The following is a 72,089-nucleotide window of genomic DNA, read 5'->3' as shown; positions in this document are numbered from 1 at the left end:
GCACAAAAATCCCTTAAAGAATTGCAGGAAAACACAACCAAACAGGTGATGGAACTGAATAAAACCATCCAAGACCTAAAAAGGGAAGTAGACACAATAAAGATAACCCAAAGTGAGGCAACACTGGAGATAGAAAACCTAGGAAAGAAATCTGGAACCATAGATGTGAGCATCAGCAACAGAATACAAGAGCTGGAAGAGAGAATCTCAGGTGTAGAAGATTCCATAGAGAACATCTGCACAACAATCAAAGAAAATGGAAAATGCAAAAAGATCCTAACTCAAAACATCCAGGAAATCCAGGACACAATGAGAAGACTAAACCTATGGATAATAGGAGTTGATGAGAATGAAGATTTTCAATTCAAAGGGCCAGCAAATATCTTCAACAAAATTATAGAAGAAAACTTCCCAAATCTAAAGAAAGAGATGCCTATGAACATACAAGAAGCCTACAGAACTACAAATAGACTGGGCCAGAAAAGAAATTCCTCCTGACACATAATAATCAGAACAGCAAATGCACTAAGTAAATATAGAGTATTAAAAGCAGTAAGGGAAAAGGGTCAAGTAACATATAAAGTCAGGCCTATCAGAATTACACCAGACTTTTCATCTGAGACCATGAAAGCCCGAAGATCCTGGACAGATATTATACAGACACTAAGAGAACACAAATGCCAGCCCAGGCTACTATACCCAGCCAAACTTTTAATTACCATAGATGGAGAAACCAAAGTGTTCCACGACAAAACCAAATCCACATGTTATCTTTCCACGAATCCAGCCCTTCAAAGGATAATAACAGAAAAGAAAAAAAAAACAAAAAACAACAACAACAAAAACAAAAAAAAACAAAAACAAAACAAAAAAAAAACAATACAAGGACGGAAACCATGCCCTAAAAAGCAAGAAAGTAATCCTTCAACAAACCTAAAAGAAGACAACCACAAGATCAGAATGCCAACTCTAACAACAAAAATAATAGGAAGCAACAATTACTTTTCCTTAATATCTCTTAATATCAATGGACTCCACTCCCCAATAAAAAAAAAAGACATAGACTAATAGACTGGCTCCACAAAGAGGACCCAACATTTTTCTGCTTACAGGAAACTCATCTCAGGGAAAAAGACAGACACTATCTCAGAATAAAAGGCTGGAAAACAATTTTACAAGCAAATGGTCTGAAGAAACAAGCTGGAGTAGCCATTCTAATATCGAATAAAATCAACTTCCAACCCAAAGTCATCAAAAAAGACAGGGAGGGACACTTCATACTCATCAAAGGTAAAATCCTCCAAGAGGAACTCTCAATTCTGAATATCTATGCTCCAAATGCAAGGACAGCCACATTCATTAAAGAAACTTTAGTAAAGCTCAAAGCACACATTACAACTCACACAATAATAGTGGGAGACTTCAACACACCACTTTCATCAATGGACAGATCGTGGAAACCGAAACTAAACTGGGATACAGTGAAACTAACAAAAATTATGAAACAAAAGGATTTAACAGATATCTACAGAACATTTTATCCTAAAACAAAAGGATATACCTTCTTCTCAGCACCTCATGGTACCTTCTCCAAAACTGACCACATAATTGGTTACAAAACAAGCCTCAAAATATACAAAAAATATTGAAATTGTCCATGTATCCTATCAGATCACCATGGACTAAGGCTGATCTTCAATAACAAAATAAATAATAAAAAACAAACATTCACATGGAAACCGAACAACACACTTCTCAATGGATACATTGGTCAAGGAAGGAATAAAGAAAGAAATTAAGGACTTTTTGGAGTTTAATGAAAATGAAGCCACAACATACCCAAACTTATGGGACACAATGAAAGCATTTCTAAGAGGAAAACTCATAGCTCTGAGTGCCACCAAAAGGAAACTAGAGAGAGCACACATTAGCAGCTTGAAAACACACCTAAAAGCTCTAGAAAAAAGGAAGCAAATTCACCCAAATTCACTACACCTGCCAAGTAGACGGCAGGAAATAATCAAACTCAGGGGTGAAATCCACCAAGTGGAAACAAGAAGAACTATTCAAAGAATCAACCTAGAGAGGAGCCCGTTCTTTGAGAAAGTCAACAAGGTAGATAAACCCTTAGCCAGACTCATTAGAGGGCACAGGGACAGAATCCTGATTAACAAAATCAGAAATGAAAAGGGAGACATAACAACAGATCCTGAAGAAATCCAAAACACCATCAGATCCTTCTACAAAAGGCTATACTCAACAAAACTGGAAAACCTGGATGAAATGAACACATTTCTAGACAGTTACCAGGTACCAAAGTTAAATCAGAATCAAGTTAACAATCTAAACAGTCCCATATCTCCTAAAGAAATAGAATTCAGTCATTTATAGTCTCCCAGCCAAAAAGAGCCCAGGACCAGATGGGTTTAGTGCAGAGTTCTATCAGACCTTGAAAGAAGATCTAACCCCAGTTCTTTACAAACTATTCCACAAAATAGAAACAGAAGGTACTCTACCCAACTCATTCCATGAAGCCACAATTACTCTGATACCTAAATCACAACAAGACCCAACAAAGATAGAGAATTTCAGACCAATTTCCCTTATGAATATCGATGCAAAAATACTCAATAAAGTTCTCAATAACCAAATCCAAGAACACATGAAAACAATCATCCATCCTCACCAAGTAGGTTTCATCCCAGGGATGCAGGGATGGTTCAGTATATGGAAATCCATCAATGTAATCCAGTATATAAACAAACTCAAAGACAAAAACCACATGATCATCTCGTTAGATGCAGAGAAAGCATTTAATAATTTCCAACACCCATTCTTGATAAAAGTCTTGGAAAGATCAGGAATTCAAGGCCCATACATAAACATGATAAAAGCAATCTACAGCAAACCAGTAGCCAACATCAAAGTAAATGGTGAAAAGCTGGAAGCAATTCCACTAAAATCAGGGACTAGAAAAGGCTGTCCACTTTCTCCCTACCTATTCAACATTGATCTTGAAGTCCTAGCCATAGCAATTCAACAACAAAAGGAGATCAGGGGTATACAAATTGGAAAGGAAGAAGTCAAAAATATCACTTTTGCAGATGATATGATAGTATATATAAGTGACCCTAAAAATTCTTCCAGAGAACTCCTAAGCCTGATAAACAGCTTCAATGAAGTAGCTGGATATAAAATTAACTCAAACAAGTCAATGGCCTTTTTATACACAAAGGATAAACAGGCTGAGAAAGAAATTAGGGAAACAACACCCTTCTCAATAGCCACAAATTATTTAAAATACCTTGGTGTGACTCTAACTAAGGAAGTAAAAGATCTGTATGATAAGGACTTCAAGTCTCTGAAGAAAGAAACCAAAGAAGATCTCAGAAGATGGAAAGATCTCCCATGCTCATGGATTGGCAGGATCAACATTGTAAAAATGGCTATCTTGTAAAAAGCAATCTACAGAATCAATGCAATCCCCATCAAAATTTCAACTAAATTCTTCAATGAATTAGAAAGGGTAATCTGCAAATTCATCTGGAATTACAAAAAAAAAAAAAAAAAAAAAAAAAAAAAAAAAAAAAAAAAAAAAAACCTAGGATAGAAAAACTCTTCTCAAGGATAAAAGAACCTCTGGAGGAATCACCATGCCTGACCTAAAACTGTACTACAGAGCAATTGTAATAAACACTGCATGGTACTGTTATAGCAACAGACAAGTAGACCAATGGAATAGAATTGAAGACCTAGAAATGAACCCACACACCTATGGTCACTTGATCTTTGACGAGGGAGCTAAAACCATCCAGTGGATAAAAGACAGCATTTCAACAAATGGTGCTGGCTCCACTGGTGGTTATCATGTAGAAGAATGTGAATTGATCCATTCCTATCTACTTGTACAAAGGTCAATTCTAAGTGGATTAAGGAACTCCACATAAAACCAGGGACATTGAAACTTTTAGAGGAGAAAGTAGGGAAAACCCTCAACCCCTCGAAGATATGCGTACAGGGAAAAAAATTCCTGTATAGAACAGCAATGGCTTGTGCTGTAAGATAGAGAATCAATAAATGGGACCTCATAAAATTGCAAAGCTTCTGCAAAGCAAAAAATAACGTCAATAAGACAAAAAGGCCACCAAAAGATTGGGAAAGGATCTTTATCTATCCTAAATCAGATAGGGGACTAATATCCAATATATATAAAGAACTCAAGAAGGTAGACTCCAGAAAATCAAATAACCCCATTAAAAATGGGGTGCAGAGCTAAACAAAGAATTCTCACCTGAGGAATACCGAATGGCTAAGAAGCACCTGAAAAAATGTTCAGCATCCTCAATCATCAGGGAAATGCAAATCAAAACAACCCTGAGATTCCACCTCATACCAGTCAGAATGGCTAAGATCAAAAATTCAGGTGATAGCAGATGCTTGCGAGGATGTGGAGAAAGAGGAACACTCCTCCATTGTTGGTGGGATTGCAAGCTTGTACAACCACTCTGGAAATTAGTCTGGCGTTTCCTCAGAAAATTACACATAGTACTACCGGAGGATCCTGCAATACCTCTCCTGGGCATATATCCAGAAGATGTTCCAACCGGTAAGAAGGACACATGCTTCACTATGTTCTTAGCAGCCTTATTTATAATAGCCAGAGTTGGAAAGAACCCAGATGCCCCTCAACAGAGGAATGGATACAGAAAATATGGTACATTTACACAATGGAGTACTACTCAGCTATTAAAAAGAATGAATTTATGAAATTCCTAAGCAAATGGATGGACCTGGAGGGCATTATCCTGAGTGAGGTAACCCAATCACAAAAGAACTCACACAATATGTACTCACTGATAAGTGGATATTAGCCCAGAAACTTAGAATACCCAAGATATAAGATATTTTGCTAAACGCATGAAATTCAAGAAGAATGAAGACCAAAGTGTGGACACTTTGCCCCTTCTTAGAATTGGGAACAAAACACCCATGGAAGGAGTTACAGAGACAAAGTTTGGAGTTGCGACGAAAGGATGGACCATCTAGAGACTTCCATATCCAGAGATCCACCCCATAATCAGCTTCCAAACGCTGACACCATTGCATACACTAGCAAGATTTTGCTGAAAGGACCCAGATATGACTGTCTCTTGTGAGACTATGCTGGGGCCTGGCAAACACAGAAGTGGATGCTCACAGTCAGCTTTTGGATGGATCACAGGGCCCCCAATGGAGGAGCTAGAGAAATTACCCAAGGAGCTAAAGGGATCTGCAATCCTAAAGGTGGAACAACAATATAAACTAACCAATACCCACCCCCCCCCCCCGAGCTGGTGTCTCTAGCTGCATATGAATCAGAAGATGGATTTTCGGCCATCAGTAGAAAGAGAGGCCCATTGGTTGTGCAAACTTTACATGCCTCAGTACAGGGGAATGCCAGGGCCAAGAATTGGGAGTTGGTGGGTAGCAGAATGGGTGGGGGAGCATGTGGGGAACTTTTGGGATAGGATTGGAAATGTAAATAAAATAAATACCCAAATTAATAAAAAAGTGCTTTCCCTGGGTTCTCTTATTAAGGTTTTGTAGTAAATTAGAAAATTAGGGATTTTTTGTTTTTGTTTTGTGTGTGTGTATTTGTACGGTGTGATGTGTGTATGGGGGTTGGTGGGTGATATTTGTGTGGTGTGTGTGTGTGTGTGTGTGTGTGTGTGTGTGTGGTGTGTGGTGTAGTGTATGTTTATTTGAGTTATATGTGTGGGTTTGCAGGGGAATGGGAGTAGAGTGTGATGTATATATGTGTATGTCTGATGGGGGGTGATGGTGAAGTGTGTGTGTGTATGTGTGGGCGTGGTGGTGGTTTTGTGTAGTGTGTATGTATCTATGTTTTGGGAGGTATATGGAGAGGATGATGTTGGTGTGAGTATGTGGTGTGTGAATATGTATATGTGTGATGGTGTGTGTGTGTGTGCGCGCGCGCGCGTGTGTGTATATATATATATATATATATATATATATATATATATATATATTGAATGGTGATGGTGGTGGTGGTATGTGTGTGATTGTGTGTGAGAACTTTAAGTCTCCAAAAATTACTTCACAAAAAATTTCAACATTCCTCCATCTACTCAAGCCAACATGTCTATTTCTTGAGTGAAAAAAAAAAAGAAATATGAAGGAATGGGGGGCAATATTGGATATTTTGAAAGCTATCTAATCACATTAAAGAAACAATATTAATACAGTTGGGTGCCCCCAAGGAACCATCATCTGCCCTGATGAACCATCTAGGCGACATTACTGCACTTTGTGAAGAGACTCCCTTATTTAAGGACCATCTAGCAAGTAATATTCACAAGGAAATCTAATTGTTTTTACACATTCTAAAATTTTTTTCTAAATGGATCTAACTTAGAGAAATTGGAAAGAATGGCAAGCTCCTGGTGTACAATACTACAGATATGTATGTCTCCCTAGCAGAATCGGTTAACACATCAGCTGAATTCCACAGTATTAGTGAGATGCTAAAGATGAAAATGAATACTATCTTCCATTGGTCAGCTTCCAAAATTCTCTCCTCCCTTTCCTTTTCACCAAGTATAGAGGAAAGAAGATGGAATAACAAGGGAGTAGGATGAATGGAAAATAGGAAAAGAAAGTATGAATGGAGCAGAGACACAGGGAAAAGAAACTCCAACTATGATTAAAAATCTATTATTTTATGGTAGATATTTAAACACTCATCTACGAAGCAGTTAACTGGTACCTCGGGAAATGAGACTAAAGACTTGTGAAAAGGGTTTTCATTAGTATGAATGATCCTGATATTTATTAACATTTCCTCACATTGTCTCATTTAAATCAAATTATAGATAACAGTTTTGTTTATTATTTCAACCTCAAAGATGAAGACGTTGAAGTGAGGGAAGTTAGGACCCACATTCAATTACTGACTAGCTGAGACTGCACTGCACCTCCGGTGATAGATTCTGCAAGCAACTTTCCTAATCACGCATCTGTTGCGGTGGTGGCTCTCCATAAGTCTGTTAAGGAATCAATGTCCACATAGCACAGGAACAATGTAAGCTCAGCTGAGCAGAGCAGGGAAGCAGCACACTGTGGAATTACAAGTCAACATTGTAAGTGACAGAAAGATTCTGTAAACCATGTGCTCGCTCATATACTTTTAGAGCAGCTCACAATTTATCTTACAAAGAAAAAAATGGCTACAGTTTTAGAGACAGCATAAAAACTAACATGTAGGATTGCTATGCATCTAGCTAAGTAGCCCACTGCATCTGGAATGAGCCTTCAGTTAGCTGTAAATGGAAAACTTATGGTATCTGCACATAAGCAGAAACTTCTCTGTATGCAAATTATGTTTTAAGTTAAAAAAAACTTGTATTTAAAGAAAATGTTTATTCACTTCTTTACTTAGATGAATTTTTTTTCATGGTTCCTATAAAGACTAAATTGTGAAGGATTTCCCTAGCCTGTTCAATTGTTGGAGAGTGAAGGCTTAAAAAACCTTTCAAAGGGATCTTGGAATTGTTTTCATTCACAATTAACATTTGTTTCTATTTGTGGGATTAGTGTTAGAGAAAATGAAAAATTCTGTTATATAAGACATTAATTCAAATTGCCATTTGGTTATGTGAGTGAGTTGCATTTGGACCACTGTTGGGATTAGATGGTGATTCTCTTTGACCTATAAATTCAGTGCAGGGTCTCAAAACGAACAGGAAATTCAGACAAGCAAAGCATTAGAGTCATTTTCTGCTTTTCCACAGGCTGTAGAACATAGGCAAATTACTGAATATCGTAAAGCCTCTCTTTCACTTCCTACAGAATACAAAGAACCAGTGTAATCCTTCAACCTCAAGATAACTATTTTCTTTTGACTGCTAGATGAATGGTACCTTCCAGCCTACTACTGTTTCCATCTTTAATATTCCCACATTTCTTATTTCAAAGTCTATGGTGCCACACTATTTTTAGACAGACAGAGACATACACATGGACACAAACACAGACAGACAGACAGACACACTGACAGACACACTGACCATAGAGATAATATAATAGAATAAGATAGAATGAGGTATTTCTTTTTAATTTTCCAAAGAAATCTTATTAAATTGATGATATTGTTTTCTTTCAAAGAATGAGATCACAGGGTTGAGAAAACATCACCGGGGCTTAAAAAGTGGGATTCCTTGCTTGGAGTGGAAATTGCCAACTCAACACCTCTGGTCCCTCAGTTATATCTTAAGGAAAAGGTCTATTTTCCAGTTCCTGTAACTGGGACACAATTTTGAGCGCACAACCATATATTTCCCATCTGCAATTTCACATTTTCTGTAAGCTGTAACACTGTGTTAGTTGGTTTTCTTATTACTGTGATAAAATACCTGATAACATCAACTTGGGGAAGGGATTATTTTGACTTACAGCACATCATGGCATGAACAAAAGTCATGCCAACCAAGGGTGTAACTCCATTGTTCTGGGGGGGACCCATGGCTAAAAGGCAGGGATAATGATTGCTTGTGTCCTTATCCTATGACACGGTAACCCCACATTAAGGGCTCTCAGCCAAACATCTATGGAAATAGCATCAGACTTTTTCTAAATGTTTGCCTCCTTGGCAATTCAAAAATCAAGTCACTTTGACCATAAGGATTAACCACTGTGAACTGTGACTGGCAAACCATTTTCATATTAAGAATGTTCCTCTCTTTAATTTTAGCCAAAGGATGTATAAGTATGTTTTTATATTTTTATATATCTAATATATTTTGTCTTTTATGCTATATTATGCTGAATATTTGACCCATCCCCAAACTTAATGGACAGGAATTCCAATGACAGAAAGACAGATATCAAAGTTGCTACTTTGAGTGTAACAGTTTATTAACTAAGAACTTCATGGGGAGTGTCAACTTACAGCCCTGAAGACAGCATTTTGCTATCAAGAATATTTTGATTATCCTTCATAGTACAGCCACTTAATTTACCAAGGAGTGCCTGGAGTATATAGCCAACATTGGTTCCTGTAGTTAGTCTGACCAGCTGACATAATGAGTTTGAAAAGTAAATGGACAACTATTAATTCTTTACTTCCATTGCATCTCATTTCCTTTCCATTCCATTGTTCTTGCTTCTCATCTGTGGGTAAGAAATTGGAAGACTGAGGACACACTGAGAAAGCTTTAGAAGTAATTTGAGTTATCAATGCAATAAGCCAAAGATTCACAAGCAACGCAAAGATAAGACAGGCAAAATAATTGGACATTCCCCAAGCCAAATCCACAGAATTCATTAACAGAATGGAGGCTTGCTTTAAGAGAATAAGGTCAAACCTGCAAAGTTCAATAAAGTAAAAGGTAAATTAGAGAGAGGAAATATGCTGTGTTTATATAGACGTGTATATTAATTATATTCTCTGCCATAGTCAATACTCTATTGCCGTGAAGGTACCATGACTATGCCAACTCTTATAAAGGAGAGGACTTAGAGTTTTAGAGGTTTAGTCCACTATCTCGATAGAGGGGAGCATGAAAGCATGAAGGTGCTGGAGAAGTTGTGAGTTCTACATCTGGATCTACAGGCAACAGAAAGAGAAAGCCACTGGGCCTGGCTTAAGCCCCAGTGACAATCTCCCTGCCCCCCCCCCACACACACACACACAAAGCCTAATCTTAACCCTACCTTAATAAGGCCACACCTCCTAGTATCTCTCTAGTAAGCCCACTCTCTGATGACTAAGCATTCACTAAGGGTGACATTCTATTTAAATCTTCCTACTCTCCTTATTATACACGCATGCGCACTAAGGGTGACATTCTATTTAAATCTTCCTACTCTCCTTATTATACACGCATGCGCACATGCCCTATTCCATAAGACATATCTTGTCTACTGAAATTTGAGAAGATTTTGTATTGAAGACTATGAACACAAACTGTGGACAAACCGTATCCTATCTATCTGTATGTAGGGGCTTAGAGAAGATGTGTTGTTTCCCTGTAAAAATGTTTCTAAATTTTATTGCATCACAACACTAACCTGAAGATTTACTCAGTTTTGAGTCAAAGCCACCAGACTTCCCTAGCCAGTAGCCTTCAGATATCAAGAATTTGCATTTCTACTCAAGTGCCCTAAGGCTGTCAATGACTACAATGGGTTTGTCAGTTCTGCTGGGAGAAAACACTGCTCAGAAAGGCTTAGTTCTCCACTGAGGAGCCTCAATTTATAATCTAAATCCTTGACTACAGTACAGTAAAGAATTTCAGAACTAGCCTGGGCAAAGGAAATCAAGTGGGTTTTGAAGTAGAGATAATGAGTTGCAGATAATTCAGATTTTAAGTGTGTTTGGGGAGGGCACAGGGAGACAGTGAGTACCAAATTCAGGGGTGTTAGCTACACATGAAGGCAAGTCACGTAAGTATTTTAAGCTTGTCACGCATGCACATAGGCAAACACCACACACACACACACACACACACATTCATGCATGCTCGAATATAATTTTGTGGTTGTGATGTTACGTTGTTTAAATAACAATTTATAATTAGGTTTGAAGACTAAGCAAAGTTTGAAAATCAAGTAGGCTTACTTGTTATTTCCCTTATTTATCATTCCATTTTTCTTTAATTAAATTTACAAGTTGACTTAATAACGTGCATTGATGAGATCTAGGAGTGAGAGAAAAAATATAGATTAAGCTGAAGTAGTTCAAATATCTGACCTTAAGTAATCATAGTCCAGGTTTTTTTCATCAATGCTTAAGGTATTTTTTTTTGATAAGACAACAGTGTATGTGGAAAATCTGTCTACTCTCTGTTGTTTTAATATTTTTGACTTTTAGCAGAAACTATCCAATTTCCAGAGTGGTGACCTTCTCTGCTTTTACATGACGCCTTAATGTCCCTACTCCTTCTATCCTGCCTTGTCTGCAAACTAAAAACAAGTGTCCAATGAAATGCTAGACTAACTCTCAGGCTTCCAGCCACTTTGTACCATAAATATTTTTTATAAGTAACAGAGCAACAGATGCCAGAAGGAAGTGACATCAGATTTCCATGGGAAGTATCAGGCCAAGGGATGTTGGGAATGGAAATGAGGCCAGATGATGAGAGAAAGAACTTTTCAGCCGGGCGTGGCAGCACACGCCTTTAATCCCAGCAACGGGGAGGCAGAGGCAAGAGAATTTCTGAGTTCCAGGTCAGCCTGATCTACAGAATGAGTTCCAGGACAGCCAGGGCTTCACAGAGAAACCCTGTCTCGAAAAAAACAAAACAAAACAAAAACAAAAAACAAAAAACAAGAACTTTTCATCAAAGGATTAAAGGCTTTTTGTTATTGATGTTGTTGTTTGGGGTTTTTTGTTTGTTTGTTTCTTAGATTTTTGTTGTTGTTGTTGTTTACCCCAGATGTGTCTTGACCAAATAAGGTTAATGACATCATACCCCTGCCATGAGAAATTAAATACTGTGGACATGCCCATAGCCAAAAATAGTCTCAGTGACTGGGCATAGGTTTGACTACCACATAGTCCTAGAGTAACTAATGTTGTCTTTAAAAAAAATTGAACAGAAAACTAAAACTCTACAAAAATAAGGTACAAAAAAAATCTTTACATTTGAGAGAAGTGCCGTGACAAATAAGTGTAATCTCTCAACCCTGGTGAGAAATAAAGGAAGGCAAAAATACAACATGATGCTCAAACAAAAATATTGATTAGTGTCTGCAGAGGTTTGTAAGAAGCACAATATCTGTTTGATAATAAGAGGAGGTTACAGGAAAAGAGAACCTTTAAAACAGGAAAGACTTTTTGGCTTCTTAACAACCATGCCGACTGTGTAATCTTTTACCATCAGTTTTGGTTCTGCACTTCTGGAAATACTAAGAGCAAAGCTTTTCTGTTCCTTCTTCCAAAGAAAACGGAGACTAGAAGAAAAATGTGAAAAACAGAAACCCTTTATGTCTCAAAGAAGTTAAAAGTTGACTGATAACAGGTTAAAGAGAAGGGTCAGGGTTTAAGACCATTTCCTCTTCTTGCAGTATAGCCAGCTTTGCTCTCCAATATCCACCAGCTCCGTAGGTGTGAGGAGCACAGACATATGCAGGCAAATCACCCATACACATTACATGAAATAAGTTAAAAATTATTATGCTATTTCTCTTTTACTTCTTTCTTTTATGTTTTGTGTTATAATTATAAAATTGCCCCTTCTCTTTCCTTCATCCAAACCCTCTAATAAAACCCCCTTGTTTTCTGTGGAATTCTCATCTCTTATTTATTTGTTTTTATTACATACTCATCAATACATAAAACAACCTGCCCAGTCTGTATGTTGTCATTGTTGTTCTTGTTTTTTGGAAAGGTGGTTGATAAGCAGCAAGGACTCATTTGAATAAGAAAGGGAATATGGGTGGAGCCCAGCACACATTCCCTGTCCACTGCCCAGTTAGTTACTCCTGTAGCTGACTCACAAAGTATTTTGTGTGGAGCTGCAGACTTGAGGATGATGAATGAAGCTCAACAGTGGGGCTTCTATACAGCCTCACTCAGACTACATGAAAAAGCATACCCAAAGGCTACCCTGCTTTCATACTAGAATGAGAGCATCAGTCTGTAGACATTAATTTAGGGATGAAATCCTTATCTGTTCCTGTTCTAGATCACAAAAAATTGATACAAAGACCTACTAAGTTTATTAACAAATAGAGCTTACATTTCAAATGTTATCCCCTTTACCAGTTTCCCCCTCTGCAAACCACCTATTCCATTCCCCCTTACCCTGCTTCTATGAGGGTGCTCCCTCCAGCCCCCAGCCAACTCCTGCCTCACTGCCCTAGCATTCCTCTACAGTGGGACATCAAGCCTTCACAGGACCAAGCGTCCCCTCCCATTGATGCCAGATAAAGCCCCCTTAGCTCCTTCAGTCCTTCCCCTAACCCCTCTATTAGGGTCCCTGTGCTCATTCCAATGATCTGCATTTGTATTGGTCAAGATCTGATAGGGCCTCTCAGGAGACAGCTGCCTCAGGCTCCTGTCATCAAGCACTTCTTGGCATCCACAATAGTGGCTGGGTTTGGTATCTGCATGTGGGATGGATTTCCCAGGTGGGCAGTCTCTGGATGGCCTTTCCTTCAGTCTCTGCTCCATTCTTTGTCTCTGTATTTCCTTTAAACAGGAGCAATTCTGGGTTAAAATTTGGTGATGGGTGGGTGGCTCCATCCCTCAACCGGGGTGGGGTGGGGGTGGGGGGGCATACCTAACCTCTTGATATGGTCTCTACAGGTTCTCCCTTCCGTTTTTTTTAGGGTATGTCAGCTAATGTCATCCCTATGGAGTACTGGGAGACTCTTGCTTTCCTGGCATCTGGGACTTTCTGGTTGTTACCCCCAGTTCCCCATCCCCCATTGCTACATACTTCTGTTCAACTTCCTGATTCTCTCTGTATATCTCCTCCATCTCCTCCCTTACCTGAAAAAAAAAAAAGGAGTGGAAATGTTTGATCACTCCCGGCAGGCCAGAGGCCCCCTGTACCCCTCCACCCCTCACCACAGATCTCCACAGATAGTGTCTGGTATACAGACCTGCATACAAGGCCAACTCCTATCATCAATCTGATCCATTAAAATATTAAGAGTATTGAAAACAGGCTTAAATGAATCAATGAAAACTGAGAAACACACTTGATAAACCCAAACAATGGGCGGCAGATCACACACACTGGTGTTTATATTTGCATAATATAATTTCCATGGATAAAGAGCATTAAAATAACAAAAATAATTAATAATAATACTAATGAGAACACATACATGAAAAGCAAGTACTATAACTGAGATTTGGAAGGAAACTCCATTATAGTTGCCAGGTATTGATTGGAATATTAAAATATGTGTTGTAGCTAGATGGTGGTAGTGTATTCCTTTAATCTCAGTACTCAAGAATCAGAGATAGGCAGATCTCTGTGGTTTCAAGGCCAGCCTGGTCTACAAAGTGAGTTCCAGGACAGCATGAGATACACAAAAAACCCTGTCTCAAAGAAAAATAAAATAAACAAAAATAAATAAATAAATAAATCCCAAAACCAACAACAACAACAACAAAAATGTGTTGTGACACAATGATTGCTGCAAATCAAAATGAGACAAAGCTAAATATATCAACAGAGGACAGGATACTCTAGAGACATGTAACATGTACAATAGTTAAAATACAATAGAAGGGATTACAAAACAAAATTTAATAGAAAATTATAAGATAGTAGGCAGATCAATGTGTCTACCCCTCTCAACACCCCACAGTCTTCAGGTCTCTCCGATCTGCTGCAGCCAGGGCAGCAGGTAAGACAGATGCCCAATCATCACAGATGGAGAAAGCAAACTTTCCATGACAAAACCAAATTTAAACAATATACATACTAATGGAGCCCTACAGAGGATAACTCCAACATAGGGAGGAAATCTACACCAAAGAAATAAACAAGAAATTAATCATCTCATGACAAACCAAAAAGGAGAGAATCACACAAACATGATATCACCTCCAGAAACAAATATAAAAGGAACTAAAAATCATCTGTTTTTAATATCTCTCAACATTAAAGGACTTAATCCCCAACCACTCTCCACCCTGCCCCCCCCAAAGAAAAAGAAAAAAGAAAAAAAAAGACATAAGGGAAAGAACACCCTTCACAAGAGTCAAAAATAATATAAAATACCTTGGTGTGATTCTAACCAAGCAAATGAAAATTTGTATGTCAAGAACTTGAAGTCTCTCAAGAAAGAAATTAAAAAAGACCTTGGAAAATGAAGAGATCTCCCATGCTCATAGATTGGTAGAATTGACAGTAATAATGACCATCCTACCAAAAGCAATCTACAAATTCAATGCAATTCCCATCAAATTTCAACACATTTCTTCCCAGACATGGAAAGAGTGTTTGTCAATTTCATATGGAAAAACAAAAAACCCAGGAGAGTGAAAACAATTCTCAACAATAAAAGAACTTCTGGGGATCCTTGACCTCAAGCTGTACTACAGAGCAATAGTGATAAAAATCATATGGCATTGCTACAAAGACAAACAGTTCAATCAGTGGAATAAAATTGAAGATCTAGAAATAAACCCACACACTTGTGGACACTTGATCTTTGACAAAAATACCAAACGTATATGATGGAAAAAAAAAGCATCTTCAATAATAATTGGTGCTAGTCTAACTTGCAGTCTGTATGTAGAAAAATGAAAATAGACTCGTATTTATCACAAGTTCAAGTGGGTCAAGGACCTCAGTATAAAACCAGATACACTGAACAGAATAGAAGAAAAAGCAGGAAAGAGCCTTGAACTCATTGGCACAGGCAGACATTTCCTAAACACAACTTCAATGGCTCAGGCTCTAAGATCAACAAAAGATAAATGGAATCTCATGAAATTGAAAAGCTTCTGTAAAGCAAAGACACAATCACTAGGACAAATCAGCAACTTACAGACTGGGAAAAAGTTTTACTAGCCCCACATCCAATACAGGGCTAATACCTAAAATAATACAGATCTCAAGAAGATAACCTCCAAAAATCAAATAACCCAATTTAAAAAAGGGGTACAGAGCTAAACAGGGAACTCACAACAGAAGAATCTTGAATGGATGAGAAGCACATAAGCAAATGCTCAAAGTCCTATCCATCAGGGAAATTCAAATCAAAGAAACACTGAGATTCCACCTTACACCAATCAGAACGGCTAGGATTAAAAACTCAGGAGACAGCACATGCTGGCGAGGATGTGGAGAAAGAGGAACACTCCTCCATTACTGGTGAGATTGCAAACTGGTACAACCACTGTGAAAATCAATCTGAAGGTTCCTCAGAAATTTGAAAATAGATGTATCCGAAAACCCAGCTATCCTATTCTTGGGCATATACCCAGAAGATGTCTCATCATACTACAGGGACACATGCTCCTCTATATTCATAGTGGAGTTTTTTGTAATAGCCAGAAACTGGAAACAACCCAGAGGTCCCTCAAATGAAGAACTGATACACAAAATGTGGTTCATTTAAACAATGGAATACTATACAGCTGTTAAGAATGAGAACATCATCAAAAGATGGCCTAGTCGGCCATCACTGGAAAGAGAGGCCCATTGGACACGCAAACTTTATATGCCCCAGTACAGGGGAACGCCAGGGCCAAAAAGGGGGAGTGGGTGGGTAGGGGAGTGGGGGTGTGTGGGTATGGGGGACTTTTGGTATAGCACTGAAACTTATTTACATTTCCCATTTCACAATTTTTCATGACTTAATTAATTAATTTGCACCTGATTGCTGATTCCCTCTATCCTATTTTCCCAATCCTACTCTGTCCCTGCCCCTCTCCACTCCCCATGTCTCTATCCTTTTTCCCTCAGAGAAGGTGAGATCATAGTATATTTTTATATTTATGGGAAAATATCCTCCTCATTGTAGTTATGTGGGCTAGATAATAGATAATTAATAATATATAAAAATAATTGAATTATATATGTGTATATATATCCATAATATTATTTTTTTAAGATGTATTTATTTCCAAACTTCGTCTCTGATGAAAGGATGGACCATCCAGAGACTGCCCCACCCAGGGGTCCATCCCATAATCAGCCACCAAATGCAGACTTTATTGCATATGCCAACAAGATTTTGCTGAAAGGACCCTGATATAGCTGTATCCTATGAGGCTTTGCCAGTGCCTGGCAAATACAGAAGTGATGCTCACAGTCATCTATAGGATGGAACACAGGGCCCCCAATGGAGGAGCTAGAGAAAGTACCCAAGGAGCTGAAGGGGTCTGCAACCCTATAAGTGGAACAACAATATGAACTAACCATTCCCACAGAGCTCATGTCTCTAGCTGCATATGTAGCAGAAGATGGCCTAGTTGGCCATCATTGGGAAGAGAGGCCCCTTGATCTAGCAAACTTTATATGCCCCAGTACAGGGGAACACCAGGGCCAAGAAGTGGGAGTGAGTGGGTAGGGGAATAGGTTGGGGGGAGGGTATAGGGGACTTTTGGGATAGCATTTGAAATGAAATATCTAATAAAATTTTTTCTAAAAAAATGTATTTATTATTATAGATAAGTACACTGTTGCTTTCTTTAGACAGACCAGAAGAGGGAGTCAGATCTCATTACGGGTGGTTGTGAGCCACCATGTGGTTGCTGGGATTTGTACTCAGGACCTTCAGAAGAGCAGTCAGTGCTCTTATCTGCTGAGCCATCTCTCCAGCCTCATAATATTAATTTTTACCATAATTTCTTCCCAGTACTTGATTTTATGTTAAATTGTATATCAAAATACCTAACTTAAAGATCTGAAGTGATCAATACTTTAAAAATAATTGCATGTCTTTTCTTTAAAGACTTTTGTTTCTTTTTTTTTTAAGTGAAGGCTTTCTCCCTTCAAAGCTGGAATCAAAGACTATTTATTTTAGAAATTTTATTACTTCATGATTTTTATAGTAGTAATTATGTCAAATTAATTCTATGTGTGTTGTGATGTGTTAATAAAGATTTTCGTTTTCAGTTTGGATTTCTGACTTGGAACTATGTATTATGCAGACCATCTTGTTCTGTGTTTTTGGTGGTGGCATCTTTGTTATGTTTATTAGTCACAGGTATGTAAATCAGCTTTTGGGGTCTCTCCTCCTCTAACCTTCTCATCTAGCTAGGAACTGAAACCAAGTTGGGTTTTCTTTTTCTGATGCTATAAATCAAAACAAGAGCCTCTAATACACTAGCCATGTATTCTACCACTGAACTGTATCCACAGAACTTAATTCTGAGACAGTCTTACTATGTTTCTCAGGATTGCCTTAAATTCATGGTCCATGTTCCCTTGACACACAAATGCTGAGGTTAAATGTCTGTACCACCATACTTCACATATGCTATTTTATTTATTGTTATAGGAGATCTTGATATATGGTAATGTTAATTTTTAAATCTTGTTAGTATCCGGAAAAATATATAGGTGCAAATTGTCTAATAAACCCTAAAGCATAGAAAATTGTAAAATAAAATCTTATATGTCTGTCTAAATTTAATCTTTTGTATTCATCCAAGCAGAAAGAATAGAATTAAATAAAAAATATTTAAGCTTTAAAAGCATTAAGTCATTTATTAATTTCATCTGTAAATAAATATTATTAAAGTTACAGATTGTCAAACCTGACAAACAGCACAAACTGCAATGCAATGTTTTTACAGCTATATGTCAAAAAGATACAATATTGAAAATCATTTAAAATTATTTTTCAAAAAGTAATAAGAAGAAAGCTGCTGTTTGCTGTATCACCATCCAAAAAGTAAACTTTTTAAGCAAAGACATTTTAGTAAAAACAATGAATCACCTTACAGTGTTAAACTCGTTATACAGGAGCATCAAAGTAAAATAACTAAGCTACTAAAAAGACTAATGAAATGGGTAAACTTCTGAAGAAGCCAAACAAAGTAACCAGCATAAATGATGGCAAAATAACATTAGAAATGAGTTTGTTTACACTGAATGATGTTTAGTATGAATAAATTTATGCACGTTTACAAACATCAATAAACCAAGTATTGAGCAGCATTAAGTTATGACACATTTTTTCAATTGCCATTAATGAAAAATCACTATTAGTCAAAAAAAAAATCTTCTGCAACATGAATTCCCAAATGAATTTGTAAATGAATTCCACATCAAAGGAGGGAATAATTATAATGTTAAAACCTTCTAAGAAAGTGTAAGAATATCTACATGATGGTTTCATAAATGTTACTATGACTTTGACATCAAATTGAATAAGAGCAATGCAATTAAATAAATCATGTATTAATTTCAGTCATCATTATAGCCCTGAAAATCCAAAGTAGTAAAATATACTTAGGAGAAATTCAATGAGCACTTATTTATTGCTTGAATTAGTTTGTTCATGTCATGTTATAGCAAAGTACAAAGCTTGGCCTTAGACACAGTGGTCTGATATAATATTAGAATATAATTTGGGCAAAAGGGAAAGTTTTGTGTTCACATCATTCAAAGAAATTAAAGAAACCTCTGACTGTCTGTAGTTTCCTTTTAATTACATATTTACTTTATTTACATTCCAAACATTGTCCCCTTTCCTGGTTTCCCCTCTGAAAACCCATTATCCCCTCTCCCCTACCCTGCTCACCAACCCACCCACACACACTTCCTGACCCTGGCATTCCCCTACACTGGGGCATAGAGCCTTTGCAGGACCAAGTGCCTCTCCTCCCATTGATGACCGACTAGGTCATCCTCTGCTACATATGCAGCTGGAGCTATGAATCCTACCATGTGTACTATTAAGTTGGTGATTTAGTCCCTGGTAGTTCTAGGGGTACTGGTTAGTTCATATTGTTGTTCCTCCTATGTGGCTGCTAACCCCTCCAGTTCCTTGGGTCCTTTCTCTAGCTCCTTCATTAGGGACCCTATGCTCAGTCCAATGGTAGGCTGTGAGGATCCACCTCTGTATTTGTCAGGCACTGGTGGAGCCTCTCTGGAGACAGCTATAACAGGCTTCTATCAGTAAGCCTTTGTTGGCATACACAAAAGTGTCTGAGTTTAATGAATGTATATGGTGGATCCACAGGTGGGGCAGTCTCTGGATGGTCATTCCTGCAGTCTCTGCTCCACACTTTGTCTCTGTAACTCCTTCCATGGGTATTTTGTTCCCCCTTTTAAGAAGGAGGACAGTATCTACACTTTGGTCTTCCTTCTTCTTGAATTTCATGAGGTTTGTGAATTGGATCTTGGGTAGTCTGAACTTCTTAGCTAATATTCACTCAAAGAGAGACCTGTCTGCAGTTTTGACAGGAAAATTTGACAAGGACTTGAAGGAAGACTTGACCAAAAAGATCTGCATGAAACTTAGACTATGATTCATCATGGCTAAAGAGTGAAAGGCTATCCATTAAAAACCAAAGTAAAGCAGTATTTCTCACTTCAATCAAATTCATTTGCCAATGCACTAGAAGAACAGGAGTATACCATAGAAATAAAAATTTAAGTTATTTCTTGTAAATAGTCTTGCTTGATTAGTAACTCAGAAGTAACACAGAGGTATATTCTTCTAATTAAAAGGGCAATTCAACAAGGGAGTTCAACACAAATTCTTTGCTAATAAATTCCTTTCTTAATCACCATCTGTGATGGCAAAGCAAACAAACAAACAAAAAACCACATTTAAAATAACATCAAATTTAAGAATTTCAAAGGAATCAACCTAAACAAGTGAATTTAAAAATGCCATAATGGGAATAGGCTGATATTCCAGCAGAACCTCCATCCTCCCCCCTCCTCCATCAGACTTCTGAATCCATACAGGTAAACTTCCCTTCCCCACTCATCTTCCCTGCTGGTTGAGCCCTCTGTGTCAAGCCAAGCTGCCCTGAGCAGCCTGCTATCTCAAGGAGACCTCCAGTCTCCCACTGTCTCTACCCCAACCTCCAACAGATATGAGACTCCTAAACAATACAGGTTATCTTCTTTTCCTCCACCAATCTTCCTTTGGCTGAACTCTCTGGGCCAAGCCAAGGTTCTTTGAGCAACATGTTATCACAGGGGGACCTCCATTCTTCTCCCACCTCTTCTACACCTTAATCAGACTCCTGAACCATACATGTAAGCTTCCCTTCCCATACCAATCTCCCATGTTCTCTGAAACCACTGAGCCAAGACAGGCTGCCCTGAGCAACCTGCTATCCCAGGAGAACCTCCATTCTCCTGTTGCCTCTCTCTCATCTCCATCAGAACTGATACCCCTAAACTATACAGGTGAGCTTCTCTGCTCCCACACACCTTCCCTGTTGGCTGAGCTCTCTGGGCCAAGCCAAACTGCCCTGAGTAGCCTTCTATCCCAGCACCTCTCCTTCACCTCCATCAAACTCCTGAACCATATACATAATCTTCCCTTCCACCACTATCTTCTCTGAGCCAATGGGGCCAAGCCAAGCTTCCCCGAGCAACCTGGTAGCCCAGGGAAAACCCCATTCTCCAGCCACCTCTCTGTCCACCTCAATCAGACCTGAGACTCCTGAACTATACAAAGCTGCAGGCCTGGGAACAAAATGCTGAAGAATATCCATCAGAGGCCTGCTATACCAGTACCATTGAGGTTCACATCCTTCCAATACCTACTACAAAAATAACATCCAGGGACCAAATCCATCCAGATGGCTAAAGGTCCTTGAAAAAATACAATTGGCTACCTCACTACAGTAAGTCCTGAATATCCTAACCAAAATATAAAAAAATGATCTCAACTCCAGTCTTATAAAGATGATAGAGGCCCTTAAAAAGGAAACAAATAAATCCGTTAAAGAAATACAAGAAAATGCTATTAAATGGGTGAAGGAAACAAATAAAACTGTAGAAGACCTGGATGTAGAGATAGAAGGAAAACAAAACAAAACAAAACAACAAAAACAAAACAAAACACACACACACATACTTCCTGAGGAAATCCTGAAAAACCTAGGGGAAAGAACAGGAACAACAGATGCTAACATCACCAACAAAATACAGGAGATGGAAGACAGAATCTCAGGTGTGAACGATACAGTAGAAGAAATTTGATACATCAGTCAAAGAGAATGTTAACTCTAAAAAATTCCTAACACAAAGGTCTTCGGGCAATCTGGACTACCATGGAAAGGCCTAACCTAAAAATAATAGGAATAGAAGACGGTGCCTCTAAGGCCCAGAAAATATTCTCAACAAAATTATAGATGAGAACTTTCCCAACCTAAAAAAAAAAAAAAAAAAACAGATGCCTATAAACACACCAGAAGCTTATAGAACACCAATTAGGCCAGAAAAGAAAATCCTCAACACAAAATGTAGAGAAAAAAAAAAGAAGAATGTGGCAAGGAAAAAAATGGTCAGATAACATACAGAGACAGCCCTATCAGAATTACACCTGAATTCTCAACACCCTAATAGCTAGAAGGGCCTGGTCAGATATCTTACAACCTCTAAAAAGCCACAGGTGCCAAACTAGACTACTATATGCAGCAAAACACTCAGTCACCATAGATGGAGGAAACAAGATACTTCAAGACAAATTCACATTCAAACATTATCTATCCACAAATCGAGCCCCAAAGAAATTACTAGAAGGAAAACCCGAGAAGGACAACTACATTCAAAAAACAGAAAATAAGTAATTCCATACCAGAAAAACAAGGAAATAACACACAAACACTCTCTCTCTCTCTCTCATACGCACACATGTGTGCACATCAGTGGAATCAATTCCCCAATAAGAGGCACAGGCTAACTGTATGGATGTGAAAGAAGAATCCACCATTCGGCCACATATAAGAAACACACCTGAAGAATAAAGATAGATATTACTTCAGAGTAAAGGACTGGAAAAAAAGTTTTCCAAGCAAATGGACTCAAGAAGCAAGCTGGAATAGCCATTCTGATAACTAATAAAAAAGACTTTCAACTAAAATGAATCAACAGAGAAGAACACTTCTCTCTCTTTCTCTCTCTCTCTCTCTCTCTCTCTCCCTCTCTCTCTCTTCATATATATATATATATATATATATATATATATATATATACAAAAAATAATAATAAAAAGAAGTGAAACATAAGAACTAATACTGCAGAGACTCATCGAATTATTTGGTCTTACTTCAAAACCCTGTACTCCACAACATTGGAAAATCTTAATGAAATGGAAGATTTGCTACACAGTTATAAAAGTTAAATCACATCAGATAAAGTATAGAAACAGTTCCATAAACCTTAAAAAAAATAGAAGCAGTCATTATAAGTCTCACTACCTACAAAAGCTCAGGGCCAGATGGTTTTAGTGCAGAATTCTACCAGACTTTCAAAGAAGAGCTTCCAGTACATCTCAAACTAATTCACAAAATCAAAACAGAAGGAATCCTGCCAAACTAATTCCATGATAAATGGGCCCAGAACAGTATTAGGGAAACAACACCTTTACAATAGTCATGAATAATATAAAATATTTTAGTGTAACTTTAACCAAGCAAATAAAAAATCAGTATGACAAGAGCTAAGATATCAGAAGATGAAAAGATTGTCTTGTACATGGGTAGTAGGATTAACATACTCAAAATGGCCATCTTATGAAATCAATCTAAAGATTCAATGCATTATCCATCAAAATACAAACACATTTTTTATATACCTTGGAAGAGCAATTGTCAACTTCATATGGAAATACAAAAAATCTCAGGTAGACAAAAAAATCCTCAATAATAAAGGAACTTCAGGAGGAACCAAGATCCTTAAGCTCAAGCAACACTACAGAGCAATAGTGATAAAAACTGCATGATATTTGTATAGCTCCAACATCTCACAAAGACACTTGCTCACCTATGTTTATAGCAGCTTTATTTGTAATAGTAAGAAACTGGAAACAACTTAGATATGTCTCAACTTAAGAATAGACAACAAAAATGTGGTCCAACTACACAACGCAATACTATTCAGCTATTGAAAATAAAGACAATAATTTTCATGCAAATTAATGGAACTTGTGAATATCATCCTTAGTGGGGTAACCCAATCCCAAAAGGACATACATGGTATGTACTCACTTATAAGTAGATATTAGCCATAAAATGCAGGAACCACGTTACTCTCCACAGACCCAAAGAAGCTAAACAATCAGGAAGGTCCAATCAAGGAAGCATGAATCTCATTTAGAATGGAAATTAAAGTAGTCATATGTGGCAGATGGAGGGAGTGATCTGGGAAGGAAGAAGTATGGGTTAGGGAAATTGGGAGGTCATCATCACGTGTGAGGGAGTACAGGAGAGATAGCTAGATGGCCATGAGAATGAATGAAAATCTGCACCAGACGGGTGAGGAGGTAACGGGATCTTTAGAATGAGACAGAGACCTGGGATAAGGGAAGCATCCTTAAGAATCACCTTAGCTGTGACTCACCATATTAGGGATATGGAACCTGAAGAGGTCACCTCCTGTAGCCAGGCATGAACTCCAGTAGAGTGATAGTGACCCCAACCCAGCCACAAAACTTTCAACAAAAATTTATTCTGTCTACAAGAAATTCAGGCACAGGGAATAGAACAGCAATTGAAGGAAAGACCTACCACTAACTGGCCCAACTTGAGACCCATCCCATTGGCAAGCACTAGTCACTAACACTATTAGTGTTACTCTGTTATGTTTGCAGAGAGGAGCAATTTGTCCTCTGAGAGGCTCCACCCAGCAGACAGATACAGACAGATTCAGATACCCACAGCAAAACAGTGGATGGAGCATGGGGGATCTTAAGGAAGAATAGGAAGGATTGTAGGGCCTGAAGTGGGTAGGAACTCCATAGGAAGACCAACTATCCTGGATGTTGGGGCTTTCAGAACCTGAACTATCAACTACAGAACATACACAGGCTGGATATCCCACATATAAGTAGGAAATGTGCAGTCTGGTCTTTATGTGAGTCCCAAACAACTGGAATGGGGAACTATCCCAGATGCTGTTGCCTGTATGTGGGATATGTTCTTCTAGCTGGGCTTCCTTGTCTGGCCTTCATAGAGAAGGAAGCACCTAAACTCACAGATTTTTGAAGTGCCAGGGTGAATAGGATATCCTGGGGGCCCCCACCTGCTCAGAGGAGAGTGAGAAGGAAGATGAGGGAAGAACTATAGGAGAGGTTGACTAGGACGGATGTAGTGAGTAGGATGTAAAGTGAATAAGTAAAAAAAAAAAAAATCTATTAAATAAAAAACATTCCGTTTACACTTTCTTCATCTAAACAAATTGATAAGGCCAATTAGCCATCACACAGTGTGATAAAACATTTATGGAAGAGTAGATATCACATCCCTAGTAGATTTGATAAAGCTAGATGATATCATATAGATAAGGCTTGTAAGGAATAGGGCTCTCATCTCATAAACATGAGTGACTATAATGTTGCAGGATTATTTTATTGAATATGGCTAGTTATTATCTTATAAGTGGGAAAAGTTTGTACCCTACCTTCCAAGCATTCAGTTTCTTCTACTTCTAATAAATTAAATTATGATTTTTAGTAAGCATCATATAACAAAAGCATTCACAATAGCTTCATATGTATATATGATAATGTCTATCCACCCAAAGCAAATGAATAATGATTAAAAAAACCCACACAGAGGAATAATATACACAAATTTATGTAACTGCAGTTTTGCCACTTGCAGTAGAATAGATGAAGCTCAAAACTTACCAAAGCATATGCGCATCTGTATGTTTGTAAAAATTCTATATTAAAATTAGCACTAGAGGAATTACATGGAGAGGGAGAGGAAATGTGGATGAATGAGAGAATACAAAGGACCAGCTAAAATTAAAGGCCATTTAAGGGGCTTTATTGAAACTTAGTATAAGCTTCTTAAATAATATATGTAAACAAAGGCAATCGAAATAAAACTGACAAATAACAAGGGAGATAGACACCCAACTTACTATATCTCATAACCAAGGGATGTTTCAGTATGGGGAATGGGCTATGTTGATTTGATCTGTTGGCTAAAGTGTTTCCATGGCAACCTCCAATCAACCCAGGTTGTTGTAAAATCTATATACGTTGCTCTCCACAAACTAACAGCAAGACCCAATTGCTGACAATAATAACTATGTGACACATTGAACACTGACAACTTCAGCAATTGCCTACTTAGAACCTTCATGCCTATTGGCTAGTGCTGGAAGGTACTCTGCACACTACCAAATGAGAAATGTAAACACCAATCCAGCCCCCAAACATTCTGTGTACAATGGTGTCCTGACTGTAGTGTAATGGTTGCAAAACGCATGTGGGAGTAACTAACCAATAGTTGATCTTATTTAAATCTCATCCTATAAGATGAGTACCTGAAGCCTCTTGGGTCATAAAAACTAGAAAGTAGTAGATAGCTCAGGGACTTAAGGCACTGCTCTATTAAAAGAATATAGCTATGGAATGACTCCGAAAGACATTCCACCATATCTATAGAACAGTGCCTTGTTCAGCTATCGTCAGAGAAGCTTCTCCCTGCAGGAGTTGGGAACAAATAAAGAGACTCACAGGCACACAATATGACAAGAGTTGGGGAGGAAAGGGTTTATCTAGCTTATATTTCCACATCGCTGTTCATCACTGAAGGAAGTCAGGACTGGAACGCAAGCAGGTCAGGAAGCAGGAGCTGATGCAGAGGCCATGGAGGGATGTTCATTACTGGCTTGCTTCCACTGGCTTGCTCAGCTTGCTTTCTTATAGAACCCAAGATGACCAGCCCAGAGATGGTACCACCCACAAGGGACCCTTTCCCCCCCCCCGATCACTAATTGAGAAAATGCCTTACAGCTGGATCTCATGTAGGCATTTCCCCAACTGAAGCTTCTTGCTCTGTGATAACTCCAGCCTGTGTCAAGTTGACACAAAACTAGCCAGTACAACCAGAAAGGAGAAGTAGCCACATGTAACCCTATCCTTAACACAAAAGTTATTTCTAACTGATAAGCTTGCAAATAAAAAATTAGTTGTCTCCAAGGGAGTTTCACTGGGGAAACAAACAATTCTCCCAGGAAGACTGCTAGCTCATCAGTAGATGGCCAACAAATAATGAACAAAATGGTATCCTTTGAGCTTCTTTGTGTCATAATATCATGTTAGAGTTCTTTTCTTTTTAATGGATATTTTATTTCTTTACATTTTATATATTATCCTCTTTCCCAGTTTAGCATCTGGAAACACCCTATCACATCCCCCCTTCCCCTGCTTTTTTGAGGGTGTTACCCCACCACCACCACCACCACACACACACACTCCTGCCTCCTTGCCCTGGCATTCTCCTACACTGGGGAATTGAACCTTCATGGGACCAAGGGCCTCTCCTCCCATTGATGTTCAACAAGGCAGTCCTCTGCTACATATGCTGCTGAGCCATGGGTCCCTCCAAGTATATTCATTGGTTGGTGGTTTAGTCCCTGGGAGATCTGGGGTGTGTGTGTGTGTGTGTCTGGTTGACTGATATTGTTGTTCTTCCTATGGAGTTGCAAATTCCTTCAGCTCCTCAGTCCTTTCTTTAACTATTCCCTTGGGGACCCCTTGCTCAGTACCATGGTTGGCTATGAGCATCTGCCTCTGTATTTGTTAGGTTCTGGCAGAGCCTCTCAGGACAAAGCTGTTTCAGGCTCCTGTCATCAAGCATTTCTTGGCATCTGCCATAATGTCCTGTTTGGTGACTGTACATGGGATAGATCTTTAGGAGGGGCTGTCTCTGGATGGCCTTTCTTTCAGTATCTGTTCCACAATTTGTCTCTGTAATTACTCTCATGAGTATTTTGATCCCCCTTCTAGGAAGGATTGAAGCATCCACACTTTGGTCTTCTTGAGCTTCATGTGGTCTGTGAATTGTATCTTGGGTATTTCGAGCTTTTGAACTAATATCCATTTATCAGTGAGTGCATACCATGTGTGTTCATTTGTGGATTACCTCACTCAGGACGATACTTTGTAATTCCATTCATTTGCCTAAGAATTTCATGAAGTCATTGTTTTTAATAGCTGAGCAGTACTCCATTGTGTAAATGCACCACATTTTCTATATCCACTCTTCTGTTGAAGGACATGTGGGTTCTCTCCAGCTTCTGAATATTATGAATAAGGCTGCTATGAACATAATGGAGAATGTGTTTTTGGCATGTTGTGTGCCTGTGTCTTCCAACCTTCTACTCTGAGGTAGTATCTCTCTTTGTTACTGAGGTTGGTTTCCTGTATGCAGCAAAATATTGGGCCCTGTTTGCATAGCCAGTCTTTAGTCTCTATCTTTTTATTGGAGAATTCAGTCCATTGATATTAAGAGATATTATGGAAAAGTAACTGTTGCTTCCTGTTATTTTTGTTGATAGAGTTGGGATTCTTTTCATGTGGCTATCTTCTTTTAGGATTGTTGAAAGATGATTTTCTTGCTTTTCTAGGGAGTAGTTTCCCTCCTTGTGTTGGAGTTTTCCCTTTATTATCCTTTGAGGGGCTAGGTTCATGGAGAGATATTGTGTGAATTTGGTTTTGTCATAGAATATTTTGGTTTCTCCATCTATGGTAATTGAGAGTGTTGATGGGTATAGTAGCCTGGGCTGACATTGGTGTTCTCTTAGGGTCTGTATGATGTCTGTCCAGGATCTTCTGGATTTCATAGTCTCTGGTGAGAAGTCTGGCATAATTCTAATAGGTCTGTCTTTATATGTTATTTGACCCTTTTCTCTTACTGCTTTTAATATTCTATCTTTGTTTAGTGCATTTGGTGTTTTGATTTTTATGTGTCAGGAAGAATTTCTTTTCTGGTCTAGTCTATTTGGAGTTCTGTAGGCTTCTTGTGTGTTCATGCACATCTTTCTTTAGGTTAGGGAAGTTTTCTTCTATAATTTTGTTGAAGGTGTTTACTGGCCTTTTACGTTGAGAATCTTCACTCTCTTCTGTACCTATTACCCTTAGGTTTGGTCTTATTGTGTCCCAGACTTCCTGGATGTTCAAACCAGAAGGAGCCTGTGCCTCTGGCTGGGTAGAGGTTCCTGAGTCTCTGTGATCTTAGGCATATTACAGTACCTGGGAATCTAGTCTCCTCTGGCTGTGGTGGGACTGTGATACTGGGTGTTTCAGAGCACCTGGGAGTCAGGCTTCCTCTGGGTGTTGTAGGAGTGTTTCTAGAGCCTGCACCTCAGGTATGCTCCAGGTGTAGTTTCAAATCAGAAATCTGGGATTTTTTAAAATATAATTATTATTATTATTTATTTATTTATTTATTTTTTACTCTTTGTGTTTTGTGTATATATTACATCAGTTTTGTGTTTGTATGGGATTCCTCACTGCACTAACAACTGAATCTCTGTAACAATTGAATGATTTGTTTCTGGTGTCTTATCTTGGGCTTTTCCATCTATTAATTTGTTTTGTTCTACTCCAATTTTTTGGATTTGTTTTATCTTGTTCTAGTTTATTTTATTTTCTCATTCTCCCTTGTTTTTAAATAAAACTCAGATAGAAGCTGGATCCAGATGGGAGTAGAGGTGTGCAGGAAATGGCAGGAGTAGAAAAGAAGATGTAAAGGAAATAAAAAACAGTTGCAAATTTATTACAGCGAGTATATAGGTAGCACTATGATGGAAAAACATGAAGGTCATTATTAGCTAATTCAAAGTATGACTATCTCAAGGGGAGACAGGTGAAAGTGTAACTGGATAAGCAAACTGGTCTTCTTTTGGAAGGTTGGAAAGCCATAATTATTGAACAGTGTGAAATATGTGTGAATTAGCACCCCATGATCACTCATTAGGTTATCCTATAAGAGAACAACCTGATTGTAGATGCTACTTTTTCACAAAATAAGACAAGTACAAATGAAAATGATGAGTGACGTCAACCATCAGGAAATTCTATTTCCAAAAAGTAAAATTGAGAAATATAAAATAGAAGATAGGAACATGAAAGGTAAATAATAAAGAAACAATACCATCCCAGGAAGAACAGTAGAAACTGAACTAAGAAAATTAATGTGGATCTTACCAACAATAATATGTGATTAAACTCTTTTCAAGTTGATATATATCTTGGGATTTTCAGGTTGAAAAGTTTTGCTATTTAGAGATTTCTTTCTTCCATCTTGCTGAAACTTATAAATCATAATAATAATAAATTAAAAATAAAATTTGAGGGGAAAATTAGTTATTTATATCAAGAAAACTCAGACATATGCTGAATAAGGAATGCTGAAAGAACATGGACGGCAGATGTTTTCAAATGTGGAAGATCCTTGTTTCCTAACAATTGGAAACCCTGTCATTTCTACTTTTAAGGGGTCATAAGTGCCCTCTTGGCAATAGACCATGTATTCCCTTCAGTTACTCTGTAAATAAGTTGCTGTTTTTAACCATATTTAACAGTACAATCAAACATTCTGCAAATTCCCTGAGATTTAAAACCATACACTTTTTCTTGAAAAATTTAAATTTTAGTACTTATACTCTTTGTCTTTCTATGTAAAGCCTGTGACTATGAATTATGATATTATTTGTTGGCAAATATCAGAAACTTGCCCTCCAGAAACCACATCTTAAGAACAGAATAATATACATGAAGACACAATGTGTTGATTTTGCTTTTAAAAATCTTCCTCAAAGAGACACACTTGTTGGAATATCCTATCAGCTCTGTCATATATAGTCTTTGTAGACAACTTAGATTCAAAGACAAGGTGCCTAGCACAGAAATGCCTTGAATTGTAAATTCAGTGGTACAGAAAATCCCTTTGACTTATGTGCAATTTCCATGCCAGTAGAGGAAAAGTCACACAAAGACACATGAGAATCTCAACCCTGGAAGAACACACTTTCTGTTCTCAGTCCATGATCATGACCTTCAGTGGGTAAGAAGGATAGCTGTGCTCACAATGTGTGTGTGTGTGTGTGTGTGTGTGTGTGTGTGTGTGTATGCATTTGCTTTGTCCACTCTACAACACACATCCAAACTGAAATTGTGCTTATCATGTTCTATAACCTCTTGACAACTAGCAAGGCAAAACATATGCTAAATTCTCAGAGCTGTTAATTTTGTCCTCAATTTATCATCAAGTCCTATTGATATCACAGCCCAAATCATTACCAGCTGCTACAGTCTTTACAGGGCTAAGGAAATAGTTCCCTAAATGGTTGACTCAAAATTATAAGAAAGCTGTCCATTCCATTCTTATGCTGCATCCTCCAGAATATTTTAAAATAAAACTTGCAGCCATCTCATTTCCTACTTCTATTTAAAATCCTCCACTGACCCTCTCTTTTGCTTAGCAATATTCTGCATGAACTATTACCCTGTAGTATTTCCAACCATATGGAATATGTGCAGACTTGAAAATTGCAATTCTGCCTGTTAATAATTCTGTTTCGTCTATACATACACTATCTATATTTGATGGCTGTGCTCACATGCTTGCTTATATGTACATGCGTATTCTTGTGTGTGTGTGTATATATATAGATATATATGTATATATGTATATACATATATATATATATGCATGCATATAGACATATCTGTAAATATTTATTTGCCATATTTAAAAACTCATCAAATTATTAAAGCTTTAAGAAAATATAAAAGTGCCGGGTGTGGTGGCATACACCTTTAATCTGAGCACTTGGGAGGCAGAGGCAGGCAGATTTCTCAGTTTGAGGCCAGCCTGGTCTACCAAGTGAGTTACAGGACAGCCAGGACTACACAGAGAAACCCTATCTTGAAAAAAACTATATGTGTGTGTGTGTGTGTGTGTGTGTGTGTGTGTGTGTGTGTGTAAAAAACTGCCAGTGGAGTCCATCACTAAGTATCAAAATTGCATAATGTAATTTATTAAAGACAAAAATATTATATATACTTATAACTTTATATTTATCATTTTTCTCCTTCCTTTTTTTTTTCTTCTCCTTCTTTCTTGACAAGGTCCCAATAAATATCATAGACTATCCTCAACATTTCAAAAGTCATGCTTACACCTCTTGAATTTGTGGTATTATAGGGGTGCACCATAACATCTGAGTCATTCCTCTCTTTCTTGTTCAAGAGACATCCACTCTCCTACAATTTTGTACTTTTCAGCCAAGCCCATACATATTTCTCTGCTCTCTTTATTTTACCATACTAAGTTCATATTATACTTCATGGTAATGTCAAAAATGTGTATTGCAATGCTGCAAGAAGTTTGGTCCTAGTGTTATATACACTAAATTATATGTAAATAATATCTAATAAAATATGTTTATATAATATATATACATTATATAAAAATAATACATTATATTTTTATGTATGATGTAGTTCCTTAACAGTGAAAGCTTTACTATCCTTCTATGTATCACTTTTAAATATTTTTAGTGCTTTGAACAGTGCCACAATTATATGCTTGCTTGACTTCATATGCATGTATGTATGATTTTCTTCAGGATATGTACTAGAAAGTAATGTATTTCAGTATATTAACAGCTTCAATATTACTGAATATTGTCACTCTGCATTCTAAAATAGCTGCAGGCACTTATACTCAGCAATATATGACTTTCTTTCCCTGTAGCTATAATATTAAAGATTATAAAACTGTATATCAGGAAGCTGGAAAGATAACTCAGTTGGTCAAGTGCTTGCTGCACAGGCACAAAGACCTGAATTTGGATTTAGAACATTCAAGGAAAAAATTTCGTGCAATACTCCATGTTGTAATTTGTGCACACACAAAAAAAAATGCATGCAGATACAGTATGTTTTAAACTACATTTACTCAAGTACTAAAGCCAGAAATATTTACATGTGGATATTAGTCATTTGACTTTCCTCTTAAGTTGGCTCTATTCACTAATTTATATATTTAATGAATATATTTTCTATAACCTTGATATGGTAAAATATGTTGTAGATGTTACCTTCAAAACAGCAACTTCCTTTTAAATTTAAATCGCAAATTATATTTTGGCATACCCAAATGTTTAAAATTTGATGCCTTGTCTTAGTTATGGCTGCTATTGATGTGAACAGACACCAAGACTAAGGAAACTCTTATAAAGGCAAACATTTAATTGGAGCTGGCTTGCAATTTCAGAGGTTCAGTACATTTCCAAGGTGGGAAGTATGGCATCATGCAGTTTTGATTTGGTGCTAGAGAAGCCACAAGCTCTGCATCTTGATTCAAAGGCAGCAGCAGAACACTGTCTTCTGCAGGCAGCCAAAGAGGCAAGAGAGGCTTTTACCCTAGGTAAGGAAGAACTTAAGCATAGGAACTCAAAGCTCTCCCCAATAATGAGGCACTTTCTCTCCAACAAGGCCACACCCCCTAATAGTGCCACGTTCCATGGACCAAATATATTCAAACCACCACAATGCCAAATGAATACTTCCCACTTCATGTTATCTGCTGCTTCTTAGGAAAATTTGATCTACATTAATATTCTGCCCCAACCGGGGATCCATCCCATAATCAGCCACCAAACCCAGACACTATTGCATACGCCAGCAAGATTTTGCTGAAAGGACCTTGATAATAGCTGTCTCCTGTGAGGCTGTGCGAGTGCCTGGCAAATACAGAAGTGGATGGAGCACAGGGCCCCAATGGAGAAGCTAGAGAAAGTACCCAAGAAGCTGAAGGGGTCTGCAGCCCTATGGGTGGAACAACAATATGAACTAATCAGTACCCCCAGAGCTCATGTCTCTAGCTGCTATGTAGCAGAAGATGGCCTAGTCGGCCATCATTGGGAAGAGAGGCCCCTTGGTCTTGCAAACTTTATATGCCTCAGTACAAGGGAATACCAGGGCCAAGAAGTAGGAGTGGGTGGGTAGGGGAGCAGGGTAGAGGGAGGGTATAGGGAACTTTCAGGATAGCATTTGAAATGTAAATTTTAAAAAAATTTAATAAAAATAGAATTTTCTACCAATCTGGAGTTTTTGATTTGTGTTTAGTATACATTTTTATGTTGATGCTATTTCATTCTATACATAGCATGAGAACAGGGATCTATTCTCCTGATTTTCCAGGAGAATAATATAATTTAACAGATCAGAGAGTTCCAAGCTACAGCTTACGGGGCAGCTTCTGTTTTGATAAGTAAAGTTTTATTAGAACATGACTTATACATGTGTTTGCCCATTGTCCCAGGCCGCTTTGCTTCTGCAGCTACAGAATGGAATGTTATAGCAGATGCCATAGAGCCACAATGCCTAAATGTTTACAACGGAGAATAAAAGAAATCATTTCCCAACACTTCTATCATTTTTTCCTAATTAAGGAGTGGCTTGTTACATACCAGACTCCCATGAAAGGTTGCATCAGAATCTCTATTCCTCATTCCTCCTGAAAGTTTCTTTGATTACCATATTTGCACTGTTTGCTCCGAGTTTACCAGTTTTGTGCCGTACTTGCTATCTATCTCCAATTTCTTTCATTTGCCTCCCACCATATTCTACTCTAAATTTTCCCTGATGGTTCCCACAAATGTACTCATCCATCAGAATTTAAGCTCACTCTGTGTAGCTCTGTGAAAAAGACATTTTAATGTTTCTGGGCATTTGCAAGAGAAAGACATCTTCAAGGTAGAATGTCTCTCATCCCTTATGTGATTTATCTGTCCATCAATGCTAGCCTTCCTTACATATCTGTAAAACGTTTAAGTTTTTTTTTCCATAATAGATTTGCATGTCTTTGGTGGATTGATTCTTAAACATGTTCACATGCCCTTCTTTCTCTGTTACCTCTCACATTTTTCTTTTCTGTGATGCATCTGGGTAATTTTCTCAGATCTATCTTTCAACTAGCTAAATCACTTTTCAAATGTACTTAATCTGCTATTTAACTTTCAATGGGGTCTTTATATCAAAAGTAGTAATTTTATATCAAGAATTTTTATTTGAGTCACTTTAACATATGCCTGTTCTTTTGATAGCTTTCATTTTGTAATCCTTATTTTATCCATTTAAACCTTTCAATGTATTTGCTTTATTGTCTCTCTCAAATTCTCTTCTTATTCAGATCACAAATTTTTTAATTTTATATTATTTCAAATACCTTCTTGTTTTGGAGGGAGGCAGATAATATACCTTCTAGTGGATAGCACTTCTATAGAATGACTTTTCATCTTCTGTTGTCAAAGAGTCTCTGTCTCTGTCTCTGTCTCTCTCTCTCTCTCACACTCTGTGTGTGTGTGTGTGTGTGTGTGTGTGTGTGTGTGTGTGTGTGCATGTGTTTCTTATACCTTTACATTGATACTTAAGCATGTGCTTGAATACATGTGCAGAGGTATGTATAAGTGAGTTGTTTTTTCTGCACATGCATGAGGCAAGCATGCACTTACTTACAGTGACTCTTAATGTATTTTTGTTACACTTAGAATACAATTCTCAACTGGAAAAATCCAGCAACATGTTGGTGTGTAATTGCAGACTCTACAACTTTATGTCTTAGAGAAATCAACTTCAGCCACATATCAGAATCAAAGTTTTTTCTCATTTTGTCTTTCTTTGATTCTGTCTTCTCTTAAAATCCTATCTGACCATGGTAATTAATAACTAAATTATTGACTATATTTTGAAATTGCACAAAAGCATATTGTAAGACAGTATATTAAATAAACAATTCAGAAGGAAAATAAACTAATGGGGCTTTTGGAATGAAAATAACAACCAGTGCCTACATATTCAAAGAAAGTGTATCAACAAGAAAGAGTACAGAAGTATAGAATGTTGCATTGTCTTCTTTCTCATTCCAAACATAAAATACCAAGAGTAAAATTGAAGTTGACATAAGATACAGATAGTATTTCAACAAAGGATTGACAATTAGCTATGTTCCTACGAATTAATCACTCTGGCACCAGGTTCCTCACATTGAATTTATGATAGCATCATCAGTGGTACCTATGACAAGGACCAGTAACATGAACAATGATGGTACTCAGAATTGCAGATGTCTGGCTAACTTTATCTGAGAGGAGCATGAGAAAATGAGATCCAAGGGAATCAGTTTTCTTTATAAATACAAGATCTAGCTTGAGACTATGTGGCCAAAATAACTTCTGGGAAGTTGTTTTTAAAAAAAAACTTCTTTGGTAAACACTAGTTTACAGTATTACATGTGCATTTTCTCTATTTCCTATTGTTGTTTTAAAGGGTACATTGTGTGGGAGGTGGAGAACAAGGGTCTGCAGAGTTGTAGAGGGAGGTGCTGATACTAAGGTCTGGTTCCATAATTAGTTCTTGATTTGTTAATAAATAATTCTGGGAGACAATTGCTGGGCGGATGGGACAAGTGGAACTTCCAGATCTCAAGAGGAAAGAGAGACTTGGAGAGAGAGAGAACGATCCTTTTGGCCAGGTTTTGGAATGAGAAACGTGCAGCAATCATGTAAAATTTTGGAACAGCTAGAACCAGTGTCCTTAGCTACCAGCAGATGAACAGGAAAGTCAGCAGCGGCTTGCTGATATAAACCACTAAGTTTAGGGCAGGAGGAGAAATGGAGATAATAATTGATGAGGGCATGACTTTCAAGGCAGGAGATTCTGCACCCAGCAATTGTGCCTAGCTGTCAAGTTCTAAAATAATAACACTGTCTGCCTGTCCTTTATCTGTGGATTTTAGGGCCTCAGGAGTGGGCTGGTAGAGCAGTGGGTAAACTCCTGGAGTATAAGGCAGCTAGAGTGAGAGGCAGGATTAGGGCTGATTACCACCAACCCAGAGCTAAGACATGTAGGACAAAAGGGAGATGGACAGGGCCAGCACACAGCAGCTCCTGGGCAAGGTAGGTCAATGCTGGTAGCGGCCAATCAGCAGCTAATCTGGGAGGGTCTGGTAGCTCTGTTGCAGCTCCCAGGCTAAGGCAGTAGCATGCTTTTAAAACTACACCCAACACAGAGTGACATATCACATATCCTTATTTAATAAAACCTATTCCTTTCTCTGAGTCCAAACCAGGAATGTAGTACCCTGCAAGAGAAGGTAATGTCAGTTAATAAGGGAACCATAGAAATCAACTAAAATGCACTAGGTCACATAACTGAAACCACAGAAATTACCTAAAATGTGCCAGCTCATATAACCGAAAAATTAAACACACAGAAATATTCAGATGTCTTAGAGGCAATGTGCTTAGGAAGACATAACGAAATCTTCCAAGACAGTAATGATGCTTATCACCAGCGAGTTGTTTTCCCAAGTTTTAAACATTCTAAATCTCAAGAAACTTGACCATAAAATGCATCTAGAAAACTGAATGTGAAAGAACAAAAAAGGTACATCTTTAAATCAAGCTATATTTACATGTGACATGGAAAGTTTCAGAACTGTAAAAGAAGCAAGAAAAAGTAGGATTTTCAGCCACATCCCAAAATGGGGGATGGGGGTGTGGGGGATGGGTTATAAACAAAGAACAGTTTGAAATTTTAAAGTGCTTTTGTTTAAAGGTATTATAAGTAGTATGTAAGTAGCTTTGAGGCCTGTGGAACTATAGCAGAACACGAGTAATTCTTATGTGACAAAATGACCAGACACTTAAAGCAGGAAGTATAGTTTAGTCATCATTAGCACTAATTTCCAGCAGAAACCAAAACCCTTCTTTCCAGAAGATACAAGAACATTAAGACATTAATAAATTCAAGACATAGAAAGCAAATGGTAACAATGTTAAGAATTAATATATTCAACAACTTCTCACCTAAATGAACCAGAGCAAAGAGATTGGATAGTGAATTTCTCGTAAGAAGCGTGATAGATGTTCGAGTAGATTTCATACACCAACAAAAGCTTCATCAAGCAAACAAAATTTCAGGTACTGATGCTGTTACTGATCTTATAGTTTCACAAAACTGTACTTTAAATAGAATAAAGAGAAAATAATGAAGTGCAGAAAGAAGATGTAGCCCGTACAGGCTCTTGACCAGTGGATAATGGACCTAAAAAAATCCCAAAGAAAGTCTAGGTCAAACATATTACTGGACCAAAGAAAACAGGCACAAAGGAATGTATTTCCCTGTTTCTGATTTTGATGTTGGTTTTCCTTCCTCCTACAGTAAAATATATGAGCAATGTGTATGACTTTAAAGAGTAGATACAATCTCTTTATTATTGAAAGAATATTAAGAACAGAAAATTCACTTTCATTGTTTACTAAATGCCTTTTTATGGGAAGGTTTTAAGAAGTTAACAACATCAAACTTTATTCACACTGTGATGTTTAATGCATCAAATGTTCTCCAAAGATGAAAGTTATTATTTTTGTATAAGTGAATTTAATCGTATGTTGAATGAAAATCACCTATTAGTAGAAGTACTGTTTGGCCCTCATTATAAATTTTAATCATGTACATTTACCAAGATACCATGGTCATAACATTTGATTGATTAAATGAAAGTAACTTACCTGTTTTAATCCCTGTTGTAATAATTTCATATCAACACAGGCATTGATGTTTCCTGAATAGAATAATATTGCATATTTAAAACCATGATTATACAAACATTGTAAGACCATAAAATCACACAAAGCCTTAAATCTAGAGCATATACAGGCTAAAATATATTTCTCAATTACTTAAGAGCACTGACATGAAAAGTGTATTTTTCAACCATAATAAATTGAAATTAGAAATCAATAAAACAGGGTGTTTGGGAAATTTTAAAAAACATGTGAATGTTAAACAGCACAACCTTCAACCATTATCAAACTGGGAAATAATGAGGGGAAATAGAAAATAATTTGAGACAAATAAAATGAAAACATAGCAAACTAAAGTGTATGAGCTATAGCTATAATCTTAAGAAAGCAGAAATTGAACTTCAAAGTTCACTTAAATAAGCAGAACAAAGGAATTAAGTGGGACAAAATAGAAATTAACAGAATAGAACATCAGTGGACAAAGGTGAGAACTGTAAGTGGTGCTTCTTCACAAACATTTGTAAATGTCCTAAAAGAAAGAGAAAACTACGAGAAAAATGTCAACTCCAAAGAGAGAACATAAACTCCTATTTTATAGTTAAAAGGGGTCATAAGTGAATACCATGAGCTACGACACATGAACATTTTGGTAATTTATATGCTAAAAATACATATGTGTATATGCATGAGTATATGTATATCTATATATCATATGTCCATATATACATATATGATCATAGCTACTAGATAGCATGTATTATGAATATGTATACAGAATATTTTAGCAATATATTTCAGCAAAAACAATTATTTACCATTATTATGATAGTTTTTGCTACTAACATGATGAGATCTAGAGTCATCTGGGAGGCAAACCTAAGTGCAAAGTACAAAAGTAACTTTTATTTGCTAGATGTAATCATTATCTCAGAGGCTTACTGCTGAATAAGCTCACCATTTCTAGCTTTTTCTGAACTCTGGCTTTCTGGTTCAACTCAGTTCTTCTGGACCAAATTCCTCTCCAAGCTTACTGATTCCATCTCAGTTTATCACTCCATTGCTCTCCTTGGCCTCAAATTAACATTGGCAATTTGTTCAAATCTTCTGGCTCCTATTTTTTTCTTTGATTATTTTATTTATTTACATTTCAAATATTATTCCACCTTCCCAGTTTCTCTTCCACAAACTCCCTACCCATTTACCCTCCCCCTGGCTCTATGAGGGTGCTCTTCCTTCCCCATCCCCCCCACTCCTGCCTCAGCATTCCGCTACCCTGGGTCATTGAACTGCCTCTGTCAACCTGCGCTGAACTGCATAAACTCATTAAGGAACTCAACTCCACTGCACTGCACTCACTGTGCTGACTCCCAATGGACTCCCTCTCCCTGCAAGGCTCTTAAATAGCTATTTTTCCCTAGAGTTGAGTGTATTCTATCTTTGACTCATTCTGTCAAATTGTTCTCTGATTCATCATTTATTCTGCTCCTTGATGAGACATTCCTTTAAAACATGACTTCTAAAAACTACTTTTACTTTAAAGGTATATACTAAGTACTTGTCTCCGTTCCAGCCAGATCACACAGACCTAGAAAGTCTTTGGATGTGATCCCTTGCCAGTGTAGCCATGTTGCTGAATTAAAATTTCTCTATACTTCAAGAACAGTTAGAAGGGACTGTTCATCCTTTGACATGTTTGTGAGGGGTTATTGTGATTGTTTATGTTGTAAAGGTTAATTGAGTTAGGATCATACTAAGGGTTTACTTGTGTCCTTGACTGTATAAAACAGAGGGGGGTAGAAAGATGGCTCAGTAGTTAAGAGATACTTCTCTTGCAGAGGTCCAAGTTCAGTTCCCAGAGCCCAAATTCTGTGGCTTACAACCACTTTTAATCCATTTCCAGTGGACTCTACTACTTGTGGCCTTTCATGTACACATGTCTACACATAGATTATACATATATGGGCTAATAACTAAAAATAATTCTTAGTTAATATTATACTTAGTAGTGAGGGGTTGATTATCTCCCTTTGAGGATCAATAGTAAGAAGAATTATAGATCTGTTTTCACCACTGTCCAATATTTTCCTAAAAGTACTACTCAGGTAAGCTAGGATATAAAAGGAAACTTACATCCAGACTGACAGAAGTTAAATTACTTCTGTCTATATGTGGCACAGTTTGTTTGTAGAAAAAGAAATATATGCTAAACAAGAATGAAGAAAATGGCCAGGCACATTCCTTTAATCCCAGCACTTGGGAGGCAGAGGCAGGATTTCTGAGTTCGAGGCCAGCCTGGTCTGTAAAGTGAGTTCCAGGGCAGCCAGGGCTACACAGAGAAACTCTATCTCAAAAAAAAAAAAAAAAAAGAATGAAGAAAATAAGTTTAATTCACAAAAATCACTTATATACTTGCATTGAACCACATGGCAATGAAATTATAAAATGATTCATGTTGTAAAATTGTCAAAAACACTGTAATACAAAGAACTTTAACCAAAAGAGTATAAATTTTATATCAAAGACTATTAAACTTACAGAATGAAATTGAGTAAATCTTGAAAAGAAAGACATCCCATATCCATGGAGTAGAAATTCTACTGTATTTATGATGCCTCTCCTCCTCAGGCTTCAGGGAAACAGAACCACTAAGATGTGTCTAAGGGGATGCTCCTGGGAATTTGCTCATATAGTTTAGAGACAATAGGAGTCCCTGCATGCTTACTTAGCAAGCTAGAGATACAGAAAAGCCGATGCCATGGCTCCATTCTGAATCTCAGAGCCAGGAAACTAGACCAGCTGATAAAGTTAGTTCCTCATAGCGAGCTGGCAGGCCAGGGAATGAACCAAGAGCTCAGAGTAAGTCTGAAAGCAGAAGAAAACCAATTTTCTACTTCAAAGCAGTTCTAGTCAAACTTTCAATTGAAATGAAAAAAAAAAAATCAATTAGGTAAAACAATCAATTTTACTAAATCTAAAAATCCCAACAGTAATCTCATCTGAAAACACTCTCACTTATAAGTCCAGGATAATAATTGACCCAGTAACTGGACACTACATGGCCAATCAAGTTGACATATACATTAACCATGGTAAGCTCAGCTTTTATAAATTGATTTCTAGACTCGATACTGATAAAAATCTATGCTACTTTTTTTGTACAAGTTTGCTAGCTGATCCAGCTGCTTATATGGGAAAGCAAGGTAGCCAGAGTTAATAAAACATTTATGGGAAAAAAGAAAGAAGTTTGGAGAAAGTAAATTACCTAATTTCAACCTTAATTTTTCTATAATACATAATTTTACAGCAGCTCAAATGCCCTCAAATGAATGAATAGATGAACAAAACATAGTGTACTTGTATAATGGAATATTTGTTGTCAATAACTAAGAAATTAATGTAAATACACAGAGAGAGCCAGAGACAGCAACAGTGACAGAGAAAAACAGAAAGGCAGACAGATGATAAAGACAGATGATAGATAGACAGACAGACAGACAGACAGATGAGAGTTAGGTAGATGACAGATGAAAGATAGATGATAGATAGTACCCTGTAAATGTACTAAACTAAAGGTGATTATGGTAAACAATAAGGTACATGATTTACTTTTATAAACTCTTCAGAGTAGGTAAGTCTTTACAAACAAAATGAGAGAATGTGTGAAGAATGACACATAAATTCTAATAAGTATACATGCGTGTGTATTATAACTTACATAAAAACCTGTGGATATCAAAAGCCATTAACTTATATCATCTAACTGAATGTATTCTAAGGTACATGAATTGTATGTCAATAAAGTGTTACCCTACTTTTGCTTACAAAGGGGAATTAGTGATAGCCTGATAATCAGTGCCTTCAGACTTCAAGATATGCAGGCACACATGACTGATCTAGCCTTGGGGAGAAAAGTTAGTTCTTTTTACCTATCCATGAATTGGAAGAGTCATACTCCTCCGCAATGCCAAGCCACAGGTAAAAAAAAAAAATAAGTCAATATAGCTACTACCAAACTGCATCCTCCTTTAACCTCAACACCTCTCAGCAACCATGTATTACAACCTTGTAGTCTCTGGTATGCTAAGAGGACAGCATTGGATTGCCATTTGTTTTCTGTGCGTCTAGTAAAATGATCAATTCTGGATGGATGAGTGCTCCTACAAGAAGGGACTGGTCCTTATTAATGACCAGTTTCTATGGGATCTACAGAATGAATCATAGATTCCAGTACTGCTGAGGATAATACAAATGTGCTCATCAGGATATTTCAAACCAGTATCAGAGTGAACGAGGTCAGTAAAGTTCACCAATGTGTACCCAAGATAATTCAGTTTGATACCCTGTATGGAATGGAAGCCAGTTCTGTCTACTTCTTAAGACTACTTTTTTCAGTAACCTAGTTAAGACCTCAAATCAATGTCCTTCCTATGAAATCTCCTATGAAACTTCCTGGACAGAAGCTCCAATGGTGGGAACTTGGCAAACGTTCCATTCTCAGGCTCCACTCTCTTTGAATAAGCAGGGTTTTTTTTTTTTCCTGGATATGATAATAGGGAGCAGTACTATTAGCTGGCAAAGTTTAAGACCTTTATTTTCAAGGAAGATGTCGAGGAAAACCTGTATTAAAAATGTTAAGCTCAGTGCTGTCCTTCAAGGACTAGATCATCTTTGTCTAATGATGACTTAGGCAGCCTAACAACTTCCCACTGGTGTTGGAATATTTTTATTAACTAGAAGTGTAACACGTAAAGAAAGTCTCCCAGTCTGTATTAAGAATGGAGACAATTCTGGGTGGCTGAGATTCATCAAGGTAAAAAAAAAAGAGCCCGTCCCTAACTCATGCTTAGAAGTGGCAGACTTAGTACAATATTTAGTATATTTTCAGGCTGAGCCAAGAAGTGAAAACCTATACACTAATGCCAAAAAGCTTCCAGCCTCCACTTTAGAAGGAACAGGTTTTTATGTTTCCAAAGAAACAGAAATAGCAGGTATGAATCCTACCTTGAACTATATCCAGTTCTAAGTCTCCAGGATTAGAAATGTCCCAAGGAAAATAGAGAAGCCTGTGTGGTCACCAAATGAGAACACAAAAGACCAGGAACATCTCAACATCTGCAAGCTCACAAAGTCCCACAGTCTTGTTGTGTAATGTTAAGGAGTGGATTACTTCCCCTCCTTACCAGCACATGTACATTAAGTGGAGGCAGAGACACAGATTTCTAGTGTTTAAGAAAAAAATAAGCATGCCCCAGGGTGACTCAAAGTCACAATAGAAAACACCTTCCAAGGAAGCCCACACAGCGTCTCCAAGTTAGAAAGAAACGCTATTTTAAGCTAATTCTTGGCTAAGTGTATGAGTGCATCTTACAGCTAATGTATGAGTGCATAAATACATGGCCATATGTGTCACTGTATCTCTAGAACTAAAGATGGAATGGTATACAAGACAAGATATAGAGCACATCAATTATGGAGTTTCATCTACAAAATGAAAGCCCAATTGAGGAAAAAACAAGAAATGCCCTGGAGGCGGGTCCATTAAAAGTGATAAACTAAACCAAGAGACATATAACAATTAAAAGGCAAATAGTCTTAGGTAGCACTGCTTAATGGACCAGTCATAAAACCATAAGCAGGTCTACTTAACCAGTCCACTCTCTGACTTGTTTTGGTGGAACCTTCCCCTTTCCACCCCCCCCAACCCCCACCCCCCCCCCAAAAAAAAAGATTACAAGCATTACTGGGTGAGAAGGAGGCAGGACTTCCAGGTAGGGGAAGAAGAGGGAACTCAGGAGAAAGGAACTTGTTTTTGGACTGTGGGAGGAAGGGACACAGGCAGAATGTAGGAAGCTGGTGACAGTTGGTTCATGGAGGATCCGCCCACCAGAAGATTTCTAACATAGATTAGTTTGTAAAATTAAGATGCTAGATTCCGTGCCCAACGATTGTGTCATCTGTTGATTCTAAACTAAGATTGAGTAGTGTTTTCCTTCATGTGGCGTCTCAACTGGGTTGCAGAGAAAGGCACAGAGGCAGAGCATGGTGTGCCAGAGTGCACCCCAGCCAGCCACAGGAATTTGGAAGCACGGGAAATAAGTGGCAACAGCCAACCATGGGAAGTTAGTGAGCCAGGAGCTCCGGAGAAACAGAGCTGGCGTGGGTGAGACAAGCCCTGGCTAAAAGGAAAGAGTGTGGTATCGACCTGTCAGCTGGGCTTGAGACAGACTAAGGCCGCTGCCTAGCCTGTGATGGCATGGGATGCTTTTCTCAACATTTCACAGGACAACTTGTCTGCTAAGGAGGAAGAACCAAGAGCCTTCAGGAGGGTGTGACATTTGACTGTTTAATTTGTTTTTGCAATCTCCATTTCAAAGTCCCATTGATAATCTTGCTTTACAGCCCCACTGCTGGTACCATTTTGCATTGTTATGGCACTGCCAAGTTCATTAAGGCATCTAACAAAGGTATACACATTAAATAGTTGTTCCCTAGGTGGTGCTGTTGGGACTTGCAGCTGACCTTTAGATGGCAAGGTCACTATGAGGAGGTCCTTGAGCAAAGGAGTGGACCCTTATGTGTCACTTGCAGGCCTTGCTCTCTTCTTTCTCTGTCTCAACTCTAGGTCTAGCATGGTGTGACCATAGGCTTTTCCACCCTTTCTCTTTGTTCCCTGGAATAATGACTCTGAGACTTCATATGTATGAATAAATGCCTAAACCATAAGGCTTGGCTCAATTCTGCTAGCTCATAACTCAACTATCTCATTTAAATTAGTTCAAGTTTCACCATGTGTTTAGTTACCTCTCCTCAGGTCACTCAACTGCTTCCTTCAGCATTTGGAGTGAATCTCCCATGCCTGACTATTTCTCAGAATCCTATCTCTCTGTCTTCTGGATGTCCCACCTTCTAATCCAGCTAAACTCATTGGCCATAGACTTCTCATTGACCGGTGGTGATTATACACACTATGTAAAGAGTCTTTCTACAGCACAGTGGTGATGTGCCATCCAAGTCAGAATAACTGTACCAATCATGTCAGATTGGGACTAGCAGGAGACTTATTTGATTGAATTTTCTAGGTATTTGATTAAAAATTCTTGAAGTCTTCCAATTAAAGCTGAATGTGTAGGGACAAATTCATGCTGGAAAACAAAGGTAGATGTCAGCCAGAAAGACTAATGTATATATGAACATTTAGGGGAAAATGACCAAACGTGAAGAACATTCCCCTTATTTTATGTCAAAAGGACACCTTGGATAACGAATAAAACTGCTGTTAGAAGTAGTTCCACTACACAGGAATCCAAGATTTTCCAAATAAAAGCAAAAGAGCTTAACTACTCCCAAATGATTCTACAATGAAAATCTCACAATTTAAAAATATTGTATTAGGCAGGAGGATTGATGTGGATTTACAATGAGCACTACCTGACCATTCTGCAAGAACAACCCTGTGTCACTTTATTTATTTACCTATGTATATAAAATGTCATTTATATGTAATACATAATATATAATTATATATTTTATGTAGATGGAAACTCACAATCAAACTTTTTGAGGTATTAATTATAAAATTTATTAAATTCTTCCAAAAATAAGAAAAAGCTCTTATACTTGAGGCAAAAGTGTTCAAAAATATGAAAGAAGACACAGAAAAAAAAGAATATATTATAAAAATAACAAAGCTGAAAGTTTCTTCTTTGAAATGCAAGCAATTATATCTACATATCCAGACATACAGATATGTATCTGTGTTTGTATATATGGACACACATATATGTATATACATACACATATATGTACATGTGAACATACACATATGCATCAGGAAAATATGCTACCATACTATAGATTCCAAACTGAGGGTAGAAGTGAAAGGATCTTGTAAAACAATTTCTAGCAATAAATATTCAAATATAAATCAAATGAACTATTTTCTGAAGAAACCACAATTCATAGATGATGAAAGGATCTTAAAGTTCTAAATCTAGAAAGAAAATGGAATGTGTGCAAACCACTTTCAAGATCCACTGGCCACTGTGTGGATTAATATTTCAAAATTTTAAAAGCAATCACACGTAAGATGTTAATATATCATCTAATAATGTGTATTGAAGAAGGGCAAAGTGGGTTTAACAATAAGTTCATTGTAATTATTCATATCAACAAGTATTTGTAATATTGTGCTCAAATCTCAAGCTATGAATGAGATGGCTTCTGAATGATGGCTAGTGCAGGTGCTTTCTCAATGGATGGACATCATAGAGTTTGCACCCACAGACTCAGATGCCGCATTTCAGCTTTTATTTCAGCACTTATAAGGCAGAAGACTCTCCATGACTTCCAAGCAAACCAGAGCTAAATAATAAGTTCCCCATCTCAAGTAAATAAACACAGCATGATATGATTATAAAATATATAATGTGTACATGTAGAATAATATTTATGGGTTTATCTATCCTGATGACAATACTATGTTGCATTATAATACAGTATATAAAAAGTAATAGTAGTAAGTTTAAATCATCTACCATAGTTCTTATTAGGAGGGTTATTTTGCAAGTCAAAGTCTTTTTGAAAAATGGCATTCCATGTGTTTAGCTGGATTGACTAAAATGATAAAAATAAAGTGTTAGAGCAATTGAGCTTCTTTACTTTCACAATCCACTATTGTAGTACTTCTCCCCTTTAACATTTCATGAATTTCTTGTAGGTTTTTTTTTTTTTTTTTTTTTTTTTTTTTTTTGGTCAAGTGTAGAACTTTTGCTTCTGTGACTATAGAGTTTAGCAAATTTCAATACAGAGTCTCAGCACCTTGTTCTAGATAAATATTTTGGCACTCCTTGATATACTAGCAACACACTGTGGGTACAATCAATCACTCCTGATATATGCACCAACATGAATCAGCTCAAAATCCTCATACTGAATACAGAAACATACATACAAAAAACAAATCACACAACAATAAATAACACTAAAATAGAGATTAAAACAAGCAAAATAAATACAAAAAGATCGATCTAGAATAACAACCACAAATGTAGTAAAGAGACCCTACTGGAAAGTAGCCAGAGAAAAGTTTCTTGGAAAGAAGATATACACGTTTCCACCTAAGTGATAAGTACATGAAAAATACGTCTGAAAAAGCAAAGGCTTCAAATATACACACACATATATATATATATATATATATATATATATATATATATATATATATATATATATATATATATGATATACTCTGGTAGTCTGAGTCAGAAATACCCTCCATAGGCTCATATACTTGAACAATTAATCTCCCCTTTGGAGGCGCTGTTTAAGAGCTTCTAAAGTAGTTTGGAGGTAAAACATTACTAAAGAAGCAAGTCGCTACAATAGGCTCTAAGGGCTTATAGACCCACCACACTTCCTGTTCTTGCTTTCTGCTTCCTGCGAGTATACACAAATATCCTCCACTAGTTTTCAGCTTCTTCTTTCATGCCCTCTTTGTCATCATGGACTGAAATATTAGTGCAAAACAAAAGCCTTCTTCCCTAAATTACCTTTGTCAGAGGGTTTTATCACAGAATCAGAACAGTAACTTATAAAAATAATTTATTAAATATATTTCATGATAGGCATAGCATTTGGGTTGACATGGTAACAATATTCACTATAGTGGGGATGTACACTAGGAAAAAATTCTCTGCAGTAGTTTGATAATACTTTCACTATTAGTCTCTAAATCTGTAGTTATCCAAGGGAAATATGTGGATAAAGTAAAAAAATAACTTGGCTTTCTCTCTAAGTTATAGTTTATAATTCTAACAAGTGAAGCCTGGACCTTAGAGTCTTCTAGTTAAATAGTGTTATTAGTACCTAGTATTAAATGATGCATTTTTAAAGATAAAGAGATAAGAGATTGTTCTATAGGTGTGTGTGGTGAGGTGTGGGGGAAGGAGATGTCTCAGTGGGCCCATGCCAAGGCATCCCTTCACCCTGAGGGACCAGCCACACAGCAGTATGGTATAGAATAGAGTTTATTCAGGGTATGGGGAGGGGAGTTAAGAGGGTAGTAGAGGCAGAAAAAGGCAGAGAGAGGGATAGAGTAGAGAAGTAGAGGCCAGCCATGAACATATGGAGAGGGGGGGGGGAAGGAATGGGGAAGTGATGTGGGAAGGGAAGAGCCTAAGAGGGAAAGAGAGAGGGGAGGAAAGGGGCAAGCAGCTCCTTTTATAGTAGGTCAGGCTTACATGTCTGTTGCCAGGTAACTGTGAGGAGGAGCATACCTGGTTGTTGCCAGGTAACTGTGGGGTTTAAACAGAATGCTAACACTAAACCTTGTCAAATTACCATCATCTCTATGTCTAACTCAAATACAGTCATGCAAATATTGGTATGCAATGAAATCCAATACAAACTATTCCAGTATTTTGAAAGAATGGTTTAAAAGCACTGTTATAGGACATTAAATTTGTTTCTAGTTAGGGTGTGGCTCTGTCCTTAGCATACACCTTTAATCACTCTGGCTGAAATACAGACAGGTCCTTAGTATTCACCTTTAATCCACAACAATGAAGGTAAAGTTAGTTTGTAGTAGGAAGCACTCATATTTGAAAGTGACGTCTAGTTGAGTGACAGAAAAAGTGATGAATCAGAGAAAGATTTGACAGAATAGAATATACCCAACTTTCATGAAAACAGAGGAAAGGAAAGCTACTTATGGATGGACAGTACAGGAAGGAAAGAGTGCACTACAGATGTACAATAGAATTGAGGGCAGGTTAGTAGAATTGAGAGGCACAGTAGAAGGCAGTTTTACTAGGAGAGCTTGACAGAGAACTATAATGTTGAGAAGAGAACGAACTATACACAGGTAAAGACAGCATGAGGAGGGAATGAGAAAGAGCCAGATTAGAAGAGATTATTAGAGCTAGATTGAGGTCAAACAAAGAAATTGAGGAGAAGCCCAAAAAAGCCAGATTGTATCAGTCATCATAGAGGGGAGTTTGAGCCAGAACAGCTCAGTTGAACCAGTCAGTCAGAGCTCAGAAAAAAATTAGAAAGGGTGAGCTTATACAGTAACAGATTTCAGAGGCTGAAAACATTCTAGTCATAGATAAGATTGTATAGAGGCTAGAAGCTTCCAGGACTAGGTGTGTAGTACCACAGAAGTGTTAGCGATCCCTAAAAAAACGGACAGGAACTGATTCAAAGTAACTCATCACATGATTCAAAGTAACTCATCCCATGGTCTTTATTCTGTTGTAGCTATTTTGGGCCTCTCACCTCATCAACAATATGCAGGACTGGTTTTGGTTGAGAGAGAAGCCCTGAAAATCTATTGGGACAAGACTTTATAGCAAATAGGGGTAGAGAACTGGGGGAGGTAAGTATGCAAGTTTCTAATTGGAAAGTTAGTATAGCCTTTAACATAATTGGCTGGTTGTAGGAATCAACCAAAAAACTTAATTTTTATTTCCCTCTGCATTGGTGTTCTTTAGGCAGGGGTCACTTGTAACCTGGAAGTGAAGATTTGTTGGGGTAATAACCTGGAGATGTTGGTCTTGTTGGGGGTGTAACCTGGAGACTTGGGTCTTGTTTTGGGTGAGGCTAGAGACTGGAGCTAGGCTCAAGTTTGTTGAGGGATAACTTGGAAACTAATGCTAGGCACCAGCCTGTTAGTTTACCTGAGTTAAAACTTAGGTCAGGTTCTCAAATTGGAGTCTGAATTTGAAAGAGTTGGCCTTCTGGTGTAGGTAGGCAGGCAATGTCAGGAAACTTCCAGATAACAATTACAACAGGAGAAGAAAAGTTACTTCTACAAAGCACTGTCTTATAAACCTCTTCACCAGTTGAGAATCCTTCCTGTGAACACATACAAATTAGCCTACCTCAGCCAACTTTCTAGTTCAGAGAAACTACTTGTAGAAATAAGAATCCATTCATGCCAGGCAATGGTGGCTCATGGCTTTAATCCCAGCACTTGGGAGGCAGAGGCAGGCAGATTTCTGAGTTTGAAGTCAGCCTGGTCTACAGAGTGAGTCCCAGGACAGCCAGGGCTACGCAGAGAAACCCTGTCTCAAACCCCCCACCCACCAAAATAAATAAATAAATAAATAAATAAATAAATAAATAAATAAATAAATAAAAGAATCCATTTACTAGCTCCGTCTTTGTGAACTAATACAAAGCCAGTGATTTGATTCAACTTATAGCTGTAAGCTCCCTTGGTGATAGAGAAGAGTTGTTGGCTAGGTCAATGGATTGCTTACACTGAGATTTAGAAATAATGAGTTCATGGCTTTGTTAAACCAGCACACACACCTCTCAAGTACCCCATATAAAGAGAAGTCAGTTATATGAAACAGATAAATTTCTTTTAAGTGAAGAACTCATTCAAGTTCTTCCTCACAGGATAGTAAGTCATGGAAGAATATTAGTTCTTTCCCCAATTTCAGTAAATAACATTTGTTGAGTTATTTTTCCTCATATAGAAATTCCATATTGGATATTTCTACCTGCTCACCACACATTATAAGAGCTAGGACATTAACAGATTACATTAAGTGCTCACCAAAACTTTAATGAGGGAGTAAGCAAGAAGGCTCATGAAGGGATACATAAAATGTAATGCTTGCCATTTTTTTTTTATAACATGGTGACTGGACATATTGAATATCTAAAATTAGGCTAAATGGTAGTCTGTAAAATATATGTAGTTAGAAATGTAGTCTATGAGGTGGCACCAATTTCAACTCCAGACAACCGGCCACCTTCCTGGTGAGAGCACAGGGGTCCGCCCAGCCTGAGAGGTTTCTGCCTCAGGCCCCAGCAGGAACCTCCTCGGCTCCAGGACTCCGCGGAGGGCAGGCTGCACGGGTGACAGTGTGGAATACAGAGGCCAGCCATTTCTGGGATAGGCAAGAGCCAGAGAGCTTCTGAGGCTGTGCCATCTTCGGCTCTAGACAACCAGCCACCTTCCTGGCCAAAGCAACACAGCTTCTGGGAAAGATCCTGTTTTGGGCCTTCATCTTCAGCCAGGAGGAGGTCCAAACACCAGATAACTGTGCACCTTCCCTGAAAGAGGAAAGCTTGCCTGCAGAGACTGCTCTGACCACTGAAACTCAGAGGAGAGAACTAGTCTCCCACATCTGCTGATAGAGGGTAACAAAATCAACAGAGGAACAATCTCTAAACAAAGACAACTATAACAACTAACTCCAGAGATTGCCAGATGGCGAAAGGTAAACGTAAGAATCCTACTAACAGAAACCAGGACCACTCACCATCATCAGAACTCAGAACGCCCACTTCACCCAGTCCAGGGCACCCTAACACACCTGAAAAGGTAGACCTGGATTTAAAAGCATATCTCATGATGATGGTAGAGGACATAAAGAAGGAATTTAATAACTCCTTAAAGAAATACAGGAGAACACTGCTAAAGAGTTACAAGTCCTTAAAGAAAAACAGGAAAACACAACCAAACAGGTAGAAGTCCTTTTGGAAAAACAGGAAAACACAACCAAACAGGTGATGGAAATGAACAAAACCATACTAGACCTAAAAAGGGAAGTAGACACAATAAAGAAAACCAGAGTGAGGCAACACTGGAGATAGAAACCCTAGGAAAGAAATCTGGAACCATAGATGCCAGCATCAGCAACAGAATACAAGAGATGGAAGAGAGAATCTCAGGTGCAGAAGATTCCATAGAGAACATCAGCACAACAATCAAAGAAAATGGAAAATGCAAAAAGATCCTAACTTAAAACATCCAGGAAATCCAGGACACAATGAAAAGACCAAACCTATGGATAATAGGAGTGGATGACAATGAAGATTTTCAACTCAAAGGACCAGAAAACATCTTCAACAAAATTATTGAAGAAAACTTCCCAAATCTAAAGAAAGAGATGCCCATGAACATACAAGAAGCCTACAGAAATCCAAATAGACTGGACCAGAAAAGAAATTCCTCCCGACACATAATAATCAGAACATAAAATGCACTAAATAAAGATAGAAAACTAAAAGCAGTAAGGGAAAAAGGTCAAGTAACATATAAAGGCAAGCCTATCAGAATTACACCAGATTTTTCACCAGAGACTATAAAAGCCAGAAGAGCCTGGACAGATGTTATACAGACACTAAGAGAACACAAATTCCAGCCCAGGCTACTATACCCATCCAAACTCTCAATTACCATAGATGGAGAAACCAAAGTATTCCACGACAAAACTAAATTCACCCATTATCGCTCCACAAATCCAGCCCTTCAAAGGATAATAACAGAAAAAACCAATACAAGGACAGGAACCACGCACTAGAAAAAACAAGAAGATAATCCCTCAACAAACCTAAAAGAAGACAGCCACAAGAACAGAATGCCAACTTTAACAACAAAAATAACAGGAAGCAATAATTACTTTTCTTTAATATCTCTCAATATCAATGGTCTCAACTCCCCAATAAAAAGACATAGACTAACAAACTGGCTACACAAACAAGACCCAACATTTTGCTGCTTACAGGAAACTCATCTCAGAGAAAAAGATAGACACTACCTCAGAATGAAAGGCTGGAAAACAATTTTCCAAGCAAATGGTATGAAGAAACAAGCTGGAGTAGCCATCCTAATATCTGATAAGATTGACTTCCAACCCAAAGTCATCAAAAAAGACAAGGAGGGGCACTTCGTTCTCATCAAAGGTAAAATCCTCCAAGTGGAACTCTCAATTCTGAATATCTATGCTCCAAATACAACGGCAGCCACATTCATTAAACTCATAGCTCTGAGTGCCTCCAAAAAGAAACTAGAGAGAGCAAACATTAGCAGCTTAACAACACACCTAAAAGGTCTAGAAGAAAAGAAAGCAAATTCACCCAAGAGGAGTAGAAGGCAGGAAATAATCAAACTCAGGGGTGAAATCAACCAAGTGGAAACAAGAAGAACTATTCAAAGAATTAACCAAACGAGGAGTTGGTTCTTTGAGAAAATCAACAAGATAGATAAACCCTTAGCTAGACACACTAGAGGGCACAGGGACAAAATCCTAATTAACAAAATCAGAAATGAAAAGGGAGACATAACAACAGATCCTGAAGAATTCCAAAACACCATCAGATCCTTCTACAAAAGGCTATACTCAACAAAACTGGAAAACCTGGACGAAATGGACAAATTTCTGGACAGATACCAGGTACCAAAGTTGAATCAGGATCAAGTTGACTATCTAAACAGTCCCATATCCCCTAAAGAAATAGAAGCAGTTATTAATAGTCTCCCAGCCAAAAAAAGCCCAGGACCAGATGGGTTTAGTGCAGAGTTCTATCAGACCTTCAAAGAAGACCTAATTACAGTTCTTCACAAACTACTCCACAAAATAGAAACAGAAGGTACTCTACCAAACTCATTCTATGAAGCCACAATTACTCTGATACCGAAACCACAAAAAGACCCAACAAAGATAGAGAACTTCAGACCAATTTCCCTTATGAATATCGATGCAAAAATCCTCAATAAAGTACTTGCTAACCGAATCCAAGAACATATCAAAACAATCATCCATCCTGACCAAGTAGGTTTCATCCCAGGGATGCAGGGATGGTTTAATATATGGAAATCCATCAATGTAATCCAGGATATAAACAAACTCAAAGACAAAAACCACATGATCATCTCGTTAGATGCTGAGAAAGTATTTGACAAAATCCAACACCCATTCATGATTAAAGTCTTGGAAAGATCAGGAATTCAAGGCCCATACCTAAACATGATAAAAGCAATCTACAGAAAACCAATAGCCAACATCAAAGTAAATGGTGAGAAGCTGGAAGCAATCCCACTTAAATCAGGGACTAGACAAGGCTGTCCACTCTCGCCCTACCTATTCAACATTGTACTTGAAGTCCTAGCCAGAGCAATTAGACAACAAAAGGAGATCAAGTGGATACAAATTGGAAAGGAAGAAGTCAAAATATCACTTTTTGCAGATGATATGATAGTATATATAAGTGACCCTAAAAATTCCACCAGAGAACTCCTAAGCCTGATTAACAGATTCAATGAAGTAGCTGGATATAAAATTAACTCAAACAAGTCAATGGCCTTTCTGTACACAAAGGATAAACAGGCTGAGAAAGAAATTAGGGAAACAACACCCTTCTCAATAGTCACAAATAATATTAAATACCTTGGCGTGACTCTAACTAAGGAAGTGAAAGATCTGTATGATAAGAACTTCAAGTCTCTAAAGAAAGAAATTAAAGAAGTTCTCAGAAGATGGAAAGATCTCCCATGCTCATGGATTGGCAGGATCAACATTGTAAAAATGGCTATCTTGCCAAAAGCAATCTACAGATTCAATGCAATCCCCATCAAAACTCCAACTCAATTCTTCAAGGAATTAGAAATCGGCAGATTCATCTGGAATAACAAAAAACCGAGGATAGGAAAAACTCTTCTCAAAGATAAAAGAACCTCTGGTGGAATCACCATGCCGGACCTAAAACTGTACTACAGAGCAATTGTGATCAAAACTGCATGGTACTGGTATAGTGACAGACAAGTAGACAAATGGAACAGAATTAAAGACCCAGAGATGAACCCACACACCTATGGTCACTTGATCTTTGACAAGGGAGCTAAAACCATCCAGTGGAAAAAAGACAGCATTTTCAACAAATGGTGCTGGCACAACTGGCGGTTATCATGTAGAAGAATGCGAATTGATTCATTTCTATCTCCTTGTACTAAGGTCAAATCTAAGCGGATTAAGGAACTCCACATAAAACCAGAGACACTGAAACTTATACAGGAGAAAGTAGGGAAAAGCCTCTAAGATATGGGTACAGGGGAAAAATTCCTGAACAGAACAGCAATGGCTTGTGCTGTAAGATCAAGAATCGATAAATGGGACCTCATAAAATTGCAAAGCTTCTGCAAAGCAAAGGACACCGTCAATAAGACAAAAAGGCCACCAACAGATTGGGAAAGGATCTTTACCTATCCCAAATCAGATAGGGGACTAATATCCAATATATATAAAGAACTCAAAAAGGTGGACTCCAGAAAATCGAATAACCCCATTAAAAAATGGGGCTCAGAGTTGAACAAAGAATTCTCACCTGAGGAATACCGATATGGCTGAGAAGCACCTGAAAAAATGTTCAACATCCTTAATCATCAGGGAAATGCAAATCAAAACAACACTGAGATTCTACTTCCCTCCAGTCAGAATGGCTAAGATCAAAAACTCAGGTGACAGCAGATGCTGTCGAGGATGTGGAGAAAGGGGAACACTCCTCCATTGTTGGTGGGATTGCAAGCTTGTACAACCACTCTGGAAATCAGTCTGGCGGTTCCTCAGAAAATTGGACATAGTACTACCGGAGGATCCCGCAATACCTCTAGTGGGCATATATCTAGAAGATGTCCCAACCGGAAAGAAGAACACATGCTCCACTATGTTCATAGCAGCCTTATTTATAATAGCCAGAAGCTGGAAAGAACCCAGATGCCCCTCAACAGAGGAATGGATTCAGAAAATGTGGTACATTTACACAATGGAATACTACTCAGCTATTAAAAAATGAATTTATGAAATTCCTAGGCAAGTGGATGGACCTGGAGGGTATCATCCTGAGTGAAGTAACCCAATCACAAAGGAACTCGCACAATATGTACTCATTGATAAGTGGATAATAGCCCAGAAACTTAGGATACCCAAAATATAAGATACAACTTGCCAAACGCATGAAATTCAAGAAGAACGAAGACCAAAGTGTGGACACTTTACCCTTTCTTATAAATGGGAACAAAACACCCATAGAAGGAGTTACAGAGACAAAATTTGGAGCTGTGACGAAAGGATGGACCATCTAGTGATTGCCATATGCAGGGATCCATCCCATAATCAGCTTCCAAATGCTGACACCATTGCATACACTAGCAAGATTTCGCTGAAAGGACCCAGATATAGCTCTCTCTTGTGAGACTATGCCGGGGCCTAGCAAACACAGAAGTGGATGATCACAGTCAGCTATTGGATGGGTCACACGGCCCCTAATGGAGGAGCTAGAGAAATTACCCAAGGAGCTAAAGGGAACTGCAACCCTATAGGTGGAACAACAATATGAACTAACCAGTACCCCGGAGCTCTTGACTCTAGCTGCATATGTATCAAAAGATGGCCTAGTCGGCCATCACTGCAAAGAGAGGCCCATTGGACTTGCAAACTTTATATGCCCCAGTACAGGGGAACGCCAGGGCCAAAAAGGGGAAGTGGGTGGGTAGGGGATTGGGGGGGTGGGTATGGGGGACCTTTGGGATAGCATTGAAAATTTAAACGAGGAAAATACCTTATTAAAAAAAAATGAATCATTTTCACGGAAAAAAGAAAAAAGAAATGTAGTCTACTACAGTAATTGAAAGAAAAAGTTAGTTTGGACTTTCACTGAATGTACATACAAGCTATACTGTATTATCTTATACCTGAGCACTCTAAGGTAAGTCTTGTTGCTGTGAATCATAAGTTTAGAATTATGTTTTTCCCTCCTTCCTTTTTATTAACTTGTCAGCCATGGAACTTTTGTTTTAAATAACTGTATTTTAAGATTCTACACAATACTTTATATATTACCAAAAAATACATAGATTAAACAGATGGAATAGAAATACATTTGGTATGAAAAGTCACAACAGTTACATAGGCAATGTATATATTGTCATCTTTATGTAATAGAAAAGATTATTTTATTCATTAGAATATCTACATTGTGACCTACAAGTTGGATAATGGGAATGTCCCAGGCAATAGTCCTTGTAAGGTTCATCTTCATTGTCCACTTGGCTAGACTTGGAATCACCTAGGAGACACACTTCTGGGTGAGTATTTGAGCATCTCCAGAGAGGATTATTTAGGGTGGGAAGACACAAATCTCTGAATGTGTTTGGCATCACCCCATTGTCTAGAGTTAAAGATTGAATAAAAGAGAAAAGGGAGAAAAGAAGCTAAGAACCAACCTTTGTTTATCTGTTTTCTGCCTTCAGAAGAAAGAACTATCTGTGCCTTGTTTTTGAGCTATTCATACTACCATTATATATCTTCATGGTATACTGTATTCCATTAAAATGTGGACCAAAATAAACCCATTGTTCCTTAAACTGATTCTGCTGGATATTTTATCAAAGCAAAGAAGAAAGTCACTAATACATATCCCAAACCATGCTCCTGGGGCTAACACTTCATTCAGTAGGAGGGCAATCTTGGAGATGAGGCTTTAAGTACTGTAGAAATCAACTTATCTTCTTGTATCAACACTGGAAAAAAAATAACACCCCACACCACACACCCTGTTGCACAGTAGTTTGTTTCCTCTGGTGATTTGCAATACTCCCTTTATTTATTCCTGTGGTCTCTTCCAAAAGAATGAGACAGAAACACATGAATTAATTAAGAAAGTATTTACTCTTTCCTACATTGCTAACCCAGGGTCAACTACTAAAATATTTACATACTCATTGACTACACTGATGTACACAAAGGATCAAGTAATGTTTAGATAATGTTAGATGTTGGATCTTGCAAGAGGTTGATGCAGAAGCTTCATGTGTTGGCTCATTTTTATTTTTCAGTGAAAGCAAGCACATTTTTCTGTGTGTGTTGACCACTTTTTGTCTAAGTACCAGTATATACTAGAGAAATAAAGCAATAACTAGATGCACTTAAACATAAGAAAATTCAAAGATCCAGGACAAATGATTCACAGCAACAAGACTTCAAAGAATCTTCAAATTCAATAACAATGGAGAAAAATGAATAAGGTTGCCACTTATTTTGTGGGAAGGATAATACGAAAAACAAGAGAAAATATTTTGAGGTAAATGTGTTTATCAAATACCCTCCACATTCCTTTAGCCATACACCAATTCTCTTCTGAGAAATTAAAAAGGTAAAAAAAAAGCCAAAAGAAAAACATCTTCAGGCCTAGAGAATCAATTCAAGGCATGCATTCCCCAGTTGGCATGCTTCCGGGATTTGTCCCAAGGAGCTTTCTCTTCTCCAACTATGCTTTATCCTTTGCCAAGAAACTCAACCTCATAGATATGTCAATATTATGCTTACTAATCTCTCTCAGTCTTAATCTCTTTCCTTCACTTTAGTATTCAATACCAGCCCCTTACATCTGCTTTTGCATGTATGACCATCAATGCTGAGCACAATCCATTTCAGATACATCAACCAGAATTTATGATAATCAATAAAAGCTGGACTCTTAAAATTCCAGATACTTTTTAACAAGCTCAAAATTGATTTAATTTTAAATTCAAGATGTATCAATGTAAAATTAACCAAACTTTAGCCAGGCTCCTTTAGAACTTTCTATCAACTGGACCTAACCTTGGACTGTCAGACCAGTTCATTACCAATAAAACTTACTTTATCTGACCCCATCACTAGAGAATAGATAAACATCAGCTTGATTTCCCAGAGGTGATTTCTCTGGGATTGGCTACCCTCTAAAACCTCTACCTAGAATAAACTTTAAAAATACACCCTGACCTGAAACTACCATGCCTAATTATTTCCAAGAATCAGCTTGCTTTACTGGACTTTTGTATTTTCTGTTTTCACAACTTAACTGACACACCCATTCATCCTTCCTTCTAACTTCCTCTTCTATAACTTCATCCTGTCAGCTTGGATCAGAGCTGAGCTGAATTCTTATCGCAATCTCTGGCCCCACCCCTGTAGTACCTTTTCAGCAGCTGAAACAAAATCTACATTCCTAAGCCACTCAGGTGATACACCTTATAATCACATAATTTAAGAGAATGAGGGATGTTTAAGACAAGGCTAGCCGGGTGCAGTGACACATGCCTTTAATCCCAGCACTTGGGAGGCAGAGGCAGGTGAATTTCTAAATTCAAGGTCAGCCTGGTCTACAGAGTGAGTTCCAGGACAGCCAAGGCTATACAGAGAAACCCTGTTGTCTTGGGGAGGTGGGGGTGGGGGTGGGGCGGGAGAGACAAGCCTAAGATACATACTAAGTTTCAGATCAGCCAGTACTATAGGATGAGGCCTTGTCTCAGAAAAAAAAAAAAAAAAGCATACATTGTTGTATTCAATAGGAGACTTTTGGGATAGCATTTGAAATGCAAATGAAGAAAATATCTAATTTAAAAAAAACAAAAGAAAGGAAAAAAAATTGTGCCAGTCATTTTACTGCGGCAAAAGTATCTACTACAGAGTCACTAACAAGACACTTGTTGGTTCTCTTCTTCTCTCCCTCTGTTACATTTGACTTGCAATCTTATCTGCTTCCATGATGCAAGATTCTCTTCTAACTAGTATACCTCATTGTGGGCTATTATCCAGCGTATTGAATGAAATTCATAAGAAGAAACAGAGAAGACATGCCCTTTCAAGAAAAAATTTGGAAGCTACTTATTATTCCATTGCTGATAATGATCACAGGTAGCTAAAAAGCAGATAATTATAGATAGAAAGGCAGACAAACAGATGTATACTTTTCTACAATGTGCTGCAAAATCTAGAGATCAATTTGGACTAAATAGAGGAGGGAGTGTCAGGGAACAACCAGTGGGTTTACCACTCCATCTAGAAAACTGCTTTTCTTGAACTTTTCTATTGTATTCTATTTAGTTTGTCAACCACTGCTCACTGGGACCTAGACATAAACGTGAAGTCACATATTAAATGAAGTAAAGTCGTAAGTTAAGTGATCATAGACATGTATTTGAGATATATCTTAAATATGATATTTAATAAGAACCACAAGTTTATTTTAATACTGCATCTAACAACAAAGATACAACATATAAAAATACATCTTACAGAACAGAAGTGACTCCCAACATGGATTAATAAAAATAGTTTTTAAAAAGTATGCCAAAAGATGGATAATTGCATCTTCCATGCCACCATGCAAGCCTAGTGACCTGTATTTTATCTTTAGAAATCCCATGAAGATGGAAGGACAGACCCAATCTGACAAAGTTGTTCTATGGCCTTCACACCATAACATGAATGATCACATCATTTGTCTGCAGTGCAATACATACATGCATACATACATACATACATATATGAAATGATAATGAGTAATTTCTAATTTTAAAAATTGAGGCTATAATTCAGTAATGAGATGGCTCAGACAATAAAGGAGCCTGTTGATAAGTTGGGACCTAGATTGTGGAAGAGAGAACAGATTCCTGAAAATTGTCTCTGAATTCCACAAGTGCACTTAGACAAACCTTCCTTCTCAAACACTTACATGTATATTAATAAATATGCTAACAAAGATAAAAGAAAATGATACCTGTAAACAATTAGTAAAGTATGGAGAGATACTGTCTGCTACTCAGGAAGCTGGGAGAGTAAATTGGTTCAATGACACCACTCCTGCAGGAGATCTGGAAATAGGAGCTTGCACATCAGAATTCAGAAATGAATTTAATTTGATTAATATATAACAAAACCAGGAAATCAACTTTATGAACTTGAAACATTCTTATATTACTGAAGGAAATGGGTTGCTTCAAATATTCTTAGGAAAATTAAACTCAAAAGCATTTACTTGAAATAGGAAAAGCAAACCAAAAATGGCTTGCAAAACCAGTAGCCCATTAGGTGCCCTTTAGTCTGCCAGAGGGCTGAGGATGGGACTGAGGAATTTGCAATGGAGTATACAAAGAATAATGGCAGTCCTCTTAGTCATTCCCAAGTCAATGTAACCAGCAAGTTTCCAAGAAGAGATTTACAGATTTTACTATTAATTAGGTTGTGAGTATAAACAATAACAAAGTTTTCTTTTTGCATTTATTTATTTATCTATTTATTTATTCATTTACATCCCATATGTTGCTCCACGTCCAGGTCCCTCCTCACAGAGTCCCTCCCTTTGTGTCTCCTCCCTTTCTGCTCTGTGAGGGTGGGGTACTTCAAGTCTCTGTCAGACTAGGTGCCACCTCTCCCACTGAGGCTAGGCAAGGCAGCCATGGAGACTGAGCTGCACATCTGCTACATATGTGCTCATTCCAGCCCATGTACATTCTTTGGTTGATTTGTGGCTCAGTCTTTGACAGCTCCCAGGGTTCCAGGTTTGTTGTCTCTCTTGATTTTTCTGTAAAGTTCTCATCCTCTTCAGGGCCTTCAATTACTCCCCCCATCTCTTCCTTTAGAGTCTGTGAACTCTGTCCAGTGTTTGGCTGTGGGTATCTGCATCTGCAGCACATGGGAATATACCCAAAAGATGCTTCTAAATACCCCAAGGACACATGCTTCACTATGTTCATAGTCTTTTTATTTGTAATAGCTTAAAATTGGAAGTAACCAAGATGTCCTTCATATGAAGAATAGATACAGAATGTACTATTCATTTACAGAATGGAATACTATTCTACTATTAAAAACAAGGACATCATGAATATTGCAGGCAAATGGAACTAGAAAATATCATTCTGAGTGAGGTAACACAGACCCAAAAGGACATTCATTATATGCATTCACTGATAAGTGAATATTAGCCATAAATTAGAGAATACCCATGATACAGCCCATTGTCCAAAAGAAGTTAAACAAAAAGTAAGGATCAGATGAGGATGCTTGAATCACACTTAGAAGGTCTCCTGGTTTGCTTGACCCAGAGCGTGGCATTATTTGGAGCTGTGGCCTTGTTGTAATAGGTGTAACCATATTGGAGTAGGTGTGTCACTATGGGTATAAGTTTTAAGATCCTAGCAGCCTAGAAACCAGTCTTCTCCTAGAAAACTTCAGGTCAAGATGTAGAACTTTCAGCTCTTTCTGTACCATGCCTGACTGAATGCTGCCATATTCCTGCTTGGTGATAACGGATGAAATTTCTGAATTCATAAGTCAGCCTCAATTAAATGTCATTTATAACAGTTGCCTTGGTCATAGTGTCTGTTCACAGAAATAAAATCCCAACTGAGACAAAAGTGGAAACAAAATAATCATAGGAGGCAGAGGGAGTAAGAAAACTGTGAGAGGGAAGGGGGAGGAGAACGGAAGGGCAGGATCAGGTGTGGGGAGAGACAAGAGAGAGGTCCAGAGGGCCAAGAGAATGAATGAAAATCTGCAGCTTCCAAAAGGGAGGGGCATGGGAAGAATTTCTAGGAAGTCCCAGAGAACTGAGAATCTCTAGGAGGCTCCCAGGAGTCAGTGTGGGTGACCTTAGCTGGAACGCCTAATACTACAGACATGGAACCTGAAGAGGCTACCTCCTATAGCCAGGAAGAATTGCTAGTGGAGACATAAGGACACCTATCTACCCATTAAACTTAGGACCCAAAATTTGTCCTGTATAAAAGAAATACAGGGACAAAAAGGGAGCAGTGACTGAGGGAATCACCAAACTATAACTGGCCAACTTTGAAACCCAACCCATAGAAGAGCACCAATCCCTGACATTATTAAAGATACTCTGTTATGCTTACAGATGGGAGCCTAGCTTAACTATCCTCTGAAAGGATCTACACAGTAATGAATGATTCTTTAAAAGATATTGTATTATATATATATATATATATATTTCTTTTTTTGAGACAGGGTTTCTCTGTATAGCCCTGGCTGTCCTGGAACCCACTTTGTAGAGCAGGCTGGTCTCGAACTCAGAAATCCACCTGCCTCTGCCTCCCAAGTGCTGGGATTAAAGGCGTGCACCACCATGCCCGACTATTTTACATATTTTTAAAACATACAAATAGCATTCAGAATGCTAAATAGAATAGACCAGAAAAAAATCCCTTTAGCACATAGTAATCAAAACATTAAATATACAGAACAAAGAAAAAATATTTGAAGACAAGGCCCACTCTCTACCTACCTATTCAATTTAGTACTCAAAATCATAGCCACAGCAATTAGACAACAAGAGAAGATGAAAGGGGTACAAATTTGAAAGGAAGAAGTCAAAATATCACTATTTGCAGATGATATGATAGCTAAGTGACCTCCCAAAATATCAACAGAGACACCTGAACCTGATAAACAACTTCAGCAAAGTGGCTGGATATAAAATTAACTCAAACAAATCAGTGGCCTTCCTCTACTCAAAGGATAAACAGGCTAAGAAAGAAATTAGGGAAATGACACCCTTTATAATAGTCACAAATATAAAATACCTTGGTGTGACTCTACCTAAGCAAGGGGAAGATCTGTTTGACAAGAACTTCAAGTGTCTGCAGAAAAAAACAAAGAAGATCTCAGAAGATGGAAAGGACTCCCGTGCTCTTGGATTTGCAGGATTAATATAGTAAAAGTGACCATCCTGCTGAAAGCAATCTACAGATTTAATGCAATCCTCACTAAAATTCCAACTCTTTATAGTTAGAAATAGCAATTGACAAATTCATTTAGAATAGCAAAATACCCAGGATAGCATAAACTATTCTCAACAATAAAAGAACCTCTGGTGGAATCACCACCCCTGACCCCGTACTACAGAGCAATAGTGATAAAAATTGCATGGTATTGGTACAGTAACAGGCATGTAGATCAATGGAATAGAATGAAGATCCAGAAATGAACCTCCATATGGGTTAAAATTGTGACCTGCGTCATGATCAGGGCTCGGGCCACTGTGTGATGCAGGACATGGGAAGTTTGACTATGTGTATTTCATGCTGCCTCGGAGTTGGGGGGCTGTGAGAAGCTGCAGGATCCTGCTCCAGAGGTAGAGAAGCACAGTGTGGGGTCCCCCAGGGAACCTGCAGGAGTTGGCTTGGGGTCCCTGGGCTTGCACAGAGTCTAGGGACAGCAGGTTCTAGCTCTTGGGCACCACAGAAGCCGCTGCATGCCATGGAAGAGCTGACAACAGAGTAGGGGGACTTCAGTGCTGGCCCTGACCTGGGTCCAAAGGGAAAAGGGCAGGAGGAGAGCTCCTGAGAACCATGGCTGAGAACGAAACCCACCGTGGCTCTTTAGACAGATACATGCTCCATTGCTCCAGCATAGTGGGACCAGATGAGAAGAGGCAGTCTATGATTTTAAGGCATTTATTGTAGAAAGGCAGAGGGAAGGAGAGAGTAGGGAAGTAGAGGCTAGCCATGACTGCCTGGAGAGAGTGGAGAAGGGAATGTGGAGACAGAGGGAAGAAGAGGACAAGAGAGAAGCAAGTGGGACACCGGATTAAGTGAAGGAGGAGGGGGGGAAAGCCTTTTTTTATAGTGGGCCAGGCCTATCTGGCTGTTGCCAGGTAACCATGGGGAAGAGCATACCTGGCTGTTCCCAGGTAACTGTGGGGATGGAATCCAGACAATACCATGAGCTTGGGGCATTTGCCCTACATGACAGATGGCCACAGAATTATGGAGCTGGGGCCTCACATCAGAAGCCTAGTTTCAGGAAGCATGGCAAACTTCCTTCTGTTCTTTGTAGAGTTGTCTGGTGTCTGGGGTTTAAACCTAGCTCAAGCAGAAAACAGGCTGCTTTTCAGGGTCCCACAGCTCCCCCTTTTACTTTTTGAGAAGGGAGTGGTCACTGGACTTACTGTGTCATTTGTAGTGAAAATTTTCAAAAGAAAACTCTACATAGGCCGAAGGGGTAGCACAGCTAAGCTAGAGTGGTAAGGAGGGTTAAGCATGGGGGTTGGGAAGGCAAGAGATCATTCAATCAATTAATTATTCCATGGGTAATACAGTTTGAGGGTATTAACATCACTTTTAAACAGCATTTGATTAATCTACATAGTCATCATGTTCTCCTTACTCTCATGTAACTTTCCTAAAGTTCAGTAGCCATTTGACTTTGGCAAAAGAGTTCATCTGTAGCTGGAAGATCCCAAGTCTGTCCTCTGTGGGGTTCAGCAGGTGTCTCTGGATCTTAGCATGTGTCTCAGGAGCCTTCCTTCAGTCAGATGAAGTGTCTGAAGGAAGGCAGCTTTGTTGTATACAGGTTTCAGGAGATGGCACTGTCTCAGCTGGATCTGTGGCAGCAGGAACTTGCTCTTTTCTTTTCCCTTGTGCGCCCCATTTGTTTTTTTCTTGGCTGGTATATCATAAATGTGAAGCAGAAGGAGATGAAAGGCCAACCTTGAATAAAAGCTCGAAGGAATAAGCATAGAGGCTTCATCCTGCAGTCAGGGACAGAGGGAGTGAGAGGCTATCTAGCCAAAGCAGTGGTACCCTGGTAGCCTGCTGGCTAGTATGAGAGGGGGGAATTTGGCTTTTTTGACCTGCTGGGACCTCAGGGAACCACATGTTGGCTGGCAGACTGAGGAAGTAGAGAGTTCAGGGCAAGTGTTGCAGTCTGATAGGCATCTCCATAGGGCTGGGGGAGGGGCAGAGAGAGAAGGCTAGTGCTACCTAGTGTAGCTAAGAATCAAAAGGAGGAGGGGGGAAGAAGCTGGCCAGGAACAGGCAGAGAAAGAGAAGTGGAGAGGTAGGGAGGAGAGAGAGAGAGAGAGAGAGAGAGAGAGAGAGAGAGAGAGAGAGAGAAAGAGAGAGAGAGAGAGAGAGAGAGAGAGAGAGAGAGAGAGAAAGAGAAGAGAGAGAGAGAGAGAAAGAGAAAGAGAAAAAGAGAGAGAGAGAGAAAGAGAAAGAGAAAGAGAGAGAGAGAGAGAGAGAGAAAGAGAGAGAGAAAGAGAAAGAGAAAGAGAAAGAGAAAGAGAAAGAGAAAGAGAAAGAGAAAGAGAAAGAGAAAGAGAAAGAGAAAGAGAAAGAAAGAGGAGAGAAAGAGAAAGAGAAAGAGAAAGAGAAAGAGAAAGAGAAAGAGAAAGAGAAAGAGAAAGAGAAAGAGAAAGAAAGAGAAAGAGAAAGAGAAAGAGAAAGAGAAAGAGAAAGAGAAAGAGAAAGAGAAAGAGAAAGAGAAAGAGAAAGAGAAAGAGAAAGAGAAAGAAAGAAAGAGGAGAAAAGAGATCAGAGGAAGACCCAGTCTTTTGAACTAGGTCAGATTACTCACAGTCTTGGGCAATTTGGAGTACCGATGTTGGTCTCTGTGTGTAGGCGCCAGCTAAGGGTACACTTTAGCTGGTTCTGCCCCACATTGGTCACCAGATATGGCTTAAAATGGGGTCCACATCCGGCCTGCCACAGGACTAAGGCTGCTCAGAAATTTGTCAGCATGCACCACAGGCAGACTGCTGGTTCCCACAGGGAGGACATTCCTAGGGTTGCTTGGGTTGATGTAACAATGGCTGAGAACACAGAGAGGCCTCCTGAGGGAGATTAGAAGGAGACTTGCTCCCTTGCCCCAGCACAGTGGGTCCCAATGAGAAGAGCAGTCCATGGTTTTTAAGGCATTTATTGTAATAAGGCAGAGAGGGAGAAAGTAGGTAAGTAGAGGCTGGCCATGGCCACGTGGAAAGAGGAAGGAAGGAAATGTGGAAAGAGAGGGAGCAAGAGGGCAAGAGAAAATCAAGCAGGAAGAAGGAGGAAAAGAGGGAGGGTGACAAACAGCCCCTTTTATAGTGGGCTAGGCCTACCTGGCTGTTACCAGGTTACCATGGGGAAGAACATACCTGGCTGTTGCCAGGTAACTGTGGAGTCATACAGGATATCAGGAGCTTGGGGCATTGCCCTAGTGACTAATGGCCACAGAATTTTGGAGCTGAAGCCTCATGTTAGTGTTGGAGTTTGCCGAAAGACCCTCACTCACAAGGACCTCAGAGACCAAGATCCCTGTAAACTGCATGAGGTTTATTGATCCAACGTGTGTGTTGGGGCCCGTCAGCACGCAGGTAAGAGGAGACCCTGAACAAACAAAGAACACACTTTTTACACCTTGTAAGGTGCAGATTTAGGCAACAAGGCTAGCTGGCTTATTCTAATTGTTGTAGTAAGCAGCCCTTTCAGGCATTGGTTGGCTTGCATGGGGTTATAAGCATTTGTAAGATCATAAGGTGTGACGACAAGTTAGTTGGCTGAAACTTTGACATAGACCCAATTAGAAGAAGTAGGCCATGAGATGGTCCCACTTGTCTCACAAACCCAATTTTTACAGTAATAGTCGTTCCTCCATCCTCACTTGGAGTGTGAATCCTGAGATTGGTGAAACCCTGGGCAGACATAGACCATAGTTTCCCTGGTCTTAGCCCACCAAGTATGGCTACAGCAGGCCCATTTCCCCCTGGCTGGGCAGGGTCAAAGTGGTTCTCTAAGTCCCACCCCTGACACCCTCATGGTCAGCTTGCAGAGGTCAGGGAACAGATTCAACCACCATGTGAAAGGGGTCACCACCTTAAACACACTATAAGCCACCTCTCCTGCCTCATTCAAAACCTGTTAGGTCAAGTTGTGGGGTGCTTGTGGGCTAGAGGCCCCCAAGCTGCTTAGATACAGTACCAGTTGAATGATGAGTAGGGATATCTCAATGGCTGTCTGTTGGCAATGTTCTGGTGATCTTGACCTTGAGTGGGCTCCTTGATGTCTGGACACGCCAGGGTCCTTGTGCATTTTCCACTGGAGCAGGCTTCACATGAGAAGCATGAATCTGAGCAGTGATCCCTTCTACCTTTAATGCTGTTGGGGTAGTAAGCAGGACTAGGTAGAGACCCTTCCAGCGAGGTTCGAGGGTCTGGGCACGATGCAGGTGCATGTAGACTAGATCTCCAACATGGAACTGCTGGAATGTCTTTGGGTTACCCGGTTTACATGGTGTAGCCAATTTGACCAGACCTCCTTCTGCACCACCTGGAAGCCTTTTATCCTACCTCACAGATTATTATTACTACAACATGTGGGTTCAATCACATCACTTAAGACAGTGAGGGGTGTGGGAACCCCATAAAGAATCTCAAAAGGAGTAAGACTGAATCCAGAGGGAGTATTTCTGGCTCTAAATAGGGCAAGGGGGAGGAGCACCACCCAGTCTGTGCCAGTCTCCAGGGTTAATTTTGTCAAGGTCTCTTTTAGGGTTCTATTCATCCTTTTACCTGTCCTGAGCTCTGAGGTCTGTACACACAATGTAATTTCCATTCGACCTCTAAATACTTGGCCACCCCCTGACTTCCCTGGGCAACAAAGGCAGGGCCATTATCTGACCCTATTGCTTTTGGCACTCTGAATCTTGGAAAAATTTCTTCAATAATCTTCTTGACGACCATCTGTGCTGTCTCATTTTTACAGGGAAAGGTTTCTACCCATCCCAATAATGTATCCACAAAACCCAGAAGGGATTTATACCCATATTTTCTAGGTCTTACCTCAGTGAAGTCTTTCTCCTAGTAGACACCCGGTCTGTCTCCTTGGTACCTCTTCACTGGATCCACCATAGTGTGGCAGACTTTTTGGCAGGGCACACACTTGTTCACCATTTGCTCAACAAGGTGTTTTAAGCCTGGTACATGGTACTTATTCTTGGAGAATGTCTGAATGAGCTTGCCTACCCTTAGGTGAGCCCACTGGTGCATCCATTTGATCATAGCCTCTGCTTGTGTTTGTGGCAGGAATTTCTTTCTAATGGAGGTGTACCACAGTCCCTTATTTTTGTTGAACTGGTGACTGGATCTTTGGAAATGAGGGCTAAGTCCTCTGCTGCGTAGGTAAACTTGAGGCTGTGCTTTTCGGGCTCTCTTGCTAGGAGCACCTAGGAACACCGGCAGGGCCATGGCTGCAACTAACTGTTCCTGCATCTCGGTCCACCATGTTGTTGCCCCTCATTATCATAGTATCTCCCTTCTGGTGACTAGAACAATGGATGATGCTTACCTTGGCAGGGTCGTGGAGGGCCCTCAATAGAGCCAGGATTTCCTCTTTGTTCTTAATCTCTTTTCCTCCCGATGTCAGTAAACCCACTGTTGATATATGGCCCCATGGATGTGGGCTGTGGCAAAAGCATACCTGCTATCCATGTAGATGTTGAGTCTTTTTCCTTTTCCTAATTCCAAGGCCTTGGTGAGGGCAATGAGGGCGATCAGTTCTGCCTTTTGGGTTGTTGTGCCCTACAGCAGGGCCTGTTCCCACAGCTGCTCCTCCCTTCTTCTAGATAGCTGCTCCTGTCCAAGAGCCAGGTAATATCTGCACCTTCTAGAGGCTGGTCTTTCAGATCTTTATGCCACCCATGTGCCTTGGCAAGAACTTGCTAACAATCATGAACAGGGGTCTCTAAGTCTAGGTCTAGGAGCAGGGTATATGGGTTCAGACTTGGGGGGGAGGGCAAAAGTGACTATATTGGAGTTGAGCAACAGAGTCTGATAGTGGGTCATGTGGGCATTGGTCAACCATATATCTGGAGGCTGGCAGATCATACTCTGCCAGGCTTGAGGGGCTGATACAACTACACTCTGTCTCATTGTCAACTTGTCCGCATCTCTGACCAACACTGCAACAGCCACCATGATCCACAAGTAGGCAGGCCACCCTGCTGCTATTATGTCTAGCTTCTTTGACAGGGTGCCCACCGGCCTCTTCCAAGGACCCAGCTTCTGTGTTAGCACCCCTTTTGCTATCCCTTTACTCTCAGCCATGAACAGGTGGAAGGGTTTGGTCACATCTGGAAGGCCCAGGGCAGGGGCTGACATTAAGGCCGTCTTTATGGCATCAAATGCTTGCTGTCCTTTCTCTCCCCAGTAAAAAGGGCTGTTTATTCTTAGGTAGTGGGTATAAAGGTGCCACCATTTCTGCAAAACCTGGAATCCACAGTCTACAAAACCAGGCCGTCCCCAAGAACTCCCTGACTTGTCTTTGGTTTGTTGGAGATGGGATATGGAATACTGTTTCTTTTTGAGCCACCATCAGCCATCTCTTTCCATCTCAAATGGAATATCCCAGGTAACTGACCTGTTGTCTGCAGATTTGAGCTTTCTTAGCAGAGGCGAGATAACCCAGTTCTCCCAATTCAGTCAGAAGGTGTTTTGTCCCTTCTAAACCCAGTTCTTTGCTGGATGCAGCTAAAAGAAAATCATCTACATACTCCAACCTGAGGGTTGACTGCCTGGATCATGGCCAGGTACTGGTGTAGGGCATCATCAAAAATGGTGGGAGAATTTTTGAGACTCTGAGGCAACCAAGTCCAAGTGAGTTGGCCTATCATCCCTGAGTCTGAGTCCTTCTACTTGAGGGCAAAGTACTCCTGACTACTAGTGGCCAAAGTTAGGCAGAAGAAGGCATCCTTAAGGTCCAATACCATGTACCAGGTCCTGGAGGGAGGTAAGGAACTCAACAGGTTATATGGGTTGTGGGCTGTTGGGTGGAGGTCAGTCACCTGCTTGTTTATTTCCCTGAGATTCTGGACTGGCTGGTAGTTGTTAGTTTCAGGTTTCTGAACAGGAAGAAGGGGTGGGGGTTGTATTCCAGGTGAACGGACATTTCCACAGAATCCCCAGATGAAGGAGGCGTAGAACATGGGGCTGGATCCCATAAAGGGCCTCTTTAGACATAGGGTACTGATGAACTGTTACTCGGCTGGACTGAGCTTTTAGGTTGACTTGGACAGGGGGTGATTCTTGGCCTTCCTCATCCCTGCCATTTCTGCCCATGTCTGTGAGCAGTTTTGTAACTACCAGTCTATATCTTTGGCTGCTCGGTTCTCTTTTTCAAATAATTGGTATTCATTTTCTAATTTTATGGTTAATACCTGGAGAAGTTCTCCCTGTCCATTCTTGATCTGCGGGCCCTCAAGGAGGAAATTAATCTGTGCCCCTATTTTGGTGAGGAGATCTTTTCCCAGCAAGGGTAGGGACATTCAGGAATGACAAGGAACGAGTGGGATACCCAGCCCATCAGCCCATGCCAAGATCCACTGTTCTTCGGGTAGTCCATGAATATTGTTTATTGCTCCTTAGACCCAGGATTTTTTGTTGGACACTGGTCAGTTTGATCATAGGAGCACAGAGTGTTGAGCTCCCATGTCCACAAGGAGCTAGGTAGGATTTCCCTCCACCTTTAGAGTTACCCTGGGTTCAGGGAGGGGCTCCAAACCCCATCCTCCCTACTCGCTGACTTCCTCCCTCATCGTCAGCACTCGAGCGGCCTGTTGGTTTTCCTTCGAGGTCATGAGGTCATCCTCTTCTTCTTGGGGCTGTCTCTCACCCCAGTGCCCTTTTCGTTTACAGTAAGCACATTGATCTTTAGCCAAAGGTTCTCTGTGATTGACTGGTACTGACTTACTAGGCTCTCTAGTTTCTCTGACTACTGTGGCCAGTATCTTGTGCAAGTTTCTCGCTTGTCTCTTATCCCTTTTTAATTCCCTGGTTTTCCTGTTCCTTCTGCTTTCCTTCTTCTTTCTCCTCCTCTGTTTCCCTACTATGATATACTTTCTCAGCAACCTGTACTTTCTTACCGATTTGTCCTGCAATCCTTCTAACTTTTGTAGTTTCCTCTTAATATCTTTATAAGACTGATCTATAAATGCCATAATCACTGTATCTTTGTGTTCCTCAGCACTCTGGTCATAGGGGGCAAAGCCTCCATAAGTCTCTCCAGGAACACGGAGGGAGACTCATCTGGGCCCTGGATGACCTCTCTTACATTAGTCAGATTGGTGGGATGCTTCCTAGCCCCACAAAGACCTGTTATTAGAGCCTGGTGATAGACCTTTGGGTGCTCCCTACCTTCAGGAGTGTTGTGATCCCAGTTGGGTTAGGTAAGAGGAACCTAGTGTCTATGTCGACAGGCAGCGGAGAGAGCCTCCCATCTGCACTCAGGACATTCTTCCTAGTCTCTAAGAGAATTCTCTGCCTCTCCACTATGGTGAAGAGAACCTGCAACAATTGCTGGCAATCGTCCCACATGGGCTGGTGAGAGAAAAGTAGGGAATCTACAAAGTCAGTGAGAGCTTTAGGGTTCTCCAAGAAAGAGGGATTATGGGTCTTCCAGTTGTACAGATTGGCCAAGGAAAATGGTCAGTGCTGCAACGGTTAGTTTCCCTATGGAAATCTGAGTCCAAAGACTCGGTCCTTCACAACTTTGAGAAGAGAAATGCGCCTTCCACTGGTCACTCTACCCCAAGTGTGGGCCACTCAGAAGAACAAAGAGTCTGCCACTTCTGCCTTTTGACTTCTACTGAAAGATTATGGGCTCTCCCTCTAACCTCTTTCCAATGCTTCAGGGTAAGTGTCAGGGGAGTAGACAGTGTCTGTCCCATGATTCTCAAAACAAGCCGTCAGTCT

General features: G+C 39.0%; 1 long non-coding RNA gene across 1 annotated transcript; it reads right to left on the bottom strand.

Annotated features, from left to right (window-relative positions):
- Nucleotides 1-36,490: 36,490 nt before the first annotated feature.
- On the bottom strand, nt 36,491-66,121 carry 1700109I08Rik (RIKEN cDNA 1700109I08 gene). The gene is made up of 4 exons (NR_045936.1): nt 65,942-66,121; nt 60,342-60,435; nt 37,992-38,044; nt 36,491-36,559 (listed from the first exon to the last, which is right to left on the bottom strand). It is a non-coding gene; the product is annotated as an RIKEN cDNA 1700109I08 gene (long non-coding RNA).
- Nucleotides 66,122-72,089: the final 5,968 nt, after the last annotated feature.

Source organism: Mus musculus, chromosome 14 (genome assembly GCF_000001635.26).
Source record: "Mus musculus strain C57BL/6J chromosome 14, GRCm38.p6 C57BL/6J".
In the NCBI taxonomy this organism is placed as follows: Eukaryota; Metazoa; Chordata; class Mammalia; order Rodentia; family Muridae; genus Mus; species Mus musculus.
Note: the sequence above shows the minus strand (reverse complement) of the source record. Positions and strands in the feature narration are given on the sequence as shown.